Source organism: Capra hircus, chromosome 17 (genome assembly GCF_001704415.2).
Source record: "Capra hircus breed San Clemente chromosome 17, ASM170441v1, whole genome shotgun sequence".
NCBI lineage: Eukaryota > Metazoa > Chordata > Mammalia > Artiodactyla > Bovidae > Capra > Capra hircus.
In genome coordinates this window covers 25,668,463-25,740,551 of record NC_030824.1, presented here as the reverse complement: position 1 = coordinate 25,740,551, position 72,089 = coordinate 25,668,463, and the positions used below count along the sequence as shown (strand labels likewise).

Genomic DNA, 72,089 nt, shown 5'->3' with positions numbered 1-72,089 from the left:
GCACCAGTATCCTGAGAGGGAGGTGTTGCGTACTGCTCTCAGCCTATCAATAACTATTTCATGGCTGGACCAGCCCTTGTGGTTCTTATTATGATTGCAGGATGCCCTTTAGGCCATCAGGAAACTTTGGGGAAAAAAGCTTTATTACTTACAGGATCTGGGCCCACAACGAGGTTACAGGTAGAGAGATCATAGGTCTGGGGTTCTGATTTTATTGGGTCAGGGTGGGGGCTCTTAGGTTTCAAGGTCTCACTCTTTACTGGTAAATTTATTAGCTATACCCAATACAAAATGTTTTTGGTGTTAAAAAGTACAAATTAAAAAAAATATATATAAGAGTGGGAATTTAAAGCTCAAGAAGAGTAAAAACAAGTGACCCCAACAGTCAACTGTCAAAATCAACCAAGATCTTTAAAACAAAGGCATCCCACTGGAGGGAGATGGCATGATTCTTTATGGCTGAGACTGTGTTTATTGGCAATGGCCATCTTTGAAGTGGATGCCTCTTTGAAATGGATACCTCTTTGAAGTGGATGCCTTGGCAATCAAAGCTTAAGACAAGCACTTGCCTTACAAAAAAAGAAGACCTGACTGTCAAGGTTTACCTCACCATAGGACAAGGTGCTGCTGCTGCATACGTGCTCAGTAGTGTCAGTCTCTGGTGAGCCCAAGGACTGTCGCCCACCAGGCTCCTCTGCCCATAGGACTTTTCCAGGTGAGAATGCTGGAGTGGGTTGCCATTTCCTACTCTACAGGACAAGGTGAGTCGGTCCCAAATCACTATCATCATGAATCAGAATCTTGAGAGCTAATTGCCCGCCTAGAGTGTGATGCTGCCCTTGGCTTAGCAAGCTTGACAAAGAATCCAGATGAACCTCCTAGAATTGGTGAGGAAAGGAAACAGATTCGGAAAATGGATGATGTGCTGATGTCAGTTTCTAAAAGATTGTCATGTTTGCGCCCTTTGAAAATGATACATCTGAAGGTTTATTTTGTTAAGAAAGCTAGTCTTTATGTTCTGTACTTTACAAACTTTCTGAAGTGGGAAGGGGGGTTATTTTTTCTTTGACCCACACACCAATTATTCCTCTTGTAGTCAGGGAATTTCTCTGTTTCCCTGTTATCACTAGTGGCACCAGCTCTTGGATTGATCCCAGTCCTGTGTCCTATGGCCGGTGACCCACAGCAAGTTCTTGGGATGATGTTAAGCCTCATGCAAAGGACAGGCAGGATCAGGATGTGGAGGGTAGACCCAGGACCTTGGCCCCCCTCCCCAATTTCCCTGATGTTCACTCTTTCTGCTGTTATTGCCAGCTAAGTACTGTGGACCAGTTCCTCCCTGGGTGCTGGGTGTGAGCAGCACATGGAAGATCAAGCCCTGCAGATGACCCATGGGTCAGAGATTCCGGGAGGTGGAGCAGGGAAGGGCAGAGGGAGGAAGTCTGCACCATGCGGACTCCAGGAGGGAGGTCACTGTGACTTCACCCCAGACGTTATCAGTCGGATTCCCAGGAGACTGGCTGAGTTCTCATCAATGTGACAAATCTCTGCTGTGTCTGTAGCCACAGGCCTCACCCCGGCCTCTCCCTGAGTCTGGGAGAAGCAGCAGCACTGTCCTGTGGGCTGGAGGGGATGGACCTTCCTGAGAGATCTGAGGTCTCAGGGAGCAGGGCATCCTGGATGGTGGGAGGGGAGCGAGTAAGGGTGAGGTGCACCTAGAAACCGGGGAAGGGGAGATGCCCTGCAGTAAGGCTGAAGGATGGCTAGAGGGATGACTCACTGCATGTGGGGTTGGTTAAGTAGTTTGCCTTGTATGAGTGGCTATGGGAGAGAAGTAATAGAGGGAGCAGGCAGGGGGGGAGAAGGTGATACTGGCTGACATGGGAGCCTGAGGGAACACTGGGAAAGGTTGAGCAATGTCAGCTCTCACTCAGGTATAAATTAAAAATCATCTCACGTGAGCTGACTGAAAATGATATGCTTCCTTCCAGATGACAAGCTGGGGGAAGGAGATATGAAGTAATGAAAGGGATGCTCTGACTAAACTTTAATAGCCCACAGGCATGTGTGAAAGGCAAGATTGTAGGGAGTCAGAAAATAAACTTTAATCTAAAAAAAACCAAATAATAAAATGATAGTCTCAGTTCCTGTTATTCCCCTGAAGTCTAGGCTTAAGTATTAGGACTGAGGGGGATCAGAAATATGAGTTGAGGCAGCTAGGTGAGGAAAAATAATTAAGAAATATTTGAGACCAGCATCCTAGTTATGAGAAAACATGTGATAAAGCCTTTAAAACCTAGTGCTTCATTCACAAATGCCCTGAAATACAGTATGACAAATTTCAAAACTATTTCTGCACCCTTTACTGCAAAATCCATCTTGTGAACATGAAGTTAATAACCACAGCATTTATGGAGTACCTCCTAGATGACAGGTCTTGTGCTAAGGGCCTTAGATGAATTATCTCATTCCATCCTCTCCCAGTGAGGTAGCTTCTTCTATCACCCACGGTTTCCAAGGAGGAAACTGATGCCAGGGAAGTTAGAGTTGGCCACACACCCACGGAGGTTTTATGCACAGGATTGTTCTACTCCCAGCTGGTGGGCCCTCAGTGTCCAGAATGAAGTTTGATGTAGAGATGCTGCACAAGACATAGGGGCCATGAAAATAATGACAACATGGAAATCACATCTTACGCAGGGTTTAGGTTTAAATAAAGTTAAAAAAAAGAGACATGAATAGTCCAGCATTGAACAGATCACAGGTTTTTCTTTTTTTTTTTTTTTTTTCTCTGCTGAGTGAAGGGTGAAATACATGCTTCATTTGTAGGGTCATTTTGAGTGGAAAAAAACAAAACAAAACCAGTTTTAAACACTGAATCATCAAGACAGTGAAGATATTCAGCCCTTGGAGATAAGATGAGGGGACAACGGATCCCCATCCTCTGATTCCTGCATTTGGTACATAAGACTTCTGGACAGGAATGACCCAAATGGTGTAGGTCGTTTTCCCTTTCCATCCCCCTTCCTTCTTTTTGTTGTGTGTATCTGCACTTAATATTTGGATGAGTGTGTGCCAAAATCCCACGGTGTGCCCTGTCTTAACTCAGAAATTTCCCTGGTGGATATCCACACAGCTCCCTCCATTTACTACCCATTACCTCTGTACATGATGACCACGTGCTGGGTCAGCTTCTTTTGAGTGCTGAGGCCACCAGAGAAAAAGCACTTAAGGTACATCTTGTGAAGAAACTTTACACAACTCACACACACTCAACCACGAGGCTCAGTTTTAGCCTCAGAATGGCCCCCTTGGAGGAGCCCAGGGTCTGTGTGGAGCATCTGTGGTCAGGATCTGTCCCAGTCATGGTGTCTGGCTGAGTGAAGGGCTGTCTTGCTGAACTGGAAAGACTTTTTCTTTTTTAAAAAATAATCTCGTGTTGAAAGGTGAAGGCAGGTGGGAACTATCTCCGCAACATTTTCAGTGCCACAGGGCCTTGCATATGGAATGACTGGGGTGGTCAGAGGAAGTCTCTCTGAGGAGGCATTTGGGGGAGGTCCAGCTGGAGAGTTGGGAGAAGAATGTTCTAGGAGCCGGAGGGGGGCCTGGTGCGTGGGAGAATGAAAGACGGAGGGGGTGTCTGTGAGTCTTGTTGCAAGGGTCTGGTTGTGGGAGAAGCTGGCTTGGATGTCGTGCAGCCCCTGATTGGGAGACCTTCCTTCTCAAGATATGTTTCCCTCATTGTGAGTCTCACTTCTTAGGGTGGAAACTGGAAGTTGGTTTCCCAGCCTCCCTTGCAGCCGGAAATAGTCACGTGACTCAGGCCCGCCAATCCAAGCCTCCCGTGAGCCTCTGCTCTGGAAGAGAGAAGATGGCCCTGGCAGGGAGGCTAGCCTCTGCAAGATGGGATGGAGCGATGAGGTCCATTTCCTGGGGCCAGCGGCGGTGCTGTCTGGCTGAGTGGTCTCCCCGGAACCTCCATGATGTGGGGTGGGCATTTGTTCCCCGTGAAGCTGCAGCACCTGTGTCTCTGCCCGTGAAGGGCCTGACAGCCTCCTGGTGTCCACTCTGAGACAGTTTCACCAGAGGTGGGTTGGAAATGCACAGGCTCAAGTCACCGCCTCCCCCGCCGCCCAAACCTGCTGAACCAACGTCCTCATTGTAACAAGGCCCCAGGGAATGTATGTGGACATTAATGCTCAGGGATTCTGAAACGCGCTCCATTTCTACTTTACACAGCTCCAGGGGCGCTTGTTTATACAGTTAGCAACCCTGATGATGTAGAAGCAGTGGGAGGATTTAACCAAGGAGTGAAGTGATCCAGTTTACCTTTTAAATATTTGTCCTGCCGGTGGGCTCCAGAGAGGTGGGAGGGGAGACCAGTCCAAAAGGCCACGACTTGTCTAGAGAAAGAAAACATGTCGTTGTCACAAGATAGGCTGACATGCACATGTCCTGGGCAAAGACTGAGGCACACCTGCAAACTTGGACATGGCACACACATCACAGATGCTCACACAGACTCCCATGTGCAAATTCAGAAACATTCTTATTTATACAGAGAACATAGACCCACGAAGACCTAGGTGAGAGTGCTGGCCCAAAAGCTGTTCCTTTCTCGTGTCCCCAGATTCACAGAAAGGAGTCAAGCCTGCCTTTCATCCTCCTCTGGTCTTTCTCAGCTGAAGTTCAACATCCTTAAGCTGTGGGATCCAGTTTAGGAGATTGGGTCCTGTAAGGAGCAGTCCCAGCTCCAGGCGAGATGAGGTGCTGGTGATCCTCCCTCTGGGAGGATCACTCAGCTCAGCTCTCCAAGGCTGCCAATCGGTATGGACCAAATGATAATGGCTTTGTAGCGTTGAACCCAGGCAGCACCTTTGCTCTCCACAGGGTAGAGAGAGTGAGCCATGGGCTGTGACCCTGGATCGGTGACGTGGTGTGTATCATTTGTCCATCAGGAGGGTATTCTGACATAGAGACATTGGGGACATCAGCTTCTGCCCAGGATCAGCTGTGAGTGCTATTTATACCTTGGAAAGTCTATCCCACTAATCAATTACAAGGGGAGAAAATCACATTTGAGTGATAGTCAGATGTTCTATAGTATATTGCACTTCAAATCATAATTCTGTGAAATCTCATTATTTGTGTCTAGACTGGAAGAAATTTAATTTTGATTATTTAACTACATTTCCTATTGCTCTTAAAGGTCCCCTGTCTTAGTTTTGAGAGTATCTTTTTCTTCCCTTGATGTGTCTAGAATTGAGCAGCACTCACAGGGGCTTCTAGAAGTCTCTGGGAGCCTCAGGGTTTGATTCTGGAAGGACATTAAGTCCATTCTGGGCTGTTTGCTTTCACCATTGTTATTGTCAGCATCAGCATCAGCATCAGTTCAGTTCAGTTCAGTTGCTCAGTCGTTTCTGACTCTGTGACCCCATGGACTGCAGCATGCCAGGCTTCCTTGTCCATCACCAACACCCAGAGCTTGCTTAAACTCACATCCATCGAGTTGGTGATGCCATCCAACCATCTCATCCTCTGTCGTCCCCTTCGCTTCCTGCCTTCAGTCTTACCCAGCATCAATGTTGTCTCCAGTGAGTCAGTTCTTCACATCAGGTGGCCAAAGTATTGGAGTTTCAGCTTCAGCATCAGTCCTTCCAATGTATATTCAGGACTGATTTCCATTAGGATTGACCAGTTTGATCTCCTTGCAGTCCAGGGGACTCTCAAGAGTCTTCTCCAAAACCGCAGTTCAAAAGCATCAGTTCTTCAGTGCTCAGCTTTCTTTATGGTCCAACTCTCACATCATACATGACTACTGGAAAAACCGTAGCTTTGACTATGACTAGACCATGATTGTCAGCATCGCCACCCTTAGTTTCATTGCTGTTATTATCAACATCACTGTTGTCATCATCACTGTCATGACCACAATCATCACTGAGTGTGGTGCTCACAAATCCAGGCACTGCTCTAAGTGCTTTCAATTTGTTACTCTTTTTACATCATCACAAGTCTGTAAGATAGTGCTACAAGCCTCATTTTAATGGTGAAGTTGAAGCTCATAGAGGTTAAGAGACTCACCTAATGTTGAACGGGTAGTTAACTGCAGAGTTTGGACTCAACTCAGCCACCTGCCCCATGTTCATGCTCTTAGCCATACTCTATGTGGCACAACATGCCCTCGATCTACGTGGTCAGTTTTTACTCTCCATTGTTGGGATTGTGTCCTCACCTTGGCTGTTCCCAGAATGCCCCTCCCTCCCCCCAAGCCTTTGTCAACACTCTCATCCTCCATGCTTACCTGTGGTCCACCTCCTCATGAAGGCCCTTCTAGCATCTCCTTACCTCAGCTCCGGATGCTCAGAGCACTGCCACTTTCTCTCCTGAGACTGACCACCTGCAGCACCAACCTGAGGGTCACAGTTGGGTAGACAACCCAGCCTACTGCCCTACACATATCCCAGCGTGTCTAGGGACAGTGCATTGTGAGCCCTGACAGTGGGCTTTAAGGCACAGGGTTAGGGAGAAAGAGGAGGTGTTTATCATCTGAAACCCCTGGTCTCTCCACATCCTCACATCACGGCCCACAGAAAGGACGTGGCCGTGCATCATTCTAGTGTGACATGCATCTGCTGTTCCTCCTCTAGCCTTGGGCCCCCACCTCTGGATGTGAGCATGTTATGCGAGCAGTTGAAAGAGATTGAATTTGGGATGAAATGAGATTGAAGCAGACAAGCCTGTCTTCCCCCACAAGGTGACTCTCTGATACCTCTTAGCAAAGGGGAACTCTCTCTCCACGTGACCTCTCTGCTGGAGGCAGTTTTATCTTTTCTTATAGAGAATCTGGCTTCTAAACCTACACAATTTTCCTGCTGTAGCAAGATCAGGACATGGAATTAGAAAAGCCTGTGAAATAATCCAGACTGGGCTTCCCCACTGACAGCTGACAGGAGCAAACCAGGCTCCTGGTGAGCATGTCCCCTTCCTGGGCAACCCGCGAAAGAGTGGCCTCTGTCATTGCCTCTCTGAGACCCCAGCCCCAGGAAAAGGACCCCCTGGTCCTTTTTGCCCTGGCTGGTGTGCAGATGAGAAGACCAGTCAGTGTTAATGAAGCTCACTCAGTGCTGGTCCTGCTTGGGGAGCTCTAATCACAGGACCAGTTCACTCAGTCCTCATGACGTGGGGATAGTTTATCCTCAGTTTGCAGATGAGGGAGCTGAGGCAGAGTGGCCCATTCTCTGGTCCAAGGACACGTCCTACTGAGCACAGGACTAAGGTTGTCAGCATCATTATTGTGATTCTCTCCACAGTCATAAGCACCCTCATCATCAACATCTGCATGTTGTCATCACTGTCCCTCCCTTCTTCCTTTTATCTTAATGAGTCTTTCCTTCTCATGAGATTGATTTCTTTGAGAAAGTGGAGTCATTTTTCCCCCTTGTGGTTTGGCTTAACTTATTTCTCTATAAAACTACTTAAAAATTATGTATATTATTCAGATACTTACAAAATAAATATTCAGATATTATGAAATTTAAACAATTATTTGCAGAATAAGGAGAGAAAAGGGCTAATAATTCAGGTTTGCTAGTAATATTTTGATGATTCTTCTTGTTCCTTTTTATGCAAAGATATGTAAAACTTTTCTTTCACCAAACATAAGATAATACAGTACATGGCATTTCATAGCCATCTGCTTCCACTGGACAATATATTGTAACATTTCATGCCCACTCTCACCCATCTACCTGTGCTTTGTGATACAAAGCCCTCAAAGGTGACACCAGCCAGCCTCTCCCACTGATCCTTGTCACTGCTGTGGGGCAAGCCTCTGTCCCTCCTATCTCCCTCTTCCCCTAGGAATCCCACTTGTTCATGGTCAAAGGTTCCTTACCTGCCTTCTCTGGGAGATCCCTTCATCCCCATGTTCTCTGAGGTCCCCGTCCTCATGTGGTTCATATCTCATTAAGGATTGTGCTCACAATCTTGTCACATTTCCTGAGAAACTACTCACTCCAGACCCTGGGTGGGTATGGGGACACAGAGCCAAGCCCAGTTGACTTTTCTTGCGCACTGACAGGTATTTCCAAAGTACTTGTCTGGTCTCCTTAATCCCATAGCAGTCTCAAAAAGTACGCTCTATTATGGCTCTGATTTAGAGAGAGAGGAAATGAGGCAGAAGTTGCACAAGTGAAAAGCCAGGTTCCATCCCATGCCGTCAGAATCCAGGGCTGATCCTGGAGTCCTCTTGCTAGTCCATGGCCCTTACCTGTGACGAGGTCTTCCTGCATCAGTGGACTCTCCACCTCCTCGGTCCCATGTCCTGAGAAAGGCCAGGCAGAGCCTGAAGTGCTTTGTGCAGCTAGAACTTGTTTGGGAGTAAGCAACAGAAAACCCAACTCTAACCGGTTTTAGATAGGTTGAGGGTTTCAGATTCAAGCTCCTCCACAGTCTAGGGCTAGTCCTGGCTTCTCCAAGGCTGGATTCAGACCCAGTGATACTATCAGGGCCAACTTTCCCTCTCACCCTCTGTCTCATTTCTTTTTCCAGGTCAGCTTCATTTTCAAATTATCCTAGTGGATACAGAATGGCTGCAGCAGCTCCAGACTTCACACTCTGTCAGCTTTAAGTCCAGTGGGAATTCACCTGCCTCTGTCGTGTAATTTACACCAGTGGAATGTGAGAGGGGTGGGGTGTCCCCTCTGATAGAAGCTTTAGAAACTAGTATATCATTCTTTTTCCCCTGCCACAGCGAACAGCAGTGTTCCAGATAGAAGCTGCCCCAGGAGCCTGGGTCCTGCAATAACAATGATGTGGACCAAACCCACAGCTAAGACAAGATGGACATGAAGCATGAGCAAGAATTAGCCTCTGCCTTTGTGAACACTAGGTCTGGGGTTGTTTGTTACTGGTACACATAGAACATCCTGCCCGGTCCTCCAGTCCACAAACATAGTGTTTATCTGTTGAGGTTTTGGATCTGGGCATCTCTGTGTGTTGTTTCCCCCACATGGGGACCCAAGAAGTACCTGGTGACTGATGATTGCCAGTCTCCTGTCCACATCACTCCTGTGTATCTGGTCTCTGGGGTGGTTTTCTTTTCCTATAAACTCTCTCTGGCTGCTTGTCCTCCTGGCTCCAGTCTAAAGCACCCAGTAGGGCTCCAGGTGCTGGTCAGGAGCAGGTGATAAACTCCAGCTCACCCTGCTGAACCGTGGAAATGAGTCTGGTTCCCATCAGTTCTCCTTGTCAGCTTGGGGCATGATGAGATCTCCCCTGTATAAAGTAGCCAGGAGCCTGTCTTCAACTGACACAGGAAGGAAACAAAGTCCCTTCACTAGTTTTCAAAAATTTATTTTCTCTACAACTGTCAAAAAAAAAAATTAGGCACTGTCTGCTAGAATGATCCTTGAAGTCAGAAAGGGCCACCGACTCCAGTTAAGCCTTTGTTCATCTGCAGACTTATTCAGAGCTCCATTGAACTGGAAGCATCATCCCTCACAAACCAGCCTCTCCTCACTCCCCATGATGTGGTCCCTGCAGAGGAAGGACATGTTATCATCAGAACTTCCTACACTCAGCCTGCAGGTGCCTCCTGCTGCAGCCTGGCCCATTCCTGTCTGCCCTCCTCCTCGATGGGATTTTCATTCTGGAAATCAGAAATATATAAAACACAGTAAGTATATCTGTGTTTATGTGTGTGTGTATTTATGTATATATATGTGAATAAAACATTCGGTGAAGTGTGGTTTATAAACGTTTAAGATCAGATGTGCTTAAACACAAACCACAGATGTGCATGGAGTAGGGCAGGTTAAAAGCTGTGAATTTATTGTTCATAGGAACCCTGTGTGGTTCTTTTTAGAAATGAGGCTTCTCTATGTCTGGTACCCAGAGTTGGGGAGATGCTCCAGGCTTGGGCAGCGGGGTGCTTGTTCTAGAATTGGGGGCTGGAGTGAGGGAGGCAGAGCTGGAGAGGTCATATGCAGGTCCATAGGGTACACAGGCTGGGGTACCTGGGTCACTTTCATCAGGTCGCTGCTGCCTGGACTCCAGGGAAGGGCCTGTTTTCTGAGTCCCCAGCAGTTTTGTGAACCCCAAGAACAGAGGATGATTTCTCTTTGTCCTAGCACAGAGCATGTCTCTACTGTGGCACCAAGAACCCCGAACATTGCAATCAGCTCTGGACCCTTAACCCCGAAGGGCAAGGTCGTGCTTATGTCTCCCTGGCTCTGCTCCTGGACCACAGCCTGGCAGACAGCAGCCCCTCTCACCTGTCCTTTGTCCTCACCGTGCTTCTGGTGTGGGCCTGCCCTGCTCCAGGGCCCCCAGGGTTGTGCAGGGGGGGACAGGCTCCCTGAGAGTGGAAACAGGGCCTTGTGGGAAGTGGGAGCCAAGGAGGCTGGTTCCAGCTGAGGGGAGTCTCTGTCTGGGAGGAGGTAGTGTCTCAATTGCCCTGTGGCGTTATTGAAATCAACTACCTATGAATCACGCCTGCCACCTCCACACATGTTGGTGTTGGTAGGTTTGCTGCTACGTCTCCTTTAGGAAGAATGGGATCCTCTGGAGAAGCTCTATGAACAGAATTTTGCAGGTGCGACTCCAGAGAGCAGACTCGAGGCCTCTTTGCTGTGTGTTGGGTGTCTCACAATTTTATACAAACCATTGCATCCCTGTCGGCAAAAGTGGAGGAAAGAATCAGCTAACTGGGATGGGAGAAGCAGCTCGGGTGGAAGGAGGGTGAAGTCAATTGCAAACAAGGTGACACCATGATGACTGTTCCTGCTGAGGCCACCTGACACCTCACAGGTGTGACCCTGAGGCCCAGCTCTGCTCACCTCCTCCATCCCCAGGACGGCCATCTCCCGTGCTCAGGACCCGGCAGTGACAGTGCTCAGCACGGCCCCACGGCCCTCACACCTGGGTGTGTCTACACTGCCTCTAGGTCTCCCCTCCTGTCTGAAGCCCAGGCCCTCTGTGTCCCGTCTTCTCGTGTCCAGGAGGGCGTTCAGTGTCTGTTGCCTGGAATAGGATGGCTGCTCACAGCCACACAGGAGTGCAGCCCCGCGGCCTCACCCAGGCATGGCCTTTGACCAAGCTTCTGCTGAGTTTGCTCCATGCTGTCCTGCCTGCCGGCAGCACGCCCTGCAAGTGTGGAGCTTCCTGGTCAAGGCACCAGTGCCCCCAACCTGGTTTTCAGGGAGAACTAAGTGAAGGAGGAGGCGGGGCTGAGGACCAGGCAGGGCTGGGGAGGAGCTGGGCCTTGATTGTAGTCCTGGAAGCTCTGGGGATGTGGCCCTGGTCACTGCCACAGGAAGGAATCCAGGCAGTCACCCCAGACAGGCCAGGCTCCTGGAGCTGGAGCAGAATCAGGCTGCTGTTTGGAGGCAGCCCAGGGCTGAAGGGAATCTGCTCCCGACCATCGAGAGGGGCCTTGGGGAAGCCTCTGTTCTGTTCAGTTCGGTTGCTCAGTCGTGTCTGACTCTTTGCAACCCCATGGACTGCAGTATGCCAGGGTTCCCTGTCCCATCATCAGCTCATGGAGTTCACTCAAACTCAGGTCCATTGAGTCGGTGATGCCATCCAACATCTCATCCTGTCATCTCCTTCTCCTCCCACCTTCAGTCTTTCCCAGCATCAGGGTCTTTGGAAATGAGTCAGTTCTTCACATCAGGTGGCCAAAGTATTGGAGTTTCAGCTTCAGCATCAGTCCTTCCAATGAATATTCAGGACTGATTTCCTTTAGGATGGACTGGTTTGACCTCCATGCAGTCCAAGGGACTTTCAAGAGTTTTCTCCTACACCACAGTTCAAAAGCATCTTTCTTTGGTGCTCAGCTTTCTTTATAGTCCAATTCTCACATCCATACATGACTACTGGAAAAACCATAGCTTTGACTAGATGGATCTTAATCAGTAAAGTAATGTTTCTGCTTGTTAATATCCTGTCTAGGATGGTCATAACTTTTCTTCCAAGAAGTAAACATCTTTTAATTTCATGGCTGTGGTTGGTCACCATCTGCAGTGATTTTGGAGCCCCCCCCTCCCTCAAATAAAGTCTCTCACTGTTTCTATTATTTCTCCATCTATTTGCCATGAAGTGATGGGACTAGATGCCATGATCTTAGTTTTCTGAATGTTGAGCTTTAAGCCAACTTTTCCACTCTCCTCTTTCATTTTCATCAAGAGGCTCTTTAGTTCTTCACTTTCTGCCATAAGGATGGTGTCATCTGCATATCTGAGGTTATTGATATTTCTCTGGGCAATCTTGATTCCAGCTTGTGCTTCATACAGCCCAGAATTTCTCATGATGTACTCTACATATAAGTTAAATAAGCCAGGTGACAACATACAGCCTTGATGTATTCCTTTCCCGATTTGGAACCAGTCTGTTGTTCCATGTCCAGTTCTAAATGTTGCTTCTTGACCTGCATACAGATTTCTCAGGTGGCAGGTCAGGTGGTCTGGTATTCCCATCTCTTTCAGAATTTTCCACAGTTTCTTGTGATCCACACAGTCAAAGGCTTTGGTGTAGTCAATAAAGCAGAAGTAGATGTTTTTCTGGGATTCTCACTTTTTTGATGATCCAGCGGATGTTGGCAATTTGATCTCTGGTTCCTCTGCCTTTTCTAAATCTAGTTTGAACATCTGGAAGTTCACGGTTCATGTACTGTTGAAACTTGGCTTGGATAATTTTGAGCATTACTTTGCTAGCATGTTAGATGAATGCAATTGTGTGGTCGCTTGAACATTCTTTGGCATTGCCTTTCTCTGGGATTGGAATGAAAACTGACCTTTTCCAGTCCTGTGGCCACTGCTGAGTTTTCCAGATTTGCTGGCATATTGAGTGCAGCACTTTCACAGCATCATCTTTTAGGATTTGAAATAGCTCAACTGGAATTCCATCACTTCCACTGGCTTTGTTCATAGTGATGCTTCCTAAGGTCCACTTGACTTCACATTCCAGGATGTCTGGCTCTAAGTGAGTGATCACAGCATCCTGATTATCTGGGTCCTGAGGATCTTCTTTTTTTTTTATTTTTTATTTTTTGTTTTTTAAATTTTAAAATCTTTAATTCTTACATGCGTTCCCAAACATGAACCCCCCTCCCACCTCCCTCCCCACAACATCTCTCTGGGTCATCCCCATGCACCAGCCCCAAGCATGCTGCACCCTGCATCAGACATAGACTGGCGATTCAATTCTTACATGATAGTATACATGTTAGAATGCCATTCTCCCAAATCATCCCACCCTCTCCCTCTCCCTCTGAGTCCAAAAGTCCATTATACACATCTGTGTCCTTTTTCCTGTCTTGCATACAGGGTCATCATTGCCATCTTCCTAAATTCCATATATATGTGTTAGTATATTGTATTGGTGTTTTTCTTTCTGGCTTACTTCACTCTGTATAATTGGCTCCAGTTTCATCCATCTCATCAGAACTGATTCAAATGAATTCTTTTTAACGGCTGAGTAATACTCCATTGTGTATATGTACCACAGCTTTCTTATCCATTCATCTGCTGATGGACATCTAGGTTGTTTCCATGTCCTGGCTATTATAAACAATGCTGCGATGAACATTGGGGTACACGTGTCTCTTTCAATTCTGGTTTCCTCGGTGTGTATGCCCAGAAGTGGGATTGCTGGGTCATAAGGTAGTTCTATGTGCAATTTTTTAAGGAATCTCCACACTGTTCTCCATAGTGGCTGTACTAGTTTGCATTCCCACCAACAGTGTATCTTCTTTGTATAGTTCTTCTGTGTATTCTTGCCACCTCTTCTTAATATCTTCTGCTTCTGTTAGGTCCATAACATTTCTGTCCTTTATTGGGCCCATCTTTGCATGAAATGTTCCCTTGGTATCTCTAATTTTCTTGAAGAGATCTCTAGTCTTTCCCATTCTGTTGTTTTCCTCTATTTCTTTACATTGAATAATGAGGAAGGCTTTCTAATCTCTCCTTGCTGTTCTTTGGAACTCTGCATTCAAGTGGATATATATTTCCTTTTTTCCTTTGCATTTTGCTTCTCTTCTTTTCTCAGCTATTTGTAAGACCTCATCAGACAACCATTTTGCCTTTTTGCATTTTTTTTTCTTGGGGATGGTTTTGATCCCTGCCTCCTGTACAATGTCATGAACCTCTGTCGATAGTTCTTCAGGCACTCTGTCTATGAGATCTAATCCCATGAATCTATTTGTCACTTCCACTGTATAATCGTAAGGGATTTGATTTAGATCATACCTAAATGATCTACTGGTTTTCCATGCTTTCTTCAATTTAAGTCTGAATTTGGCAATAAGGTGTTCATGATTGGAGCCACAGTCAGCTCCTGGTCTTGTTTTTGCTGCCTGTATAGAGTTTCTCCATCTTTGGCTGCAAAGAATATAATCAATCTGATTTCAGTATTGACCATCTGGTGATGTCCACGTGTACAGTCTTCTCTTGTGTTGTTGGAAGAGGGTGCTTTCTATGACCAGTGAAATCTCTTGGCAAAACTGTGTTAGCCTTTGACCTGCTTCATTCTGTACTTCAAGGCCAAATTTGCCTGTTACTCCAGGAATTTCCTGAATTCCTACTTTTGCATTCCAGTCCCCTATAGTGAAAAAGATGTCCATCTTTTTTGGATGTTAGTTCTAAAATGTCTTGTAGGTCTTCATAGAACTGTTCAACTTCAGCTTCTTCAGTAATTCTGGTTGGGGCATAGACTTGGATTACTGTGATATTGAATGGTTTGCCTTGGAGACAAACAGAGATCATTCTGTCATTTTTGAGACTGCATCCAAGTGCTGCAGTTCGGACTCTTTTGTTGACTATCATGGCTACTACACTCCATTTCTTCTAAAGGATTCTTGCCCAAAGCAGTAAATATAATTGTCATCTGAGTTAAATTCACTCATTCCAGTCCATTTTAGTTTGCTGATTCTTAAAATGTCGATGTTCACTCTTGCCATCTCCTGTTTGACCACTTCTAATTTGTCTTGATTCATGGACCTAACATTCCAGGTTCCTATGCAGTATTGCTCTTTATAGTATCAGACCTTGCTTCCATCACCAGTCACATCCACAACTGGGTGTTGCTTTTGCTTTGGCTCCATCCCTTCATTCTTTCTGGAGTTATTTCTCCACTGATCTCCAGTAGCATATTGGGCAGCTACCAACCTGGGGAGTGTATCTTTCAGTGTCCTGTCTTTTTGCCTTTTCATACTGTTCATGGGGTTCTCAAGGCAAGAATACCAAAGTGGTTTGCCATTCCCTTCTCCAGTGGATCATGTTTTGCCAAAACTCTCCACCATGACCTGTCCGTCTTGGGTGGCCCTACACGGTATGGCTCATGGTTTCATTGAGTTAGACAAGGCTGTGGTCCATGTGATCAGATTGGTTAGCTTTCTGTGATTGTGGTTTTCACTCTGTCTGCCCTCTGCTGGAGAAGGATAAGAGGCATATGGAAACTTTCTGATGGGAAAGACTGACTGTGGGGGAGACTGGGTCTTGTTCTGATGGGTGGGGCCATGCTCAGTAAAGCCCTGTGTCTGGGGCTTATTCTAACCAGAGGCCCAGCCCAGGCCCAGGTCTGCTCCTTCTCTGGCTGATGAGACCTTAGTCCTGTGTCCTCGCTGTCTCCCTATTGCCCCCTTCTCTTCCTTTTCCCCAAGCTTTGTCTCCACACTCTAGAACCAGTCTGAAGTACTTTTGATTACTTATTTATTTTCCCCTCAGATTTCTCCTCCAGGATCCTGGCATCTGGGGCATCTCAACAAGCCCACGTCAAGTCCCTTGTCTGAATTTGTTGGGATGTTGTAAAGTCCATAAAACCTCTAAAGAAATAGCCCAACAAAGAAACCAGGGTTGTAGACTTTGGGCACATTTACATGCTGACATGTTAACAGTTCACCTCCTTGCGCTGCATCAGGAGAGACAGAGGGCCAGGTGCCTGTCTGTGATGCTGGGGTGGCCCGGGATCAGGTGACACCCACAGGTCTCTCCAGGGAGCAAGTGGAATGTCCCCTGTGACCAGAGGAAATGGCAAAGGTGGGGACCTGGCACCAGGTGAGCATCCTGTTCATCTATCTATCACCTGTTGGTTCCTCTCCATTGATGACTGAGGCTTGGATCAATAATCAGTTCCTTTGAGGGCTATAAGATGGTGACTTTCCAGTTCTACCATTCCCTCCACGCTGGATGACTGCCACTCTCCTGTGTGTGGAGCCGTGCGTGGAACCTCGTGGGGAGCCTGTGAAGGACAGGTCACACTGCATGTGCAGGTCAAAGGCAAGTCCTGAGTTTAATCATCAGCTTTCAAACTAATGAGGGATCCTGGTTATGAAACACCAACACAAAAAATGTTTTGAGAACAATTGGAAAAACTAGAAGATAATCTGTAATATTAGACTGGATTAAAAGTTATTAATTTTTTGTGAGTGTGACAATGTTATTTTGTTATGTTCCTCTTTTTTACACAGTGCCCCTTTCTCAATCTGAGCACCAGGGATGCTGAGGTCTTCTTGTCCTACAAGGGATGGGGCTCCTCCCCCAATGAAGCAGCAATCCCCCAAAACAGGTGGGGAGCCAACTCTTCTCTATTGTATCTGTTGAAGATACCAGGCATTTACGGGCTAAACTGCTTTTTATGCACTTAACAGGGAATTTATGACTCACATAAGAAACACATAATTATCACTTATGAAGGTTTTATGACTGTGTTATGGGAAAAAAACTATCTTTGCTCACAAGTTAGTAGGAAAAAATGTCCCCAAACAAGCCTCCTGAACAGCAATGTGGATGTGCCCCTTCCCGCTGGATGGTGGTGCTGTGAGCAGCGTTTACGTTGAGAACACGGGGCACATCAGGAAGACCATCACTGAGGACAGTCTGATGAAGCTGGTATCACCAGGAACCTGTGCGGAGTCATCCCATCCCCGGGGAAGAGATTTCTAATCATCACAAGCAGTCCTGAACTCGGAGATGTGGGCCCCAGCTGGCAGAGTCCGTGCACATTTGGGGGAACTGACAAACAGGATTTAGGCTTATTTTGGTCACTCCAGGAAGGTGGAGACAAGACCGCTTGGATCTGGAATCGCCACGTCTGCCCCCGGGTGGGCAGCGGGGGCTGTGAGTCCAGATGTGGACGCAGCAGGTCTGTGCTGAGTGGAACAAAGGGAGGTCAGGTGCACACCCTGCCGCGTCTGGAGGAGAGTGGGTGGTTTCTCAGGACTGTCCTACCCTGCAACCCCCGAACCACTTTGGCATGGGAAGACCCTTCCCTACTGCCCCTGACACTGGCCCAGCCCCGGGGGGGTGCATTTAGGTCCCTAGTAGAACGACACAGTACAGAGAAGCACCCACATGTGGGACCCGAGAGATGCTGCCCGCTTCCTGCTGGTCCAAGAGGCGGGGATCTGAGCTCTGACCCACAGGCCACATGGGGCTTCACCACCTCCATTCCAGCTCTGGTGTGGGGGCAGTGCAGGGGTGGCCATACCAGCCTATGATGACTGTCTGGCTGTAGCCCCTGTGGCCTTGTGCTCCCAGTGTGATGTCCACAGCGGCAGATAATGGTGACTAGTCTCAGCCCTGGGGTCCATTCAGCTTCCAAGGCCCCGAGCGCAGGGAGACAGGCAGCACCTCAGGATCCAGTCCCGGCGGCCCCTCCTCTGTCCTGCACAGGTCACCTCTTCTCCGTGTCTCACCATCCTCGCATGTAGAGAGCAGTAATGATACCTAGGGGCTCTTTGTGGAGATTAAACGTCTGAATCCGTGGAAGGTTTTAGGAGCCACGTGTGCATAGGCATCACAACTCCATGCTGGACGGAGCGACTTTGCCCAAATATTGGGGATCCTACCATCCAGGCTGAGAAGCTGGGCCCCCATGTCCTCTGCACGACTCAGATTCAACAGGATACGGGAGCTGCAGCTTCCAGCACAAGGCTCCTGTGGTCAGATATCCTGAGACACCCGGGATCAAACCAGGTCAACCACACCCTTTGCTGTCCCTTGTCAGCACCTTTCCCACGAGGAGAAGGGTGTGCCTGTGGCTTCTCAGGGGTGACACTTGAATTTTCAGAGCATCTCTGTGCCTGAAGAGGGGCAACAGGCGTGCACAGCCTGCCCTGATGTCCTCTGTCACCAACTGCCTCCTGCCCAGGTCCTTGTAAACGAAGTTACTTGTCGAATGGACAAAATGGGAAGAGACCCCTTCCTCCAACCAGGGAAGTGTGAGGAGGCAGCCGATTTTGTTCACCTCTGATAACGGACAGAAAATAAGCTAGCTTTAGTTTGTCCAGTGTTTACAGCCCAGCCCCGGCCCCTTGTTAGCAGTGATGCTATGACTTTGGGAACATCTCTGTCCCACTCAGCCCCTCTCTTCAGATCAAGGAGCTGTCAGGGCTGAGCTGGAAATTGCCTCCTTGGAACACCTGGACCCTCGCTTCCCTGCCAAGGAGAAGCTTAGTGACAGCTCCTGAGGCCCATCAAATAAAAATCTCCTGATAAAACAGGATGGATCTCCCTTCCACAGGTTTTTATCCTGAGAGTGGACACTTACCCCAAATCTCCAGTTTTAACACTGGAATTTGTGAGTGACAAGTTGTCCTAGTCCTGCGACCAGAGACTCACATCAAAGTCCCCCAGACACTCAGGGCCCCTGCAGAGATCACTCCGCACGGCAGATGCTGCGCTCTCAACAGACAGCTTCAGAGCCGGGACTTTCTGTGTTCTAAGAACCACCCAGGCTGCCTGAGGCGAACACACCAGGAGGGAAGCCCACGCTCCAGTCTGCCCTCAGAAGCTTCCTGGTTTGACATTTTCATCCCAAGATCTTCACTTTCAGCCAGTGCTCACATTTGACACAGGCTGACATTGTTGGTGCCTGACTTTTCTGAGAATTTTGCGGAATTTTCCACTTTGCCTTTATTTTTTGTCTTTAGCAGGGTCGCTGAGTTGCTGTTAGCATGCAATGAAAGGGGTGTGTTTGTGTGTGGTCAGCCTTGTCCGACTCTTTGTGATCCAGTGGACTGTCGTCTGCCAGACTCCTCTGTCCATGGGATTTTCCAGGCAAGAATACTGGAGTAGGTTGCCATTTCCTCCTCCAGGGGATCTTCAAAACGCAGGGATCGAATCCATGTCGCTTGTGTCCCCTGCATTGGCAGATGGATTCTTTACCACTAATGGTGACTGGGAAGCGGAAGCCCATACGAAAGGCACTTACTGATAATTTTGGGCATGTGTGTATCTGTGTGAAACCCTCACCATGGGCGCAGTAATGGGCATATTCATCACCTCAGTCTCCTTCTCTCTGTCACCCCTGCCTTCTGCCTGGCAGCTATTGACCTACCTGGTATTGACTATAACATATTTCTATTCTTTCGAATTTTATACAAATGGGATCTTGCTACTTGCACTCATTTTGTCTGGCTTCTTTTACTCAGAATAACTGTTTTGAGATTCATGTGGCTGCATATATCTTAGTTTATCCTTTTCATTGCTGAGTAGTTCCCTGTATGCGTGGACAGCAGATTGTTTTCCACTTAACTGTTGACCGACACTTGACTTACATCCAGTTTCCATCATTACAAACACAAGTACTATGAATGTTCTGCATATGTTTTTGCCTAGACACTTGCATTCATGTCTCTTGGGTCAGAATCTAGATGTGGATTAAGTGGGTTATATGTGTGTGTGTGTTAACTTTCCAAGAAACTATTGTATCATTTTCTGAAATTGTTGTGCCATTTCATGCTCTTGCCAGTTGTGTGTAAGTTTTGGTTGATTGACATCCTCAACCATACTCTGTCTGGTCAGTCTTTTAAAGTTTCTTCATTCTAATAAAGTGTGCAGTGGTATTTTAAAAATACCTTTTTGGGGGATATAATTTACACATCATAACATTGACTTGTTTAAGCATACATTGTTTTTTTGCAAAAAACCAATGACTTTTAGTAAATTCAAAGAGTTGCACATCACTATAATAAAATGTTAGAACATTCCCATCACCCCCCAAAAGATCCTATTTTCAGTCACACTCAGTTCTCACTCCAGCCTTTAGCAATCAGGAGTCTACTGTCTGTCTCCTTGGATCTGCCTTCCTGACTTTCCATAGATGGAATGGAAAGTGAGGAGGACTTTCCTATCTGATTTCTTTCACTTACCTTCATGTTTTGGCGATTCACCCAAGTTGTTGCTTGCATCAGTGTTTTGTTCTTTTATTGCCAATTACTATAGTACTATGCCAGTTACTATAGTAAACACATATAACACATTTTGTCTCTTTATTAACCAATCAGTTGCCTTTTCAGTCGTTCTTGGGTTTTGACTATCATGTTATGAAATGAGCATTTGTGTATGAGTCTTTATATAGACATTTGCTTTCATTGTCTTGGGGAGACACCTTGAAGTGGAATTGCTTGGTCATATTCATTCTTTTAAAAAATGTATATTCATTAAAAAAATATACTGACAGACTATGTTGTGGTCCCCTTCATTATAGGGGATTGGAGTGCAAAAGTAGAAAGTCAAGAGCTACCTGGAGTAACAGGCAAATTTGGCCTTGGAGTACAAAATGAAGCAGGTCAAAGGCTAATACAGTTTTGCCAAGAGAATGCACTGGTCATAGCAAACACCCTCTTCCAACAAGACAAGAGAAGACTCTGGTGGACATCACCAGATGGTCAACACCTAAATCAGATTGATTATATACTTTGCAGCCAAAGATGGAGAAGCTCTATACAGTCAGCAAAAGCAAGACTGGGAGCTGACTGTGGCTCAGATCATGAACACCTTATTGCCAAATTCAGACTTAAATTGAAGAAAGTAGGGAAAACAGTAGACTATTCAGGTATGACCTAAATCAAATCCCTTACAATTATACAGTGGAAGTGACAAATAGATTCAAGGGATTATATCTCATAGACAGAGTGCCTGAAGAACTATGGATGGAGGTTTGTGATATTGAACAGGAGGCAGGGATCAAGACCATCCCCAAGAAAAAGAAATGCGAAAAGGCAAAATGGTTGTCTGATGAGGGCTTACAAATAGCTGAGAAAAGGAGAGAAGCAAAAGAAAAAAAGAAAGATATACCCATTTGAATGCAGGGTTCCAAAGAATAGCAAGGAGAGATAAGAATGCCTTCCTCAGTGATCAATGCAAAGAAATAGAGGAAAACAGTAGAATGGGAAAGACTAGAGATCTCTTCAAGAAATTAGAGATATTAAGGGAACATTTCATACAAAGATGGGCACAATAAAGGACAGAAATGGTATGGACCTAACAGAAGCAGAAGATATTAAGAGGTGGCAAGAATACACAGAAGAACTGTGCAAGAATACACAGAAGAACTGTACAAAAAAGATCTTCAGGACCAAGATAACCACAATGGTGTGATCATTCACCTAGAGCCAGACATCCTGGAATGCAAAGTCAAGTGGGACTTAGGAAGCATCACTATGAACAAAGCTAGTGGAGGTGATGGAATTCCAGTTGAGCTATTTCAAATCCTAAAAGATGATGCTGTGAAAGTGCTGCACTCAATATGCCAGCAAATCTGGAAAACTCAGCAGTGGCCACAGGACTGGAAAAGGTCAGTTTTCATTCCAATCCCAAAGAAAGGCAATGCCAAAGAATGTTCAAATGACGACACAATTGCACTCATCTTACATGCTAGCAAAGTAATGCTCAAAATTCTCCAAGCCAGGCTTAACTAGTATGTGAACCATGAACTTCCAGATGTTCCAGCTGGATTTAGAAAAGGCAGAGGAACCAGAGACAAATTGCCAGCATCTGCTGGATCATCGAAAAAGTGAGAATCCCAGAAAAACATCTGCTTTATTGACTACACCAAAGCCTTTGACTGTGTGGATCACAAGAAACTGTGGAAAATTCTTTAAGAGATGGGAATACCACACCACCTGACCTGCCTCTTGAGAAATCTGTATGCAGGTCAAGAAGCAACATTTAGAACTGGACATGGAACAACAGACTGGTTCTAAATCGGGAAAGGAATACATCAAGGCTGCATATTGTCACCCTGCTTATTTAACTTATATGCAGAGTACATCATGAGAAATGCTGGGCTGTATGAAGCACAAGCTGGAATCAAGATTGCCAGGAGAAATACCAATAACCTCAGATAAACAGATGACACCATCCTTATGGCAGAAAATGAAAAAGAACTAAAGAGCCTCTTGATGAAAGTGAAAGAGGAGAGTGAAAATGTTGGCTTAAAACTCAACATTCAGAAAAGTAAGATTGTGGCATCCAGTCCCATCACTTTATGGCAAATAGATGGGGAAACAATGGAAACAGTGAGATACTTCATTTTTGGGGGCTCCAAAATCACTTCAGATGGTGACTGTGGCCATGAAATTAAAAGACACTCCTTGGAAGAAAAGCTATGACCAACCTAGACAGCATATTAAAAAGCAGAGACATTACTGACAAAGGTCTGTCTAGTTAAAGCTGTGGTTTTTCCAGTAGTCATTTGTGGATATGAGAGTTGGACCTTAAAGCTGAGCGCTGAAGAATTGATGCTTTTCAACTGTGGTGTTGGAGAAGACTCTTGAGAGTCCCTTGGACTGAAAGGAGTTCCAACAAGTCCATTCTAAAGGAGATCAGTCCTGGGTGTTCATTGGAAGGACTGATGCTGAAGCTGAAACTCCAATACTTTGGCCACATGATATGAAGAACAGACTGCTTGGAAAAGGCCCTGGTGCTGGGGAAGATTGAAGGCAGGAGGAGAAGGGGACGACAGAGGATGAGCTGGTTGGATGGCATCAGTGAAATGACATGAGTTTGAGCAAGCTCTGGGTGTTGATGATGGACAGGGAAGCCTGGTGTGCTGCAGTCCAGGGGGTCGCAGAGAGTCAGACACGACTGAGTGACTGTACTGAGCGGAACTGATTTGTGGTCTGAATATTTGTGTTCCCCCTCCCCAAATTCATATGGTGAAAGTCTAACCCACAAAGTAAGTACCTTGGAATGGAACCTTTGGTGGCGGTGATTAGTTATTGGGGTGGAGCCCTCATAAATGGCATTATTGTCCTTATAAAAGAGGTCCAAAAATGGTCCCTTTCCTTTCCACCCTCTGAGCACAGTGAGAAGAGGGCCATACACTGGAACCTGGCACCAGACACTGAATCTGCTAGCACCTTGATCATGGACTTCCCAGCCTCCAGAATTGTGAGAAGTCCAGTCTACAGCGTTCTGTTACAGCAGCCCAACTGGACCGACAGCTTATTTTCCAAAGTGGCTATACCACTTCACATTCCTCCTAGCAATGCATGAGGATTAAAGTTATTTCATGTACTGCTCTCCTTCATTTCCTCCAGTTTTATTGAGATATGATTGACATATAACTTTGTACTAATAAGTACTTAAGTGTTAGTAGCTCAGTCATGTCCAACTCTTTGCGACCCTATGGACTATAGCCCACAAGGCTCCTCTGTCCATGGAATTTTCCAGGCAAGAATGCTGGAGTGGGTTGCCATTCTCTTTTCTAGGAGATCTTCCTTACCCAGGGATCAAACCCAAGTCTCTTGCACCTCCTGCATTACAGGCAGATCCTTTACCATCTGAGCCACCAGGGAGTCCCTAGTTTCAGGTATACAACAATGATTTGATACGTGTATGTACTGTGAAATAATCACCACAGTAAGTTTAGTTACCATCTATCATCTCACAAAGTTCAAAATGAGATGTGATGAGAACTTTTACTTTTTAAATTTTATTTATTTATTTGGCTATGCTGAGTCTTTGTAGCTGCGTGGGCTTTTTCCTAGTTGTGACTAGCAGGGGCTACGCTCTAGTTGCTGTATGTGGGCTTCTGATCACAGTGGCTTCTCTTGTTGCAGAGCGCGGGTTCTAGGGTGCTTGAGCTTCAGTAGTTGTGGCACCTGCACTCTAGAGCACAGGCTCAGTAGTTGTGACACATGGGCTTAGTTGTTCTGCAGCCTGTGGGATCCTCCCAGACCAGGGATTGAACCTGTGTCTCCTGCACTGGCCAGCAGATTCTTTACTGCTGAACCACCAGGGAAGGCTGTGATGTGAATTTTATTAATTAGATCTATTCTCTTAAAAAATTTTTAAAGAAAGATCTACTCTCTTAGCAACTTTCAAGTATGTGTTACAGAATTGTTAATTGTTGACGCCATACTGTGATTACATCCTCACCACACACTTTCTGACATTTATTATCGTTTCTATTGTCATTCCAGTGGATGTGAAATTGTATCACACTTGGGAATTCTAATTTTATTTTTCTAATGATTTATGAATTTGAGACTCTCATCCTGAACTTATATGTATGTATGTTAACATATATTATCTGTGGGTATATTTGTCATTATTGTTGTAGTTTCTGTTCAGATACTTTGTTCATATTTTATTGAATTGTTTGCTTTTGATAAATTATTTTGAGAGTTCATTGGACATTTTGGATACAAAGATTTCATTGCTTATATGATTTGGAAATGTTTTCTCTCAGTCTGTAGCTTGTCTTTTTATTCCATTAATGTCATTTTTTTCAGAACAAACATTGACTTTGGTTATTTTATCATTATTTTTTAAAGATCAGGCTTTTGGTTTTATATCCAATAGTGCTTTGCCTAAAGCATGGGCATTAATAATTTTCCCTATGTTTTCTTTTAAGAGTTTTATCATTAAAAAAATGTTTATTTATATGGCTATGCCAGGTCTTAATTGTGGTATATGGGATATAGTCCCTCCACCAGGGATTGAACCCATGCCCCCTGCATTGGGAGCACAGTGACTTAGCCACTGAAGTCCCTCGTTTTCCTTTTTTAACAATTGATCTATGACCAATGCTTGGTCTGTTTTTCTATAAGGTACAAGTCTTCCTTTGATTTTTTTTTTAATGTTTTGCACATGGATGCCAGTCTTTCCATTAGTTGAAAAATTTTATTTACTCCACTGAATTAGTCTTCCAACTTTGAAAAAAAACGAGTTTCCATATAATATGGAATATTTCTGGGTTGTAGATTCTGTTCTTCTTTTTTTGGCTCAGCCCCATAGCACATGGGATCTTAGTTCTCCAACCAGGGATTGAACCCAGGACTGCTGCATTGGTAGTGCAGAATCTTAACTACTGGACCAATGGGGAAATTCCTATATATTCTGTTCTTGATGTAAGTTTCGACATTTTCATCAATACTACACTCTCTTAGTTACCTTAACTTTACATGGATTCTTAAAATTGGGGAGGACATTCCTCCAAATTTTTTTCTATCTCAAAGTTATTCTGGCTGTTCTATCTCATTTGCCTTTTCATATGAATTTAGAATTATCTTGTCACTGTCTACAAACACATCCTGCTAAAATCATTGTTAGTACATTATACATAGAGATTACTTGATCTCAAATACGTGATCACAGTGTGCCTCTTTATTTACTTAGATCTTCTTTGATTTGTTGTGTCAGTGTTTTGTAGTGTTCAGATTACAGATGGTGCTTTTTTTATAACCAATTACAATTGTATTTTGTGGTTCAGATTTGCACTTCTTGTCCATAGCGGTATGATTCATTTTTGTCTGTTGACTTATGTACTAAGACTGTGCAATAAGACCATGCTAGACTCATTTATTAGCTTGCAGAGAGTTTTCCTTTTTCTTTCAGCAGATCTGTCGAGATTTTCTTCAGAGGATCATGTTGTCTACATGCGGAATGGTTTTATTTCTTCTCTTTCCGCATATATAACTTTTAGTATTCTTTCCTGCCCAGTTCCCTCCCTAGGACATTCAGACGATGTTTGATGGGACTGGTCATAGTGGACATCCATGCTGTGCTCCAGTCTTGGGGGGATATTCACTTTCGCTACTAGGCATAACTTGTGTGTGTGTGTGTGTTATGTGTATGTGTGTGTGTGTGTGTGTGAGGCCTCTATCCAGTTAAGGAAGTTCCCTCTAATCCTTGTTTGCTGAGAGTTTTTATCATGTAAATATATTGAATTTTGTCAAATGTTCTTTCTCTATTTTTTTTTTTGATATGATCATGTGTTTTGTTTTTTCAATCTGCTAATACTGGATTGGCCAAAAATTTCCTTTGACTTTTAAGCTAGAATAAAAGACACATTTTTCATCTTCACTAAGGACTTTATTAAACAGAATATTGTTTTGTTCTACCACCTTCAGACATTTTTCAGGCAAATTCATAATTCCATCTTCCCCAAACTCTTAATGTTTTTGAGCAAAGAACTGTTGCAGGTGCCTTTTGCAGTCTTCAAGGAGCTGAAATTTTTTCCATTAAGAGAATTTTGTAAAGACTGGACTACATGGAAATCTGAAAGTGCCATGTCTGGTGAATATAGCAGATGAATCAGAACTTCTCAGTCAAGCTGTAACAGTTTTTGCCTGGTCATCAAAGAAACATGCAGTTTTGAGTTATCCTGATGGAAGATCATGTGTTTTTTTGTGGACTAATTCCACACGCTTTTGTTGAGTGATGCTTTCAGTTTGTTTAATTGGGATCAGTGCTTGTTAGAACAGTTTTGTAGAGTGATTGTCCACAAATTAAAATAAATAAATTTATATTAAAAAAAGAATTACTTGTTTGGCTTTCTGGAAGGAGCTCATAATAGAGGACTTTCCAGTCCCACTATATATACAACATCACCTTCTTCGGATGAAGACTGAGGTTGGTGGTGGTTCATTTTGCTTGCCCCATGATCTCTTCCATTCTGTATTATTGTACAGTACCCACTTTTCATTGCCTGTTACAATTTGTTTTTAAAATGGAATGTTTTCATTACATTTCGGTAAAGAATTGCATGCAGAAGTACAGTTAAGAAGTATGTGCAAGGAAGTACGTCTAGCCAAAGCTATGGTTTTTCCAGTAGTCATGTATGGATGTGAGAGTAGGACCATAAAGAAAGCTGAGCACCAAAGAACTGATGCTTTTGAATGGTGGTATTGGTGAAGACTCTTGAGAGTCCCTTGGACTTCAAGGAGATCAAACCAGTAAGTCCTAAAGGAAATCAGTCTTGAATGTTCCTTGGAAGGACTGATGCTGAAGCTGAAACTCCAATATTTTGGCCACCTGAGGTGAAGAACTGGCTCATTTGAAAAGACCCTGATGCTGGGAAAGATTGAAGGCGGGAGGAGAAGGGGACGACAGAGGATGAGATGGTTGGATGGCATCACCAACTCAATGGACTTGAGTTTGAGCAAGCTCCAGGAGTTGGTGATGGACAGGGAAGCCTGGCATGCTGCAGTCCATGGGGTCACAAAAAGTTAGACGTGACTGAATGACTGAACTGTACGGTCAAGGAGGTTTTCTTGCTTAACTTATGTGAAGCCCAAACATCAAAGTGTTTAACCCAACTGAGCTGTTGCAAATGATTTTCAGTGCTTGATTAGGATATTTTGAGTATGTTGGCTGTCTCCTGCATGGTATAACATTGATTGGTCTTAATTAATGTCTCGATTTGATCGCTATTGACTTCAACTGGCCTACCTGACTGTAGAGCGTTGTCCAGTGAGAAATCTATAACACAAAACTTTTCAAACCACTTTTGACACCCTATATCAGTCACAGCACCTTCTCCATACACGGCAAAAATCTTTTTTGGTGTTTCAGTTGCGTTTTTGCCATTCATGAAATAATTAAGCATAATAGGCTAAAAATGTTTTTTTCCATCCTCAATATTAAAATAGCAACAAAAAATTCACCAATTCTGGTAAGTTTCTTTAAAAAATGATACTGATATGACAGCTGTCAAAATACAATCTAAAAAATTGTTTTGAATGAAGTTAAAGACAGCTAAGCATTCATTTTTTTTTTTTTTAAAAACAGAGCCAACTTTTTGGCCAACACAATGTAACATGTTGTTGGTTGATTTTTGAATATTGAACCAGATGCATATGCCTGGGATAAATGACACTTCTTTGTGTGATATTAAATTTTTATGTTTCTCACAATTAAAATTGAAAAAAAGTGATGATTATCTTTGTTCATAAGAGATATTGCTCCCTAGTTCTTGTCATGTGATTGCATATCTCTGGTATCAGGGTGGAAATGCTGGCCACTAAATCCAGTTACTGAATGTTTTCTTCTGTTTTCTGGAAGGGACTCTGTAGAATTTATTTTTCTTTCTTTAAATGACTGCTATTCTTACTTACCTTGATGTTTACCTGGATATTAATATAGGTTCTTTAGCTTTCATTTGATTAATGTTGTATGGTTTATATCTTTTATCATCATTTTAATTTCTCTTTCCTAGGATGATATAAGTGATGAAAGTGGGTTTCTTATAGAGAGCATGTAGTTTTTGTGTATTTGAATTTTTAAAAATTTTTTTAATTTTTATTTTTACTTTATTTTACTTTACAATACTGTATTGGTTTTGCCATACATTGACATGAATCCACCATGGGTGTACATGCGTTCCCAAACATGAACCTCCCTCCCACCTCCCTCCCCACAACATCCCTCTGGGTCATCCCCGTGCACCAGCTCCAAGCATGCTGTATCCTGCATTGGACATAGACTGGTGATTCGATTCTTACATGATAGTATACAAGTTTCAATGCCATTCTCCCAAATCATCCCACCCTCTCCCTCTGAGTCCAAAAGTCCGCTATACACATCTGTGTCTTTTTTGCTGTCTTGCATATAGGGTCATCATTGCCATCTTTCTAAATTCCATATATATGTGTTAGTATACTGTATTGGTGTTTTTCTTTCTGGCTTACTTCACTCTGTATAATCGGCTCCAGTTTCATCCATCTCATCAGAACTGATTCAAATGTATTCTTTTTAATGGCTGAGTAATACTCCATTGTGTATATGTACCACAGCTTTCTTATCCATTCATCTGCTGATGGACATCTAGATTGTTTCCATGTCCTGGCTATTATAAACAGTGCTATGATGAACATTGGGGTACATGTGTCTCTTTCAATTCTGGTTTCCTCGGTGTGTATGCCCAACAGTGGGATTGCTGGGTCATATGGCAGTTCTATTTGCAATTTTTTAAGGAATCTCCACACTGTTCTCCATAGTGGTTGTACTAGTTTGCATTCCCACCAACAGTGTAGGAGGGTTCCCTTTTCTCCACACCCTCTCCAGCATTTCTTGCTTGCAGATTTTTGGATCACAGACATTCTGACTGGTGTGAAGTGGTACCTCATTGTGGTTTTGATTTGCATTTCTCTAATAATGAGTGATGTTGAGCATCTTTTCATGTGTTTGCTAGCCATCCATATGTCTTCTTTGGAGAAATGTCTATTTAGTTCTTTGGCCCATTTTTTGATTGGGTCATTTATTTTTCTGGAATTGAGTTGCATAAGTTGCTTGTATATTTTTGAGATTAGTTGTTTGTCAGTTGTTTCATTTGCTATTATTTTCTCCCATTCAGAAGGCTGTCTTTTCACCTTGCTTATATTTTCCTTTGTTGTGCAGAAGCTTTTAATTTTAATTAGATCCCATTTGTTTATTTTTGCTTTTATTTCCAGAATTCTGGGAGGTGGATCATAGAGGATCCTGCTGTGATTTATGTCAGAGAGTGTTTTGCCTATGTTCTCCTCTAGGAGTTTTATAGTTTCTGGTCTTACATTTAGATCTTTAATCCATTTTGAGTTTATTTTCGTGTGTGGTGTTAGAAAGTGATCTAGTTTCATTCTTTTACAAGTGGTTGACCAGTTTTCCCAGCACCACTTGTTAAAGAGATTGTCTTTACTCCATTGTATATTCTTGCCTCCTTTGTCAAAGATAAGGTGTCCACATGTGTGTGGATTTATCTCTGGGCTTTCTATTTTGTTCCATTGATCTATATTTCTGTCTTTGTGCCAGTACCATACTGTCTTGATGACTGTGGCTTTGTAGTAGAGCCTGAAGTCAGGCAAGTTGATTCCTCCAGTTCCATTCTTCTTTCTCAAGATTGCTTTGGCTATTCGAGGTTTTTCGTATTTCCATACAAATCTTGAAATTATTTGTTATAGTTCTGTGAAAAATATGGCTGGTAGCTTGATAGGGCTTGCATTGAATTTGTAAATTGCTTTGGGTACAGGCATACCTCAAGAAACAAGAAAAAAGTCAAATAAATAACCTAACTCTACACCTAAAGCAACTAGAAAAGGAAGAATTGGAGAACCCCAGAGTTAGTAGAAGGAAAGAAATCTTAAAAATTAGGGCAGAAATAAATGCAAAAGAAACAAAAGAGACCATAGCAAAAATCAACAAAGCCAAAAGCTGGTTCTTTGAAAGGATAAATAAAATTGACAAACCATTAGCCAGACTCATCAAGAAGCAAAGAGAGAAACATCAAATCAATAAAATTAGAAGTGAAAATGGAGAGATCACAACAGACAACACAGAAATACAAAGGATCATAAGAGACTACTATCAGCAATTATATGCCAATCAAATGGACAACGTGGAAGAAATGGACAAATTCTTAGGAAAGTACAATATTCCAAAACTGAACCAGGAAGAAATAGAAAATCTTAACAGACCCATCACAAGCATGGAAATTGAAACTGTAATCAGAAATCTTCCAGCAAACAAAAGCCCAGGTCCAGACGGCTTCACAGCTGAATTCTACCAAAAATTTCGAGAAGAGCTAACACCTATCCTACTCAAACTCTTCCAGAAAATTGCAGAGGAAGGTAAACTACCAAACTCATTCTATGAGGCCACCATCACCCTAATACCAAAACCTGACAAAGATACTACAAAAAAAGAAAACTACAGGCCAATATCACTGATGAACATAGATGCAAAAATCCTCAACAAAATTCTAGCAATCAGAATCCAACAACACATTAAAAAGATCATACACCATGACCAAGTGGGCTTTATCCCAAGGACATAAGGATTCTTCAATATCCGCAAATCAATCAATGTAATTCACCACATTAACAAATTGAAAAATAAAAGCCATATGATTATCTCAATAGATGCAGAGAAGGCCTTTGACAAAATCCAACATCCATTTATGATAAAAACTCTCCAGAAAGCAGGAATAGAAGGAACATACCTCAACATAATAAAAGCTATATATGACAAACCCACAGCAAACATTATCCTCAATGGTGAAAAATTGAAAGCATTTCCCCTAAAGTCAGGAACAAGACAAGGGTGTCCACTTTCACCGCTACTATTCAACATAGTTCTGGAAGTTTTGGCCACAGCAATCAGAGCAGAAAAAGAAATAAAAGGAATCCAAATTGGAAAAGAAGAAGTAAAACTCTCACTGTTTGCAGATGACATGATCCTCTACATAGAAAACCCTAAAGACTCCACCAGAAAATTACTAGAGCTAACCAATGAATATAGTAAAGTTGCAGGATATAAAATCAACACACAGAAATCCCTTGCATTCCTATACACTAATAATGAGAAAGTAGAAAAAGAAATTAAGGAAACAATTCCATTCACCATTGCAACGAAAAGAATAAAATACTTAGGAGTGTATCTACCTAAAGAAACTAAAGACCTATATATAGAAAACTATAAAACACTGATGAAAGAAATCAAAGAGGACACTAATAGATGGAGAAATATACCATGTTCATGGATCAGAAGAATCAATATAGTAAAAATGTGTATTTGAATTTTTGTAATATTCTGACACTATTTGACTAGTGTGTCTAGACCAGATGTTCTCCAGGTTTTATTCCAGTAAAAGGATAGATAATAAGCAGGGTCTCTGTTGCAGTACTTCCATTCTGCGGTTTCAGCACATAAGCACCAGAGACAATACACAGATAATGGTACTGTCTGTATTCCAAGAAAACTTTATTTACAAAAGCAGGTGGTGAACTGAATTTGGTTCAAAGGCTATAGTTTGCTGAACCCTGTTTTAGTCTATTTACAGTTAACATAGTTATTGATATGTTGAATTATATCCAATCACTTATTGGATTGTTCTGTTTGCTACCTCTGTTCTTAATGCCTCTCCCTTCTTTTCTGCCTTCCTTTTATAACATGTGATTGTTTTTAGTATTCTATTTCAATTTATGTTGATTTTTAGATATATCCCTTGTATTGTGTGTGTGTGTGTGTGTGTGTGTGTGTGTGTGTGTATGTTTGCTCTCAGAGTTAAAATGCAGTTATTTAAATATTTCACAATTGACCTAACAGTGATATTTAATGATTTCATATGGAACACAGGGACAGTAGTGATCTAGGTCCCTGTACCTTCCCACACTGTTACAGGGATCCTGTGCATTACACCTATGTTCATTATAAACTCCATCAGACAGTGATATAGTCAGTGTTTTGCATCCTTGTTGGAGGCAGGACGTGTTGTACTGAGTGATAGGAACTGGGATGAACAGGCCGTTAGTGGGAGGCTCCATGTCCATTTGGGTAGGAAGGACACCAGGTGAGGTTTGCTGTGGCCCCAGGTGTCAGAAACTCCAGGTTCCCCTTGTGCCTTTGTCTGGTGCCTCCTGGACCTGGGCTTCCCTGTGTGCTTCTCTGCAGAGCCACTGGATCCTGCAGCTCTGTCTTCGGTAATCATGGTTATTACAACACTGCCCAGTAGTCATAGGTCTGGGGCAGGAAAGTGGTCTACAATCATATGATGAAATCTCTCTTTTAGTGGCTGAGCCCTGGGCTGTGAACTCCACACGTGCTTCTCCAGAGGGATGCATCTCTCTCCCCCTCTCAATGAGAGGAAGGTTGGAAGTGTTGCAGTGGGGCGATCCCTCCTCCAGGCCGGGACAGTCTTCAGGACTGAGCTCTGGCACAATGCCACCTAGAGAGCAGCTTTTGCTCAAGAGAAGGCTCTGGACCCCTTCACAGGGACTGCTGTCCCCTTCCTCTGCCTTGGCCACAAGGATCTTTCTTGGGTTTTCCCAGGGAGAACCTGGTGGGGTTCCTGGAGGTAAAACCCAGAATGGTGTGGGTGTCCCCTGACACTGCGGCCACCAGAAGCTTCTTGACCCAGGGGAGTCTTCACTCAGGCCCAGTCATACGTCAGTATCATCAAAGTGTGCCTGCCAGCTCACATCCCCACCTGCTCCGGCTCCAGGTGAGCAGACCCTGGTGTGACCCTCTGCATCCTTTGTTTCTCCAGATTTTGAGGTGGTGGTTTGCCTGCATCCTCATTTCTCTATGCCTCCAAGCAAAGTTGATTTTAGTTTGTTTAGCTTTCCCTGACTTTATGGATGGGAGTGAATCTCAAACTCTGTAATGTCAGAGCTGAACCCAGGAGTTTCTTATTTTAAAGAATGAAGAGAGAAAAGCAGCTAGTTCTAGAGAGAGTTAGAGTGAAGTTGCTTGGTTGTGTTCGACTCTTTGTGACCCCATGAACTCTAGCCTGCAAGGCTCCTCTGTCTATGGGATTTTCCAGGCAAGAATACTAGAGTGGGTTGCCATTTCCTTCTCCAGGGGATCTTCCTGACCCAGGTATCGAACCCAGGTCTCCCACACTGCAAGCAGATTCTTTATCATCTGAGCCACCAGGGAGTACCCAGATACCATTTCTGCTGCTTCTCCTTCCCTTGTGAAGTCCTGCATTTCTTCTATTGACAGATGTTTTCACTGCATGCAGGACTTAGCAGCAGCAGCAGGACTCTGGTGGACTCCAGTTCTTCAAGCTCTGGAACCACTGGCTGTTCTGTTATTATCTAATTTTATGTTTTCTGGTGAGAACTGTGAGGACATTTCACACAATGACACACACAGGGGAACAAACAGTGATTGGAAAGTTCTCACATTTATTTCAAAGTTACTTTTGTGTTTGCTTTTCAGCAGTTTGATTCTGATATGTGTAAGCATGACTTTCTCTGAATTTGTCCTGTTTGGGGGGCTCACTTGATGGCTTGAATATGTAACTCTGTGTTTTGGCAAATTGGAACATGTTAGCAATTATTTTCTTCACATTATTCCTTTCTTTCTGGAATTCTGATGACACAAATGTTTGGTTCTTGTTTGTTTCTTTGTATTTTCCCACAGGTCTCTCATCTCTGTTCAGGTTTTTCAGTATTATTCTTCTGGTTTATTAGAATGGATAATTTTATTAATCTGTTATCAAGGCACTGATGTTTTCCTCCATAAACTTGATTCTGCCTCTGAGACCAGATAGTATTTTTGTCTCTTGGTTATTGTATTTTTTAGTTCTAAATTTTCAGTTGCTTCTTTTTTTATCTTCCATTTCTCATTGGAAAAGCTCTTTCTTTCCATTTGTTTAAAAAGTGCTCATATTTCTTCTTGGAGTGGTTATAATAGCTGTTTCAAAAGTTATGATAATTCCAATATCTGTGTCACCTGGAGTTGGCATCTCTTTATTGGAATTCCCTCTTGCAAGGTATTGAGATGGTGCTCGTTCTTGATGGCATTTAAATTCAGATTGTAACCTGAGCTGCTTAAATATTATATTATATGACTCTGAATCTTGTTTAAATTCTGTAGGGAAGGTTTGTTTTAGTGGACAGTTGACTTGGGTAGGTACATGCAGCAAGTCCCTGACTTCGTTGCATGGGCTGTGGTCCAATTCAGTTCCAAAGCCTCTGAAGTGCGATATGCATCTGTCCTTGTCTGGTCTATCCATCAGTCAGCGTGGGACCTGGGCGCTGGTCTACCCTGGGGACAGTGTGCTGGTTAGTGTCAGAGCATATATGCTTGGGTCAGGGGAACCTAGCAGTAGTTCAGAAATGTCCATATAGTTCTCTTTCTTGGTCTCCATTTTCTCTGCTCTCTCCCTGGCATGTTATGACTCTCAGGAGCTTCCCTTTCTCATCCGCCCCTCTGCACAGCTTTCTGGCTAAGAAACCTCATGCTTCAGTTTAACTTGTTCTGTGTGCAAAGTGCAGACCCACTGCTGGAGGTCGTGCTAAGGGAAAACGTGCAACCCAGGGACACTTATTTCATCTCCATGTGTGATATCAAAGTCTCTGGGAATCCTGAGGGACCAGAGAGAGAGCTGCCCAGTGGACTTCAGGATAGTGTCAATGAACACTCTCAGAATAAGATACTTGTGCAGATCTGCGTAATATATGTGTAGTGGTCTCTGCAGTGTATCAAGTGATGGTGTAGGTCATGAAATGTCATTTATAATATGGTCCCATTTTTAGGCATAGATGAGGTTAAATATATTTTGTGCATTATATGTGTGCTTTAATTTAGACAAAGTTCTAAAAAATGGAAAAGATACAGCATTAACGCTAAAGGTGATTCGCCTGATGATAGAATGTGGATGATTGCACTCTCTTTTCTTTGAGGCTCTGGGTTTTCTGATCTCCTCTCCCTGCTATCAACATTCATCACTCACACAGCTAAACAGATGGGAAGCTTTTAAAATTTGGCTTTGTTTTCTGGCATCTTCCTCCCTGGGTGCGTGTCTGGGTGAGAAGGGCCCCTGAATCTTCCCATCTTTGTGAAATGCACGTACATTATCTCTCACTAGCAGAGCAGAGATCACAAAAATCCAATCAAAACAGCAGTTAGATGGGACACAGACATCCAAGCACAAGGAGAATCTCAGGAAGTGTCAAGAGTCTTGTCTGTGCACCAGCTTTAACATCTCAGCGTTTTCATCCATGGACTAAAATGATCTGAGTGAATAATTCCCAGTTAATTTATACTTGCTTTGAGAATATGTGAATTTTCCATTTTAATTAATGATTTCATCTCAGGAGAATTATGTTTTTAAAATGTCTGCCTTTGGCAAATAGTACAACAGCTGGGCTCCCCCATTCACAGTGACTGGTGGAGGAAGAGAGCAGGTTGTTCTTTACGGGGTGTGGGAGGCAGACCTGGGATGGCACCTCGGAGGGGCCTCCATAGGTCTCACAGCCCCTCGTTCACTGTTTCTGTCTTCACCTCCTTTTCTGGACCTTAAGACAAATGGGGTGAACTAACCACACTAGAAAGATGACATGTCATTTATTTGCACATGGATTCCATCTAGTTTTATTAATTTTTTATTCACCTTTTTATTCCCGTTCCTCTCGTGCTGTTACAGAATCATAAAACTGTGTTTGCTTGCGTGCATGCTGAGTTGCTTCAATCGTGTCCAACTCTTTGTGACCCCAGGGACCATAGCCCGCCAGGCTCCTCCGTCCATGGGATTATCCAGGCAAGAATATTGCAGAGGGTCGCCATGCCCTCTCTTCCTGGGGATCTTCCCAGCCCAGGGATTGAATTTGCGTCTCCTGCATCTCCTGCATGGCAGGTGGATTCTTTACCACCGAGCCACCCAGGAAGCCCCCAAACTGTGTTTACTAGTATCTTAAAATTTTTTTAATTGAAATTTTACCTTGTTTGCGTGTTTATTGAGACTCTTTTGTAAGATTTTGTTTTTAAGAAAATCCTTGAACGGTGTTTAATGACTATCTTTTTTTTGAATGTGGTCTTGCAAAATGCCCACTGCTCTTTTGTGGGCTTATATATTGAAATAAACACTGACGGCATTGTGTTATGTATTTCATTCTATTTATGACACTGTAGCATGTTACAGATGATTATGTTTTGAGCAGAGGCTCATGTTGCTAAGTGCACAGTGATTCCATTGGTTTTCTCAGCTGCATTGTGCTCAGGGGTGGGGGTGGGTTCCCACCACGTTTTCCCCCCACATCCCCAGGAAGCCTCCAACTCCCAGCTGCCACACACAAGCTCAGAGAACATCCTCTTATGTTTCCTGCATGGACCCGTGTCAGTATTTCCCCAGGTACATGCTGGAGGACAGAGGACAGTGAGCCCCCGTTACTGCCTGCTCTCCCCACAGACCACAGGGTCGACAATTGGAGTCCCCAGGCTGGGGGAGGACCCTTGGCTGAGAAGTGATACTTCACATTACAGAAGCCTCTTCTATAAAGACATATGCAAGTTAGGGTCCAAAGTGCTTGTTTAGACTTATAGCTGACACTTCAGAGAGATAAGACATACCCAAGTCATTCCAAGTAGAATTGTCACATTTAGCAAATAAAATATGGGATGCCAGTTAATGCTAATTTCAGATAAATAGCAAGTAATTTTACTCTCAGTATGCGCCATGGGGTTTGTTCCTAAACAGGGTGGGGGGTTTATTAGGGGGAGGATGGCACATGGATGGGGCACCCCTGTGATACTCCCTTCAGCCTCTGAATGCAGCCCACCACAGTGGGTGGGGTGGCCACAGTGACAGGAACACCGGAAGAATAAGTACCTTAGATATGCCGTGAAAACCTTCTCCTGCTGCATGTGTCTCCCTGGAAGTTTCTCTGTGAGTGGAGAATGAAGTGTGGCCTACAGTTGGTGTGGCAGAGAAATGATATTTTCAGTGTGGATGGATGGTTCTTGAGTGTGTGTCTGTGCAGATGAGAAGCCAGCAGAGGGGAGGCAGGTGGAGGTGAGGAAGCGCAGGTCTCTGCAGGGCAAGAGGGAAGAGGCGGGAGGGGAGTGTCGGAGGGCTTGGCCCAAGGAGAAGAGCAGGTCTGAGCTGGAGGCAAGTGACAAAGGTGGGTGGAAGCTTCTGGGTGGGTGGACACCTGGAGACTTGGGGAAATGCTTTCTTGGGGAGGGCTCCACCCCCTTCCGCATACCTCACATCTCTTCCATTTGACTGTTCCTGGTTGTATCCTTTTATAATAAACCACTACTCTAGTTCTTTTAAATCAACTCTGTGTGAACCAGCTTATTTGAACTTTATTTCTGCCCTTTCGAGGAGTAAACTGGAATATATTGCAAATGTAGAATTAGCGGCTATGCAGTTACCCAAGTAGCTAGCTTTTGATCAGTATCTCGATTTTATTACTTTGAAAAATGATACGCCTGGATGATGCAATCAAAAATGAGGAAATGTTTCATATTGTGCCATTAACAGTTCAGAAATCACAAATGCGGAAATGAAAACTGTTACGAACCAGAATGTTGACAGCCTCTTCTGCTTTTCTGTTATGCTGGGTACTATTCCTATAATCAGATAATTAGCAGGAATAGCAATGGAAATGGGAGCAGTGAAAACAGATAAGAAGTTTCCGGAACATCTAAGAGACGCCAAAAATGGTTTCACTACAGGTGATGCGCTGGGAGCTGGCAGCTTCAGCTTTCAAAGGCTTCTTCACTCCCATTGACAGAAACATGGATCTGGGAACTCCTCTACATCATACTTGGACGTATCGGTCCTACGATTTCCACATACACAGAGTTAACCTGGAAGAATCTGCAGGAGTGAAAAAGTCCCTGGCTGGTGCTAGCGTGCCCTAGAGACAAAACCAGGAAGTCGTATGATTTAACTCCAGTTGATACATTTTGGCAGAAACGTAAAGGAAGCCCATTCCCAGAGATTTGGGAATCAGTTCAGCAAGAACTAGAATCTTAGAGCAGAGCGTGAGAAGATGAGGTCAAACACCTGAGGAGTGCTATGGGGCCAGAAGAGGAAGATGAAGGGGCCACGAGGATGCTTCCTGACAACACGGCTCAGCTATCCTCAGCTTTTGGTTCTTTGCCAGAAGACCTTGGAGAGGGGAAAAAGACTTACTGATCTCCATAAAATGTTGCCACTGCTGTCTTAGGACATGTAAAGGCAAGAAAACTGGATGTGTGTTTTGAATATAAAGAAAAAATAATGAGCAAAGCTTCTTTGGGTAAATCTCTTCTAGATGTAATATCAGACTCTGATGCAGGCAATCCAGGAGATAAATGAGGCATTTCTTATCTATCATGTAAGTGCACAGTAAACAGTTTCTGAGGCTGATTTGGAGCCACACCCAAAAGCTGGAACTGACGCAGGATGCAACCTTAATTCCTTGCAATACATCAAACAGCGGAAGGCTTTTGCTGGGACGGCTTCAGCTCCTGCCATCTCAGGCATTGCCAAACGAGTCCCCAACACAAGATCGCAGTGTACGATGGCAAGAGTGACAAAGGCGGCTCAGAAACAGCACAACCTACCTGTCTTCAGGGACACGAAGTCAAACGCTGAAACGATGACTGTAGATATTTTGATCCCAGATGCTGCCAGGCAGTGACAGCTCAGTTCCAAGGAACAAAAATCCATTCCAAGAAGCAATTGTTTTTGTGTTGGGAGAAGGCAACTGCATTGAATATCAGAAGCTTCTTGACAACAGAAACGGGAAACGAGGGAAACATGTTTTATAGGCTGCTGCTGACTTTTTCATACTGCACAGTTCATGAAACAGCTGTCACAACTTGGGAAAAAAGGAGAGGCCTGGAGCAGCTCCAGGCCACCACCAGGAGGAGCTCCCCAAACTGCTGCCTGTGCCTCCCCAGACCCAGATCCCATCCCATCAACTGCAGTTTAATTTACAGCTTGAGTTGATGCAATGAGACTCGGTGCACTGCCCTCCTCCGCCCCCCACTTTGTCATGAGGGTCTTTATTTCCTTCCCGGCAAATCATCCTTTGATTCTTGTTCAGCTTTAATGAGTCCTCCTGACAGTGATGGTGACTTGACAGAATTAATTCCTGACTTCTTGTATCCCCAGGACACCTCCAGGCACGTTGGTGCCTTAATTCATCTTTGGTGGCTTAACAAAGGGATCACCCTGCATGGGGGCAGCTCCATGTCACATATCCCACAGCACAGGCCTCATAGGGCCAGGTAGGACCAGAGTTCAGAGCTGCTTTTTAAGGGGCTGTCATCAGGACACGAGGGGTGAGTTCATGTGCCTCACAGGCCTGTGTCAACCTCCAGCCACTGTCAAGTGGAAGCTGCTGTGATCACTGTGGACACAAATGGCCTGTATCACATATCTATTGTTTGGAGTGTCATTTATTCCCTCTGCTTCCTAAAGAAACCCTGATTTTGCTTTGGGAAACCATACCTTCCCCACCTTGAGTTCTTATGCATGCTTGCTAAATTGCTTTAGTCATGTCCGACTCTTTGCGACACCATGGACTGTCGCTCACCAGGCTCCTTGGTCCATGTGCCTGGGATTCTCCAGGCAAGAATACTGAAGTGGATTGCCATGCGCTCATCTAGGGGAACTTCCCAACCCAGGGACTGAACCCACATCTCCTGTAGGCTTTTGCACTGCAGGCAGTTCTTTACTGCTGAGCCACCAGGGAAGCCTTGGGTTCTTATAACACCTTGGGAGTTGGTTTCTCCTCGACCCAAGCATTTTACAGTGAGATCTTCATGTTTCCCTGCAGAAAGAGAGTGATTTGGGGACAAGCATTTCCAAAGTCAGAGCATCACAGGCAATGAGATACAATCCCAGTCACTTTGCTGGGCCATTTGAGGAACAGATGAAAAATGCATACAAATTCCCTCAGTGCAAGTAAACTCTAACCTGAGTGGGAATGGGGACGCCATTGTCCCTCAGGCTGTCTCTGCTCTCAGGCAGAAGCTGAATGGCAGGTGTGCTCCTGAAGCCCCAACTTCCAGCTCAGAGCTGCAGGTCACCTGTCTAATGGGCCCCTTTCTTACCTGGGCCAAGGGCTCTCCACATCTGGTCTTGAGCAATCTCTTTGGCTCAGCAGATGGAAAGGCTTCAGAAAATGTCCTTGGAGAGAGAATGAATGGAAATTGCCATGGAGCTCTGAGTTAAACCCACTCAGATGGAGACTGTTGCATGTTCATAGGACTCCCTGTCCTTCTGGGGAGAGACTAGTGGAAACAGACCGAGTGGACGAAGGTGTTTGTGGCCCCATGAAGTGAGAATGTGTTAATGGCCTCATGCAGGAATAACTCCGCTCCTGTGAGCACTCTGTCCCCACCTGCTCAACTGTGTCTGCTCTTCTCCCATCTCTCTCGCAACTAGATCATGCAGGATGCCAGCTGCAAAGATAGTCCCGGGGCAGGAGCACTGATGCTGCCTGTGGGAATGAGACACTGACCCAATTCCGGCCCCCAGCTCAGTTTTGAGCTCTCGGTGGAGGGTCAGTGGGGACACAGACGTGCTCGCTGGTCACGGTTTCATGGCATTCAAGTTCTCCCCGTTTATCAGTCCCCGCACTTTAACCTGTCTCATGGAACGTTTCATTTGCTCTTCATTCTGTCAAGAATGTCCTTCCTGATACATTAACATGTCTGATTCCTTCCTTATCTCCTTCCATTCTCAGCACACAAATCAGTTCACAGAGACCTCCCCGGACCCCATGGAAGTGATCCTCACATTATCCTCCATCTCATCATTGTTCTTATTCCCGTTGTAGCAGCTGTCACTATCTAAAACCATCTTGGCTTTCTTCTAATTTTATTTGTTTGTTGTCTGTTTCCGAAGAGGTCAAGAACCTTGTCATCCTCCACCTCCATTTATCAGCAGTGTCAGGGACACAGAGGATGACGATGGAACTCCCGAGGGCATGAAGGAACCGATGGATGGATAACCGCTTTCATGAGTCTAATGGAGCAGCTCTGCTGGGTTTTCCTCCTCCAGTCTGAAGTTTCCTCCCTCCTCACAGGACTATGGAGGGGAGGGCAGCTGCTCCCAAGTGAGGAGGCTGAAGAAAGGGTCAGGACGTCACCTGTGCTTTCCCCAACTCGATGCCCCTCCTCCCAGCCCAGCTGTCCCTCTCCCTCCTCGTCTCGCCATCTGTCCTCTGCTTCTCCCATCTCCTCCCAGCTCAGCCACTCCCAGGACTCGGGTGAGCAGCCCCTTGGCCCAGCCTGAAGTGACTGAACCTCCCCCTTTGAACCCACCCTCCAGGTTCAAGATGATGTCAGACCCAGAAGAGCCTCCTCAGCCCCAGGGCAAACCCTACTTCTTGGTAAAGAAAACACAATTGGTTTCATTCCTCCAGGGCTCTAAAGCAAATTTGACATTTGTTACACTGCACATAACCATTTCTCCCAAAGCACGCTCAGCTGGCACAGATTTCTAAGACATCAACTCAAGTGTGTAAAATAACATGATTCTTTTATAACTAAATATAGTTTCTCTCTAGAGCCCTCACTCTGCTTAATGGCAGAAAACAGTAGACTCAGTTCCAGGTGAATGGCATCAATGCGGGATAGCTAGACAGTTGGGGATTTTTCTTCCTCTCCTGGTGGGTGCCTCTAAGCGGGCTCACATGGGTTGGAGGTGGGACTCCAGCATCACCTCCCTTGCTAACACCTGCTGATGGTTCTCATCCCTGTCCGGGGTCTGCTCCTACAATACTGTCTCAGTGTGCCTGGTGTCACAGCCCCTGCCTCAGCACAGCTCTCCTCATGCCCCTGTCCCTTGCTTTGCTGTAGGACTTTATCTTATAAGGGACGTGGGTGCACCATGTTTTCCTCCACATACAGGGATGTGAGGACCCAAAGGGTTTCTCGTGGGTCCCCTTTGCCCTGAGGCCCCATCAGCCACCTCCTCTCTCTGTGCCCTCACTCTGGCTGTGGGGAGTCCTGTGCAGTTACTGCTTCCAGTATCCCAGGCAGGAAGCAAATCCCATTCTCCTCTGTGTCCAGAGTGATTTATCTGGGGTGCCTGACACTCTCCATTTTAGAGCTGACATTGTGGAGGTTGGGTGCAAGGCTCCTTCTCGTGTCTCTCATCTTTTTTCTGGATTATTCTCTTCCCCAACCCAGAGTAATCTTGACCTATCTGGGCTGAGAAGCAACTGTCTCTGAAGGTATTCTCCCAAGGTTCTCTGTGTTACAGCAGGATGATGTACTTGAGACAAATCTCTTATATACAGTAATATTACTCCTTAGTTCTCTGTTTCTCCTACAGGACTTCCCCTGGAGCAAAAGCCTCCAGCACAATGACCAGGTGTGGGAGCATGGTGGTAAAAGAGAGGCCCATGGCAAAAATATCCTGCCACTGGGATATCAGTGACCTTCCCATTGTGGAATTACCAGCCCTGAAAACTGCTCTGGGGTGACCCAGCACCTGAACCAGGGCTGATTCCCCCCAACCCCCACCCCAGCCCCAAGCCCCAGCTCAGAAGGTACCTTGATGTGGAATAGATGCTGCTTAGGGAGCATCCAGACAGTGTCATGAGTCTGGTCATGGGGTCCCCAGGCCTCCTTGGAAGGGGTGGGAGCAGCAGGAGGCCCCAGGCTCCTGGGAGCACGTGGAAGGGGCAGAGACTGACCTTGGAGAAGCCCTGGGGAAAGAGGAGGAAACACAGAGACCTGCAAGGACCAAAGTCTGAGGGACTCATGGGAGTGTTGACCTCCCTGTGACATCATTACTTTGTCATCATTTTGTGATGACATTGTGCTCCTCTTCCAGAATGTCACAGCATCTTGTGACCCCACACCAGTCAGCATCTCAGATAGTGATTTGAACTGATCAGGCAGAAAGCAAGTATAGGTATAGGGTCCTGGGATGAGCACTGAATGGGTGGGAGGATGAAAGGTCAGGGCTGGAACAATGACCTGATGGGGCCAGATGCAGACCCGGCCACCTTTGCTGCCACTGCCCAGCCCCTGGCATACTCTGGATGCAGGGGCATGGGAAGGGGCTTGAGTGTTCTGATTCAGCTCATAATTATATGTCTGGAAATTTGCCAAACATATGAATGTATTCCAAAGGTCTTGAATACAAACAAGAAAAAAAGTTGCCCACATCACCTTTGCAGAACTTAGAATACCAGGGAAGAAGGGGAAGGGGATCCTCGATGGGCTGAACTGACATCTCCACCAAAGACACAAAGGGGCGACTCAAAAAGAAATGAGCTTCAGTTATGCAAAAGTGAAAGTGTTAGTCACTCAGTCCTGTCTGACTCTTTTGTGACCCCCATGGACTGTAGCCTTCCAGGCTCCTTTGTCCATGGGATTCTCCAGGCAAGAATACTGGAGTGGATTGCCATGCCCTCCTCCAGAGGATCTTTCCGACCCAGGAACTGAACCCGGGTCTTCTGCATTGATGCCAGATTCTTTACTGTCTGAGCCACCAGGGAATTCCTTATGGAAAGGCAGCCCTAAATGGTATTTTCTAGCACACCTAAGATCATAGACTGAGATCCATACTTAATGTACTTTATATTCCAAGCCAACAAACTGGAAAATTCTTAAAGAGATGGGAATACCAGACCACTTGACCTGCCTCCTGAGAAATCTGTATGCAGGTCAGGAAGCAACAGTAGGAACTGGACATGGAAAAACAGACTGGTTCCAAATCGGGAAAGGAGTACCTCAAGGCTGTATACTGTCACCATGCTTATTTAACTTATGCAGAGTACATCAGGAGAAACACTGGGCTGGATGAAGCACAAGCTGGGATCAAGATTGCCAGGAGAAATATCAATAACCTCAGATAATGCAGATGACACCACGCTTATGGCAGAAAGTGAAGAACTAAAGAGCCTCTTGATGAAAGTGAAAAAGGAGAGTGAAAAAGCTGGCTTAAAATTCAACGTTCAGAAAAGCAAGATCATGGCATCTGGTCCCATCACTTCATGGCAAATATATGGGGAAACAATAGAAACAGTGAGAGACTTTATTTTGGGGGGCTCCAAAATCACTGCAGATGGTGACTGCAGCCATAAAATTAAAAGACACGTGATCCTTGGAAGAAAAGCTATGACTAACCTAGCCAGCATATGAAAAAGTAGAGACGTTACTTTGCCAACAAAAGTCTGTCTCATCAAAGCTATGGTTTTTCCAGTAGTCATGTATGGATGTGAGAGTCGGACTATCAAGAAAGCTGTGTGCCAAAGAATTGATGCTTTTGAACTGTGGTGTAGGAGAAGACTCTTGAGAGTCCCTTGGACTGCAAGGAGATCCAACCAGTCCATCCTAAAAGAAATCAGTCCTGAATATTCATTGGAAAGACTGATGCTGAAGCTGAAACTGCAATACTTTGGCCACCTGATGCAAAGAACTGACTCATTGGAAAAGACCCTGATGCTGGGGAAGATTGAAGGCAGGAGGAGAAGGGGAAGACAGAGAATGAGATGGTTGGATGGCATCACCAACATGATGGACATGAGTTTGAGTAGGCTCCAGGAGTTGGGGGTGGACAGGGAAGCCTGGCGTGCTGTAGTCTGTGGGGCTGCAAAAAGTCAGACACGACTGAGCGACTGAGCTGAACTGAACTGATTCCAAACCAGCCATTGTGACAGAGTGAGTCTAGCCCAGAATCCCAGCTCCCTGGACAAGTACCCCCTCATGACCTTCTGGACACAGAGCCCATATGGAAGCTCCAGGAACATAACTTCTCTTCAGTGAATCTAGAGCAACTGCTGTTTCCAGCTGCTGAAAGACTACAGGGTCACTACCCAGGGGAGGACCATTAACTTGAGTGAGAGGGAGAACCCCAGAGAAGTTTTCCCAAGTCCCTGTGGAGGCTGAGGGCAGGTTTGTTGGGACAGTGAGGATACATCCTCCCCTACTTAGCAGATCCTGCTCGGGCCCCTGCCCCTTACTCTGGAGGAAATGCCTGTAGACCTTATGAACACTACAATGGCATCATATGTGGGTTAAGACTCATCCCCTTAGCCCCTCTGACTGCAACTGGCACAATTTCCCATCAGTCTGACTGGGCTTCTAGTCCATTCTTGGTGTCTATCTAGGGCTTCCCTAGCGGCTTAGCTGGTAAAGGATCGGCCTGCAATGTGGGAGACCTGGGTTGGGAAGATCCCCTGGAGAAGGGAACAGCTACCTACTCCGGTATTCTAGCCTGGAGATTTCCATGGACCCTAGTCCATGGGGTCACAAAGAGTCAGACACGACTGGGCAACTTTCACTTCACTTCATCTTGGGTTCTCTTGAACTCCTTGGCTGGGAGCCTGGGGTTGAGGGGCCTCTTCCTTTGCTCCTCTTAAGGAGGGGCAGCACAGTGGGGTTTGGGGGAGAGAAGAGAAAAATGGCAAAAAGGAGAAAGAAGCTGCCTGAGTCACTTCCAGGGCCCCAGTTGGGTGCTAAACATTGTCCTAGCCCCCATTCCTCACCCTGGGCAGTGGGAGGTGGTGGGTATGAGCTAGGGAGGGCCCTGTGGCCAGGCTCCCCACTCCCTGCGTAAGGGCTGTGGGGCCATCATAGTCTCTCAGCTACTCAGATGGACACTTAGATGTACACATACACAGGTGTACAGATGTACACATGCTGTACAAGGGGTGGGTGGACTGGGGCGGGCAGTGATCAAGAGAAACCCTCTGGAAATATCATCGGGGAACTGAGGGTTGAGGGCCTATTTTACGAAAGAAACACACCACAGCAGAGGTCAGATACCAGCTCCCTCTGCATTTACATGGGACAGTGACAGGATTTCCCTGTGCAGAAAGTCAGGGGACTCTGGAGCCAGACCACTCGGGCTCACGCCCTGCCCCCTTACCGGCCCTGTGCTTTACTGGGGGTCTTTGTGCCCCAGTTTCCACATCTATAGGAGGGGGATGGAAGCATCACCTACCCCACAGAACCGCTGGGAGGATCAATGAGGTCATTCACAGGACATTTAATTACCACTAGGGGGCGACAGACTGTGTTCCGTAAATGTCCACCATTATTATCTGATGCTTTTACTTCATAAGGAAAGAAGAAAGTAACGATGGAAAACAAGGGGCTCAGAGGAGTCTGTGTGCCTCAGCATGTGAGCAGGTGCACGAATAAGAGTGGCTTAAACAAAACGGGGAATTTCTATTATCTACAAGCTGTGGCCTGTTACGTGGAACGCTGTGCACTGACCCCACCATCTAAGGCTCCAGCTCCACGTCGTTGCTCCACCAGTCCTGGTAGATCCTTGTCCTCCTCAAGATCCAAGATGGCAACACACGCGTCCACTTCCATCTCGGGAAAAAGAGGATGGTGGGAGGTGGGGGATTAGGGATGGTGGTGGTGGGGGTTAGGAGGTCAGCAAACAGGTTAGAGACAACCCGGAAGTAGTACCTGTCATTTCCTCTTTAATTTCATTTGCTGCAACTTGGTCACGCGACCATACCTTGCTGCAAGGGAGGCTGGGAACTATAGTCTATCCTGGAAGAACTGGCATCTAGCTGAACCTTGAGGGCGCTACCGTTCCTGCACAAAGCACGTGAATGAACTTTGGGGCCAGTCACTGTCACAGAGGTCGGCCCAGAGGATGTTTCCAAGCCTTGAGAGCGCTTTCCTTTTATAACTAAATAATTCGAGGTAAATGAGAGTAAATTTGAGAGAGTCGGTTCAGGTGGGTACAGTGATCCCCAACAAGATTAGGAAGCACACTCAGATGATTTCAAACAAGCAAAATTACAGGTCCATGAGATCCATAAATAATTGGATGATACAGATTTAAAATTTCAAAACAAAAAGGCAACAGCCAGTTCCATAGAGAAGGGAGATGCAAACTGCTTTTTATTTAATAAAACATTTATGCCATGGCAGCCAGGAGAGTCCACAAGGAATGCTTGATGATATTTTAAGTAGTTTTTGTGCTGCTCCACTTTCTTTAACAGTCATTACTTTTATTATTTGTCACAATGACAAGCCATTTAATGCATTTCATAAAATCCATGTGTCAACTGTCTTTCCTGTCAATGCCAATCTAAAGACATTGTTTCCTGGAAAAGTCCTTCACTTCCATGATCTCTGACACCACCTGGTGAAGCTTCTTGTGGGGAAGACAGGATTCTGTGTCCAAATGCTTACAGAGTTCTAATCACTCATCAAGACATGAGACCCCTCGTCTCAACATGCACCAGACCCAGGCTCCATGCAGGGAAGCACCATTAGAAAGGAGTATTGGGATGCAGAACTAGTCAACTCCGGTCTTGCAGAGACATTTAAAAATGAACATTCCCCATATTTGTACACTCACAAGTCAATGCTCACTACTGCAGAAGGTCAAACCTCTTTTTGTGGGTGATTTTAGGGGACAATAGCCTCTAACTTGCCTTTCATTTCTAGTAACAGTTGTCCACCTGAGTGTCAGATAAACGTGTCTCGACAATACAGTCCAGGAATGCAATAATGTATTTTCAGTACTCAGCCATCCACCTCATCTTTCTGAAAGAGCATTGACATTTATGCTGCAGACACCTGAATCTGTCTTTGAGAGACAGCTCCTGAAAGGGCTCCAGGAAGACTGATACATAGACACCTGTGCCTAAATCTGGGATGATGATCTAGAAATTAAAAACACAAGGATACTTTTTTAAAATTGGAGTATAGTTGCTTTACATTGTTATGTCAGTTTCTGCTGTACAGTAAGTGAATCAGCCACATGTATACACATGTCTCCTCTTTGGATTTCTTTCCCATTTAGGTCACCACAGAGCACTGTGTAGAGTTCCCTGTGCTACACAGTTCAGTTCAGTTCAGTTCATTTCAGTTGGTCAGTTGTATCCGACTCTTTGTGACCCCATGAATCACAGCATGCCAGGCCTCCCTGTCCATCACCAACTCCTGGAGTTCACTCAGACTCATGTCCATCAAGTCAGTGATGCCATCCAGCCATCTCATCCTCGGTCATCCCCGTCTCCTCCTGCCCCCAATCCCTCCCAGCGTCAGAGTCTTTTCTAATGAGTCAGCTCTTCGCATGAGGTGGCCAAAGTACTGGAGTTTTAGCTTCAGCATCATTCCCTCCAAGGAAATCCCAGGGCTGATCTCCTTCAGAATGGACTGGCTGGATCTCCTTGCAGTCCAAGGGACTCTCGAGTCTTCTCCAGCACCACAGTTCAAAAGCATCAATTCTTCAGTGCTCAGCTTTCTTCAAAGTCCAACTCTCACATCCATACATGAGCACTGCTACACAGTATGTTTGCATTAGTTATCTATTCTATACAGAATTGTGTATATACATCAACCTCCCAATTCATCCAATGCCCAACTTCCCCTTTGGTATCCATACATCTGTTCTCTTTGTTTGTGTTTCTTCTGCCTTGCAAGTAAGATCATCTTTACCATTTTCTAGATTCCACATGTATGCATTAATAGACAATATTTGTTTCTCTCTTTCTGACTTCACTCTGTATGACAGTCTCTAGGTCCATCTCCATCTCTGCAAATGACACAATTTTGTACCTTTTTGTAGCTAATATTCCATTGTATATATGAACCACATCTTTATCCAGTCCTCCGTTAATGGATAGTTAGGTGCTTCCATATCCTGGCTATTGTAAACAGTGTTACAAACACCTCAATGCATGTGTCTTTTCCAATTACTGTTTCTTTTTGTGGGTGTATGTATTTATCCAGGAATGGAATTTCTGGGTCTATTTTTAGTTTTTTGAGAAACCTACAAACCTGGTGGCGCAGCAGTAAAGAATCTGTCTACAGTGCAGGGGACTGTGTGCAATACAGGAGACATGAGTTTGATCCCTGGTTCTGGAAGATCATCTGAAGAAAGAAATGGCAACCCACTCCAGTATTCTTGCTTGGGATGTTCCATGGTCAGAGGAGCCTGGTAGGTACAGTTCATGAGGTCACAAAAGTCAGACACAACTTAACAACTAAATCACAGTGGCTGCACCAATTTATATTCCCACCAACAGTGTACAAGGGTTCTTTTCTTCACATCCTTGCCAATATTTGTGTTCTTTTTGATGATAGCACTCTGACTGGTGTGAAGTGATATCTCTTTGTGGTTTTGACTTGCATTTCTCGATGATTAGTGATGTTGAGCATCTTCTCATGTGCCTGTTGACCATCTGCATTTCCTCTTTGCTAAAATGTTTATTCATGTGTTCTGCTGATTTTTAAATTGAGTTTTCTTCAGTGTTGAGTTGTATGAGTTGTTTATATATGCTGAATATTAATTCCTCATCAATCTTATCACTTGCAAATATTTTCTCCCATTGAATAGATTACCTTTTTGTTTTGTATATAGTTTCCTTTGCTGCGCAAAAGCTTCTAAGTTTAATTAGGTCCCACTTGCTTATTTTTGCTTTTATTTCCTTTACTTTAAAAGATGGATCAAAAGTACTGTGATTTATGTCAAAGAGTCTTCTATCTATGTTGTTTTCCAGTAGGAGTTTTAGAGTATTGGTTTTACATTTAGGACTTTTACCCATTTTGAGTTTATTTTTGTGTATGGTGTTATAGGATGTTCTAATTTCATTCTTTTACATGTAGCTGTCGTCTGGTTTTCCCAGCACCACTTATTAAAGAGACTGTCTTCTTTCCATTGTATTTTCTTGCTCTTTTGTCATAGATTAATTGACCATAAGTGTATGACTTTATTTCTGGGCTTTCTATCCTATTGTCTGGTTTTATACCAGTACTGTGGTACATTACTTTGTTGATTACTGTAGCTTTGTAATATAGTCTAAAGTCAAGGAGCATGATTCTTTCAGCTCTGTTTTTTATTAAGATTGTTTTGGCCATTCTGGAGTCTTTTTTGTTTCCATATGAAATTTTAAATTATTTATTCCATTTTAATGAAAAATACCATTTGCATTTTGATAGGAATGACACTGAATCTATAGACTGCCTTGGTTAAGTACCTTCTTTTTCCTCTATGTTTATACGTATTTATTCTGTTCCTTCACACTTCAGGGGCTAGCAAGAGTGGGAAGTCTACCCCTGGGATCATCTGAATGACAAGTGAGAAAGCAATGTTTCTGGAAGCCAGGGACAGCTGTTGCCTGGAGAAAGCATCTATGTAGGGTCTGTGGCCTTAGAGAAATACAGCCTCTGCCAGAGCCACAGGCAAGCAGGACAGAAGCAGAATACCCCTGCTTTTCTCTTCTGCCACCCTCCAATCTCCTGCCAATGAACCCAACCTGAAGGTGAAGAAGTGCTTTGAAGCAGAGTTGGGACCAGTTTTTCTAGATAGATCAGGTCAGGAAAGAGTGAAGGGTGGAATTCTTAAGACACAGAGAATACCTAGCTCAGAACCCTTCCTCATTGTCCTTGATCAACAGATGCCCTCTTGACCTCTGGCATGTGGAATTGTGTTTCGGTTGCCTGAAACCAAGAGATCTGACAATTTGGTTTATTTCCATGACTGTCTCCCTATTGAGAAGACAATCTCAATCTCCTTATTGAGCTGTAATTTCTGAAGGGCCATACCTAGCCCAGGGCCTGGTATATAGTAAGTGCTCAGCAACATTTATTGAATGGCTGGTTGGACAATAAAATTTGGATGAACAATCAAATCTAAGGCAGTGGCTATGACATCCTTATAGATGCTGCAGGATGGCTGAGAATACTTTACCTGGTTGCATCACCAGTCCTTAGGTGAAAAGAGCATCTTTTACCTCTGTTGTTTTGTTATAATAGAGTGAGGGAAGAGGCTGGGGAAGCTGTCACAGAGCTGCTTTTATAGAGGCTCCTGCTCAACAGTGTACTGGGCTTTTGGCATCATTCAATCAATATTTTGAAAGATGAAAGGGACATGAGTGACTGCTTCTATTCTAATAAGAAGTCATGTTCTATCTCCTACAGAATTATCACTCCAGCTATGACCTCAGAAGGGCAGTGGGTCACCCATATGGCTCCCAGTTTTCCTTGGGAACATCATGACGCAGTGGCTTCTCATTTCATGGTCCCTCCAAGACAAGCACTTGTTCCTCTCTGCAACATTTCAGTTTACTCCAGTGACGTGCACTTGTGGAGCATCACTGTAGACAGAGCTCTTTCAGAATTGTTTCACACTTCCAGCTCCATGTCCCTTTTCATCAGTTTAACCAGTGCTGATTCCCCTACCTCAAGTATCTGCTTCTGTGAGACCTCAGAGGCATCTTGAGAGGCCAATTAAAATCAGGGAAGATATGGGATGTTGCATGTGTACTGATGTGGATGATGAATGGGTTCCAGGCACAGAGGGGGAAAAGCCCTTCAGACCAGATCAAGATCTTTGGTGTCCACTCCAACCAGACTGTGTTTGCATTTCAGAGGCATTTGGAGTAGGTGTTCCAGAACTGTTGGTCTGCTTTTCAAGTGCAGATGACAGTTCACGCTCTAGCTCTTCTTCCTTGGGACACATTAGGTCAAGTTTGTAGACATCAACCAAGCTGTGTGAACAGGCATTAACCAGATTTCATCCTCTGTTACTAACCAGGCTGGGTGCCTGATTACAAAGCAGGATAAGACTCCAGACTCTAGCCCAGCTGCTCACAAGAAGATATTCAGGTGAGTTCCCAGACATTGGGTAAGCTTCATCTTCAAGTATTTGCCAGATTGGGTCAAGGATATCTAGTCTGATTGAGTTTCTAAGCATTATCCAACCTCAGCCTGCCAACATTTCTTGGGATTATTTCCCAATAACTAACTGGGGTACCAATTCAGACATCCAGCTAATTCATTCCCTTATCATTAACCCGGCTAGATCTCTAGGTGTGAGCCAATCTCAGGCCCTGGACATCAGCCACCTACTTGGATGGAATACAAACCTCCCCCTTGAAAATGGGCTGGCTGCTCCTAATGCTGCTGGGTTTCATGCTTGTGCTGCTGGAGCAGCACTGCCGGGGAGGTGGAAATGGAGAGACCAATCCATGCAGCTTCAGGGCAAAACTTGGGAGAAACACCAAGAGCCCATGAATAGGTGGCCCTGATGCTCAGGAGAGTTTACAACTTTGTCGCCAAGGGAGTATTGATCATTCTCAAGTTGAATCTCAGCTCATCAAGGTGTCTGGAGATCCCAGCCTAATCCTCCCAGGCAATTTCCGTAACAGTGATTGTGTTTGCTGGGGAAGACTCTGTAAGCTTAGATAGCCTGTGACCCAGTCTCACCCACCCCTGTGCAGGGTTAGTAATAACCTCTAACTCATGCTCTGCTGCAGGAAGGATGCTTCTGCAGAGAAACATGATTGAACCCCAGCAGATTTCAGTAGGAACACTCCTGGCACATCCTGCTTTTGTGCATTAAGTGAGATAGTTTGCACTCATCACAGAACCCAAAGCTGAGCTCAGCTCAGGACTGATTCCAAGAGCTGCCAAGGGCTAAGCATCTCCTCATAAAGACACGGGGTCAACCTGGCAATAGCTCTAAAGCCACAAGTCCTGGGACCAAATCTCCCATCTTGCTTTCCTCTGGACTGTCAGCTGGCCTAGTCAGGGGGTTACTGGGAAAACATGGATTCATAGAGGTTTTGCCTGGATGATTTCAGAAGGTATCATTCCAGGTTTCTTCATATGCAAGAGACAGAAAACTCAATTCAAGCCACATTAAAGAAGATAGGAGATTTATGACTTACCTAACTCAATAGCATGAACAGAATCAGGAAAACTTAGGTCCAGGGCCTCAAATGATAAATGAAGATCTAGTTTTCTCACTTGATTGGTGGCTTTATTTCTTCTGTCTTAGTTTTTATAATGGCAGGTCCTCCCTGAGGGTACCTCTGTATTAGTTTATTTAAGGACAGTCCCTTTATTAGTTTATGTAATGACAGCCCTGCATTAGTTTATATAATGGCAGTCTCTGTATCTGTTTATGCAACAGTTCTTCCTATGCCAGTTTATGTAACACCAATTCCTCTATTAGTTTTTATAATGGCAACCACCACCCCCCTGCCACTAGTTCATGCAATGACAGCCCTATATTACTTTATATAATGGGCCTCTCTCAGCAGGTTGCTACATCTCCAGCTCACATCCCTCCAGGCTGAGATCCTGCAGGAAAGGGCCTTATTCTGATTGGACCCATATGAGTCACATGCACACTCTGAACCATTTAGGTGAGCCCCCAGGGGCTCAGGGCTCAAACTGGTCAGGTTAGGCAATGTGGACAGTTAACAGAGCAGGGTAGGAGCCTGGCCTCCACAGTGCAGGAGCTGAACACAAGCTCTTCTCATGTCCTCTCTTGTCTGCTTGAGCTCCTGGTAAATTGGGAGATCACAAGGAACTTGAGGCCTCATCCTTATATCCTTACAAGGAAACAGTGCAGCTTCTTGCTCTCCAGGCTTTCTGGACCCTGTGTGGGCAACAGACTCCAGGACAGAACCACTGGAACATGAGGACCCCACCCAGGGAGAAGCATGGACCAAAGGGAATGGATGGGAATCAGAGCTCCGCCCCAGTGCAGAGTGAGGGGTCTTGGGCAGCTGTGGTCCCTGGGTCCTGAGAATTCCCTTGGAGGAGACGTGAATTCGATCAGAAGCTTACATTTTGGACATTGTGTGAGTGATACACAGCTGATTCTTTGTTGACTGTGCAGGTTGGTGTTGTTCAGTGGCTTGCACTGATTTGGCTCATTCATCCCACCTCTCACCATTCTTATAGCACAAATGGCCTTGTGAAGGGTCAGGGTATTACCAAGTCCACTGGATCTGGCCAGAGTCATATCCTGTAAGGGAGTAAGTGTCAGACACCAGGTCACAGAAGAGTGTCTCAAAGGGTCTGAGCAGGAGGTCCCATGGAGCTTACATTTCACAGTGAAAACTCTTACCTAGTGAAATTGGGTCTGTTATCAGCACAAGGATCTTAAAATGTCTCTGATTGTGGGTGGTATGGCCAGGTTCCAAGTGTGGGCCCCTCTATTCCCAGTTGTTCTTTGATGGAAATGCAGCACCTGCTGGATTGAAGGACAAGATGCCTCCTTATGGGCTGCAGATGAAGACCACCCCCCGGAAGGAGAACATGGGATGTGTGGATGCAGGAGATTAGAGGACATGTGAGGATTCAGGATACGATGTGGGACGTGATGACCTGACTGATGGCATGGGACATGGTGATCCGGGAAAGGACTCGACATGTACGGATCCATGACAACATGTGACCTGCGGATTCAGGATATGACGGCAGATGTGGGATCCTGAAAGTGACGTGTGACTTGCAGATCTGACAGGTGGTGTTGGACATGATGTGATACATATGTATCCAGGAAGTAATGAGATCTGCAGGTTCAGGATATGACGCCTGGGGTGTGAATCCTGGAGATGATGCATGCTGTTGGTCAGACATGTGTCCAGGAAGTGACATGGGGCAGGTAGATCCGAGCAACAAGGCATGGTGGGTAGAGCGCAAGCTGCACTGGCAGAGCCCACAGTACCCAGTGAACGTCCTGATCTCATGGCCAACCCCCTGACCCCTGTCTGGAGTAAGATGGGGTAAGTGCAAGGGCTTCAGGAACAATGGAAAGTTATCTGACTCACAGAAGGCAAGGACTGGCGCTGTGGAAGGAAGCTTGGAGAACTGCCTTCTCTGCAGCCAGCTGACTGTAAATGTGGCTCAGAAGAGGGGCCACTGTGGAAGATATTGGCTTTTTAGGTGTTTGAGACCTGAAGAGGGTTAATTACAAGTCACACAGAGAGAGAGATGGAGGCAGGGAGGGAGGAATGGAAGATATATTATACACAAAAGGAAGATGAAGAGCACACAGTGAAGTAATGTTGCTGTGAATCAGAGGAAAATCATGCAGTTGTCTCTTGGTTCAAAAAATTGGAGGATAGACACAGCCCCTATGAATCAGGAGCTTACAGCAGGAGCACAGACTCAAGGATGAAATAAGAAGACAACAAAGGATGATTGAAAATGAGTTGGTGGTGCTCAAGAAAGAAGAGGAAGAGAAAAAAAAATGAAAGCACCACAAGAGGTGAAGTCATAACTACAGGAAAAGGATAAAGGATACTAAAAAACAGAGCAGCAGCAGGAAGAGATCTTCAAAAGACAGGCTGAATAAAAATAAAGACAACAAAGAGAATATCTTTGAGATTTCTCTGGTGGCCCAGTGTTTAAGAGTCTGCCTTGCAATGCAGGGGGGACAAAGGTTCAGTCCCTGGTGGGGGAACTAAGATCCCACATGCCTTGGAGCAGCTAAGCTTGAGAGCTGCAACTACTGAGCCAGTGCTTTCCAGAGCCTGCATGCCACAACTGGAGAGTATGTGTTCCATAATGAAAGATCCCACATGCTGCAACTAAGGTCTGACACAGCCAAATAAATAAATAGAAAATCATTGATATAGAAGCAAAAGGAAATACAGTGTGTGTGTAGTCTCTGTCTCCAAAGAAGAGAAAAAAGAATGGAGAACCATCTGGGATATAATTTAAGAGACCTTTCCTGAAACCAAGGAAAGTTTGAGCCCACAGACTGAAAGGGTGTAGTATATTCCAGATAAAATCAGTATGGATTTATTGACTCTGGAATATGTCCTAATTTTAGGAGACCTCAAAGAGGAAGAAACACTCCTCTATGTTTCAGGCAATAATAGTAACAGCAACAAATATCAAGTCACTTTCAGGGGATAATTCAGACTTGCTCAGACTTTTCCAAACAAAATGAAGCATTGAAAATGCAACCATTATGTCTGGAGGGAAATGAGTACAGGAGAAAGAGAGAGAGAGAGAGAGAGAGAGAGAGAGAGAGAGAGAGAGAGAGAGAGAGAGAGAGAGAGGGAGAGAGAGAGAGAGAAGTGTAGAATTAATTCAAAGGAGGGCAGAGCTCAGATCATGTTGCAATTTTAAGTTGCAATAAGAAATTTAGATTTTAATTTGAATGCAGTGAGAAGGATCTTGGAGATGCTGCTGCAGTGGTCTAGGTGAGAGATGGTAGTGATGGGAAATAGGGTGATAGCTAGGGAGTTGGGGAGAAATGGATGGATTGAGGACAGAGTTTGGAAGTAGAGTCAACAGAATTTGGTGACACATTGTATATGGGTAGCAATAGAGAGAGCAGGGAGGCAGGAGGCATGAGAGTGAGCAGGGCTTTGGGCTGAACAACAGGGTTGTGGTGTGCCATTTCACTGAGATGGAGAGACTGAAGGAGGAACAGTTTTGAGGATAGAGTCTGGTTTTGGACATGTTCAATTTGAGATGTCAGGAATGATATCAAAATAATTAAGAACTGATATTCTCATAGGAACCTGATAATAAGAAGGGGTACATTTCCAATCAGAAAAGATATCTTTCAGTGCACACAATGGGGGTGTTCCAGGACTGGAGTTTCCTACTTGAAATCATGGTGCTATGTTGAAGCGGCACTATATTATATGAGTGGGAAACTCAGGAAAGAGATCATGACTGAAGTAAGAGAAATGTAAGGGTCATTTGTGTATAGATGATCCCTGCCCAAAGCTGGACATTTCTAAGGATGTGGAAAGGAAAATTAAAGGATCCTAGGACCATGCTCTTGGGGGCACCTTAACACTGAGAAACCAAGAGAGGAATAGGAGTGAATGAAGACTGAGGCTGAGGCTTGAAAAGAAAAGTAATTGTGAGTTATCCTGGAAGCCAGGCAAGTCAAATGTTCAGGAAGGAGAGTGGTCAGCTGAGTTGGACTCTGTCAAGAGCTGTAGGATGAAGACAGAAGGAAACCATTGATTTGGCCACATGGAGATCTCTTGTAACTTTGACAGGAATAATTTTAGTAGTGGAGTGGGATTTCAGCACTTGGTTGAAGAAGGTGAAAGGAAATCAGGAAGCAAGGAAGCAGAGGCAGTCCCTATAGACAATTTGATGAAGAAGAGATAAGAAGAATTGTGGCAGTTGGAGGGAGATGAACAACCAGAGTTATTGTTTTTTAAGCTGGCTGATATTGAGGTATATTTGGATCCTGGAAGTGTATGTCTCATGTAGGAGAAGCTGGTGGTGCAACTGATAGAGGAGAGAGTTGCCAGAGGAGGGCTTTTGAGGAGGCAGGAGCGGGTGAGATCCAGGGCATAAGTGAGGCACCGGTGAGGAGTGACACGCCACACCTGAGGTGTCACCTTCCCCATGGAAAGGGGATGTTGCACCAAGAGAGATGGCAGAGGCTGTGACTACAAACAGCGGTGAGTTGAAGATTTGATGGTGGGCAGGTGAAGAAACTGTGGTTTTCCCTGTGAACTGTGAGGCCGGGTCATGGGCTGAGAATGGAACAAGAGAAGGCATGTGGGAGGCCTGAAGGGAGAACAGAGAGTGGGGAAGCATTGTTTTTGAAACAGGAAATGGAATTTACTGGAAGCACTGCGGTTCCCAATTTCAGGGAAGTGAGATCTGAAGACTTGAGTTTCCAGGGTGAGAGGTCAGCACGGTGTGCAGTTTCACAGGCACTCTCAGCTCCAGGGCAGGTGCAGGTAACCAGAGTTGGGCTTAAGTTGATTTGTTTTCACTCAGTGAGAACAATGGAAAGAGGGGAGCAAAGGAACTGATGGTGTTTGATGAGCACTGAATCTAGGACGAGCTGGGAGAGAAGGGGTATAAGGGAGAAAGGGGCTGTGAGAACCTGGTGTTTTCACAGGGACACTGGCAAGGCAGTTCTGGACTGAGAGCTCCATCGTGGGAAGTGAACGCTCAGAAAGCAGAATAATTGCAAACAAGATGTCGGAGGTGGAGTGATTATTCAAGATGCAAGATCACGGGAGGTAGGAGGAGGGTAAAGGTTATTGGAGGGGGTGATGTTAAGGAATGGAGACCAAGGAATGGAAAGAACAATTCATGTTTGGCTTGTAATATGTTCAAAAACAGGCAAAAGCCATGTGCCGTGTTCCATCAAAATAGTGAGTATTGGGGAAGGAGGGAAGGGCAAAGTTAAGAATATAAAAAAACAAAAAAAAAAAGAAGGAAATCAAGACAAAATTATACAAATTGCAGTGCATTATTACAGATACTCTCCCCTCCCAGCACCCAATTTCTGTATTCAACATCTTTCTACACACCCCTGCACAGATACATAACTGGGGGATCTCTTGTTTTTTTTTCTTAATATTTATTTTTCATTTTTTATAATTAAGTCTTTAGTCATATTTTAGTTAATAGTATGAATGGGGGCTTCTTTGGTGGCCCAGACAGTAAAGAATCTTGTCTTCAATCCAGGAGATGGGGGATGTTACATTTAAAATTGAATAATTTTAACCATCAAATATGCAGAGGTCTCTAATTGTTCTATTTATAGGATTATTTAGTTCAGTTCAGTTGCTCAATTGTGTCCAACTCTTTGTGATCCCATGGACTGCAGCACATCAGGCTTCCTTGCCCATCACCAACTCCCAGAGCTTCCAGAGAAGCTCATGTCCATCAAGTCAGTGGTGCCATCCTCTGTCACCCTCTTCTCCTGTCTTCTTCAATCTCTCCCAGCATCAGAGTTTTTGCCAATGAATCAGTTCTTCACATCAGGTGGCCAAAGTATTGGAGCTTCAGCTTCAACATCAGTCCTTCCAATGAATATTCAGGGCTGATTTCCTTTAGGATTGACTAGTTTGATCTTGCAGTCCAAGGGACTCTCAAGAGTCTTCTCCAGCACCACAGCTCAAAAGCAACAATTCTTTGGCACTCAGCTCTCTTTATAGTCCAACTCTCACATCCATACATGACTACTGGAAAAACCATAACTTTGACTATATGGACCTTTATTGGAAAAATAATGTCTCTGGTTTTTTAATATGCTGTCTAGGTTGGTCATAGCTTTTCTTCCAGTGAACAAGCGTCTTTTAATTTCATGGCTGCAGTCCGCATCTGCAGTGATTTTGGAGCCAGAGAAAAAGTCTGTCACTATTTCCATTGCTTCTCCATCTATTTGCCATGAAATGATGGGACTGGATGCCATGATCTTAGCTTTTTGAATGTTGAGTTTTAAGCTAGTTTTTTCACTCTCCTCTTTCGCTTTCATCAAGAGCTCTTGAGTTTTTCTTCGCTTTCTGCCGTAAGGGTGGTGTCATCTGCTTATCCGAGGTTATTGATATTTCTCCTGGCAATCTTGATTCCAGCTTGTGCTTCATCCAGTCCAGCATTTTGCATGATGTACTCTGCAAAGAAATTAAGTAAGCAAGGTGACACTATACAGCCTTGATGCACTCCTTTTGGGCTTCCCTGGTAGTTCCCCTGCTAAAGAATCCACCTGCAATGTAGGAGACCCTGGTTCGATTCCTGGGTCAGAAAGATCCCCTGGAGAAGGGATAGGCTATCCACTCCAGTTTTCTTGGGCTTCCCTGGTGGCTCAGCTGGTAAAGAATCTGCCTGCAATGAGGGAGACCTGGGTTCAATCTCTTGGTTGGGAAGACTCCCTGTAGAAGGGAAAAGTTACCCACTCCAGTATTCTGGCCTGGAGAATTCCATGGACTGTGTAGTTGCAAAGAGTCAGACACACCTTTCACTTTCCCAATTTGGAACCAGTCCATTGTTCCAGGTCCTGTTCTAACTATTGCTTCTTGACCTGCATACAGATTTCTCAGGAGGCAGGTAAGGTGGGCTTGTATTCTCATCTCTTTAAGAATGTTCCACAGTTTGTTGTGATCCACACAGTCAAAGGCTTTGGTGTAGTCAGTGAAGCAGAATTAGATGTTTTTCTGGAATTCCCTTGCTTTTTCTATGATCCAGTGGACATTGGCAATTTGCTCTCTAGTTCCTCTGCCTTTTCTAAATCTAACTTGATCATCTGGAATTTCTCGGTTCACATACTGTTGAAGCCTGGCTTGGAGAATTTTGAGCATTACTTTGCTAACCTGTGAAATGAGTGCAATTGTGTGGTAATTTGAACATTCTTTGGCAATGTCTTTCTTTGGTATTGGAATGAAAACTGACCTTTTCCAGTCCTGTGGTCACTGCTGAGTTTTCCAAATTTGCTGGCGTATTGAGTGCAGCACTTTCACAGCATCATCTTTCAGGATTTGAAAGAGCTCAACTGGAATTCCATCACCGCCACTAGCTTTGTTCATAGTGATACTTCCTAAGGTCCACTTGACTTCACATTCCAGGATATCTGGCTCTAGGTGAGTGATCAAACCATCATGGTTATCTGGGTTATCAAGATCTTTTTTGTATAGTTTCTTTTGTGTATTCTTGCCACCTCTTTTTAATATCTTCTGCTTCTGTTGGGTCCATACAATTTCTGTCCCTTACTGTGCTCATTGTTGCATGAAATGTTCCCTTAGTATCTCTAATTTTCTTAAGTGGCAAACCACTTCAGTGTTCTTGCCTTGAGGACCCCATGAACAGTATGGGGTTATTAGAGAATTTGTTTAATAAATCAATTTATAACCCTGCCAGGTGGCTCATCCAATCATGGGATAAATGTTGAAGGTCATTCTCTTTTCACCCTTACTTGTGTGTCTGTCATTGAACCTAAAATTTCATCTAGAGATAAAGTCAGTGATGTAAGCTACAGATCGTTTGTGAAAGGGAGCAGGCCCAAGGGTCCACTCTGGTTCCCATAAGTCAGGGAAATGCCCCTCCCTTTCTTCTCCCCCGAGATGCCCCAGAGGACTCCTGATCTCTTCCCTCTTTGTCTGCACTCAGGAGGACCACAGGAGCCTGGTTCCTCTTCCTTGGAGCCTGGAAGTGAGGCTGGAGCCCTGGGCTTGCTCCTTGCCCACTCCAGCAGGCACCAATCCCTGCTGGCCACTACGATGATGTGCATAAAGCACTGTCTGCTCCTGGCCTCCTCGGTGGCTAGAGGTGACCTCAGAGCCAGCCTAGACAAACATTCACAATAGTGGTCTAGAGCGCCCTGCTCTAGAATCCAGTTTCCTAGCGTTACCGAGTCAAAGCTCACACTGCTCGCCACATGGCAGGCCAAAAAATCTGAGACAAGGTGTTGAGGCAAGGAATATGACTTTATTTGGAAAGCAGGCAGACCAGGAAGATGACAAACTAGTACCTCAAAATAATTATTTAACGGGGTCTGGGTGCCAGTTTCTTTTATAGAACATGGTGCTGGGTTGTGGGGGGCAGGGAGTGGCTGGAAAGTTGAAGAAGTAAAATAAAAATGCCATTAATCTTCAACTGTCTCCTGGAATGGCCAGCCTCAGGGAGGGGATGTGTTAATTTCTTCTTTCCTGTAGCCATCCACAGATGGACAGGGTCCTGAACAAAGACATTTTGGTTTAACATTCAAGCAGAGGTGCAGGGTTTCCTGAGGCAGGCCATTACGTGTAGACAGTATCCTTTTACCGAACAAAAGCAACAGGAAGCAAAGATTAAATTAAAAAAAGTAGAGCCACTGTGGAGTCAAAATTGGCTCTTCCTTGTAACACAAGAGCCCTGGAGTCACCACTTCCAGTGAGAAGTGGAGGCTTTCTATGCTCACAACACAAGGATTTGAAATGTACAACCCCACTCAGTGGTGCAGAATGTGATTGTCTCCCTTTCTCTGTAACTGAATTGCATTAGTCTCTAAAAGCTCCATTTCCCCCTTTAATTTGATCATCATGATTTTTACCTTTATCGGGTTTCTCCAAAGTAACCCAGTCCCTCGGGTTTAAAACAATCATTTTGGTGTAAATGACCAATCAGGATTAAGGTTTACCTTCAAACTCCAGATCTGGCTGTTCTGTCTCAGTGCCCTGCTTTTCTTGGTATAAAAGTGGTGTTACAGGAAAGCTGACCTGAATTGTCCAAGGAGACACATGTGCTGACAAAGCAAGAGGTTTTATTGGGAAAGGGCACCCAGGTGGAGAGCAGTAGGGTAAGGGAACTCAGGAGAACCGCTCTGCCATGTGGCTCGTGGTGTCGGGTTTTATGGTGATGGGATTAGTTTCCGGGTGGTCTTTGGCCAATCATTCTAATTCAGAGTCTTTCCTGGTGGCGCACGCATCGCTCAGCCAAGAGGGATGCCTGCGAGAGGGATTCTGGGAAGTGGACGGACACGCGGTGTCTCCTTTCGACCTTTCCCGAACTATTCCCGTTGGTGGTGGCTTATTAGTTCCTTACTCCTTATCAGGATCTCCTGTCATAAAACAACTCATGCAAATGGTTACTATGGTGCCTGGCCACGGTGGGCAGTTTCAATCAGTGTGCTTCCCCTAACAGTGGGGGCGGGAGTTGGGGAGACTGGGCTGTGTGTGGGGGTGGGAAATTTCTCTCTGTGGCCACCCAATAAAGCACAGGACCTTCATTTAAATTTGAATTCTAGATAGACAACAGTTTTCAAATTATAAATACATCCTAAAAATTCTTATACTAGACAATACATATATTATTTGCCTATACTGCAGAATTATCTGCATAATCTTTATTTGCTAAATCTGGCAATCCTAACTCTCCCTCATGGTGTTCCTCCCAAACCTTTTGGCCATGTCTAGCCACCTTGAATCTAGAAATTAAAGCCGGGTGACCCCTCACCACCCTGTCTGCACAGTGAGCCCTCCTACCTGCTAGGAGGAAGATCACAGGGGCAGGAGGAGCACCAAGGACAGCTGACGCTGGTTGATGTGTCAGGATGAAGGAGGAAAGAGACAGAGCAGACTCCATCTTGAAAGCAGGACTCCGTCTTGGGCTGGACTATGCCCAGTATCTATGGAAATGACATACCAACTGGAAAACCAGACCCCCCGGATGCAAGAGCCCCAGAGCTCGTACCTAGACTCTCCCTCGCCTAAAAGAATACCCTAATTATCTGTGTAACCAAACAGAATCATAAATTCTACTGTGCTTATTGGGGTATGACCACAGGCCTATTGATAATTGTCCACTGTTAACTACCTAAGCTTAAGGCATAAGCAAATAGGCATAGGCATAATCAAAGGATTATCTTTGATTGTATCTTTCTTTTTCTTTGTTCAGACTAGTTTCATGGAATTTGGGGAGGTGGGTTTGGGCACGTACACTTAGGGTATATAAGGTTTTCATGAAGAATCTAAGCTACTCCATTTTTTTAACAGAAAAACTCCATTTTGCAAGGTTCTGGGAAAAGAGCCTTTGGAAATCCCCTGACCTCACCCCACCACCCACGAGCCAATCGGACCCCAGACCAGAATCTCCTGACTTAACGCTCAGGAACTTGTGGTCTACCTAGGTAATAGGGACCAATCAAAAACCAACACACAACCCTTCAAAAGAAAGTGACCAATCAGATGTCCGCCTACCTAGAAATTCTTTTTTTCATGAACACTCCCTATATAAGCAATGTAACCCCAAACCCGGGGCTCCTCCCTATAGCCACTGCGTCTGTAACAGTGGGATCCCCAGCTCGAGCTTGGTAATAAAAACTCTCTTGCTTTTGCATCGGATATTGGCTCCCTGGTGGTCATTGGGAGATTTCGCGACTTGGGCATAACATTCACAAAAATGGATCAGGGTCCTTGGCTAAGAGGAGACTCTGCCTTGGGTCCACCAGTGTAGTAAACTTCATTCTGCTATCTGCATTGTCCTTCTGGGTGAGTTTGTTTCCTGGTATGTGTGGCTACAACAAGGACATGGATCCCCTGCTCAGGGTTCTGTCGAACACTCTTTGATGGCAATCTTTGTGGCTGTGTCCACCTCCTCTGGGAACCATGTCCATCCTGGGCTCACTGAGTGACTGGCTCATCTCTGCACGTTTGGGTGGTGGGCATGGAGGTTGGTGAGCCTCTCCCTAGAGCAGCACAGCACCGTGGCCTGGTGTGGGCAGGTGGCTTTGAGAGAGGTGGTGGGTGGTGAACACCCCATGCCTAAGACACCACAGCTCTTCTGGAAGACCATACTGCCTACTGCCCTGCAGGTTTCTGAGGAGCACGGCAGGGGAGGAGTTCCAAGCCCGGGTGGCTAGTGGGAGAGGGGAACGAGGGGCAAAATCAAGGGGTCCGGGGGAGTTGAGATGAATCCTCACAAGAGGGTAGTGTGAAGTGTCACTGCTGGGGCAGTGCAGGTCAGGAACCACCGCTGTCCACCCCCACCATGCTTGTTGGCTACAGTTTGTCATTTAAGCTCAGGGGCAAGTTCTGAGCTTTTTTTTTTTTTTTTTTTTTAAGATACAGTGACTTTATTTCCATCCTCTTACAGTCTCCATCTGGTAAGTATCCTCATCTCTATAAACACAAAAATATTTCAAGAAAGCATGTTATAAGATAGTATATATAAGCAAAAGTTTCATAGAATTTTATTGACCTTAGTTTATGTCCTCTGAAATCCAAAATTTTAAACCAAACTTTAAAGTTTGAGAAATATCCATTAGCTTTATTTAGCATATGTTACACCTTAACAGTTAAAATAACTCACTTTATTTAAATATTTCATCCACAACACTGTACAATTTCTAAAAATATTATGAAAGTATTTTGCAGTTGTGTCTTTTTTTTTTAGTTTCTTTTTAATGTGGACCATCTTTAAAGTGTTTATTGAATTTGTTTCAATATTGCTTCTGTTTTATGCTTTGGTCTTTTTGGCCTTGAGGCAAGTAAGATCTTAGTTCCCTGACCAGGGAACTTCCCGCCTGTTGAACTGGAAGGCAAAATCTTAACCACTGGATCACCAAGAAAGTCCCTGTAGTTGTGTCTTTATTGTAGAGATCCAATTTATTTAAGAAAATACTTGTCTGCAGTCCTGTCTGGAAACATCAGGAGCTGTCTGATGTGAAGAAAATTTAGAGACAGAGATTACCATATGGAGTCATTATCAGCTGCAGTGACTTGGACAAACAGAATCTAGTATCGCAGTCCTCCCGGCCCCAAGGTGGACAGTCTTGGAGTTGCTCCTCATTCTGGGGCAACCTCGCTTGGCAGGCTCCTGGGGAAGGCTGACCTCCAGGAGAAGTCAGGAGGAGAGCCAGCTTACTGGCTATGACTAGTCAGCTGCTAGCAGTGCTAGAAGCCAGACCTGGCCAATTTTGCGTGTCCATCATCAAGGTCTTTTTCTTTAAAAAAATATTTATTTATTTTTAGCTGTGTTGGGTCTTAGCTGTGGCATGCAGGATCTTTGTTTCAGTATGTGGGATCTTTCATTTAGGCTCACCTGGGCTCCATAGCTGTTGCATGGGGCTTAAGTTGCTCCCCTGCATGTGGGATCTTAGTTCCCCAACCAGGGATCGAATCTGAGTCCTCTGCTTTGGAAAGTGGATTCTTAATCACTGGATCACGGGGGAAGCTCCTGTCATCAAAATCTTGTCCTTGATGCCCCTTCACCATCTCCGACATAGATTTCAGCAGCTGACTTTGAAACTCCAAAGCTGAGGGCTATTCACTGGGGACCCAGCTGAGTGAGGTGATCAGGTCTGAAGGAATCACCAGGTCTCATGGCTCCTTCATTTGTTTCATATGTTGACTGAGTGTCTGGTGTGGGCTAATCCAGTGCCAGGGACCACCATAGTATTTGCACAACAGCATTCTAGCAACATTGTTCACCACAGCCTAAAGAGGAGAGCAATCTATGTCCATTGATGGATGAATGGATACACAATTCATCCATGGCAGAATATTATTCAGCCTTAAAAAGGAAGAGAATTCTTTCAGATGCTATAGTATAAATGAAGTTTGAGGGCATTATGCTCAGTGAAGTAAGCCAGTTGCTTGCTGTACGGTTCTGCTTATGTGGAGGTCCCTTGAGTGGTCAAGTCTGCAGAGACAGAAAGTAGGGTGGTGGATGCCGGGGACTGGGGGAGGGAGAATAGGGAGTCAGTGTTTAATGGGGACAGAATTGCAGCTTTGAAAGATGAAAAAGTTCTGGATGGGGTAGTGATGTTCACACACAATGCAAATGTTCTTAATGCTACTGAACTGTACAATCAAGAACAGTTGAGATGGTAAATGTTATGTATATTCTACCACAATTAAACAAAAGAAAACAAAAACTGGCATGATCATTATGTTTGTGGTAATATCACCTTGTCTCCCCTACGCAGGTGTGCCTGTGCATTCATGCTCTGTTGCTCAGCTGCTCAGCTGTGTCCAACTCTTTGTGACCCCACAGACTGTAGCCTGTCAGGTTCCTCTGTCCATGGGATTTTCCAGGCAAGAATACTGGAGTGGGTTGCTATTTCCTACTCCAGCAGGTGTGCACAGAGCTTTGCATTTTATTTCCCCTATAATTTTGTCTATTTTCAAGCATTCAGCGATGAGTCATTGTATAAAGAAATAAATTGTTGGTAATATTTTGTGAGGTCATTTGGGAACCTCCTCTGTGTCTTGGTTTAAAAGTTTTGTGCTTAAGAGTTTGTGAAAGTCATATGGGTCAGCTTGGGCAACAGCTGAAGGCTCTCTTCCTGAATATAGCAGCTGGAAGAAAAAAGAAAAATCAGTGAGAAGATTCTGTGGTCGCCTCAAGTGCCACAGTTTCCAGCATTCCCTGAATACTGGCGTCTTTGGCCAGTGGGGATGAGAGAAGGCAGAGTGGGAGGGGTTGAAGTTCCAGACCCCACTCCCTAGAACCCAGATTTCCCTGTCCCAGCCCTCATTCTCAGCAAAAGGCTAATACTCTGCCACAAATGCACCCTCCATCCTTTAAAGCAAAATCAAGCTGTGATGTTGCTTCTGTTCCTTATTGATGTGGCAAGAGATATGTTCATTTCACATCAGAAAGGGACATTTGTTAAGGGACACCAAGGTGTACAATCCTTCCCCAACCCATGACCCATACAGCCTTCTGTGAGGCAATTTGAAAATGCACAACTGGTCATACACCTTACACACACATGCACACACGCAGTACATGCTCACTTAATTTTCTCCAGTAAAATTAGCATTCGAACTGTGACAATTTAGAGACGGGAGGGGGCCACTCTTTACACTTATGCCAAGTCCACAGATGCCCACCAGGACTGTCTTGGGCACACCTGGGATCCTTCCACCAAGAGGATTCATCGTGGTCTGGTTTCTTCCTTTTTCTCAGAAGATCTTGTCACCTCTGTCCTCTTCATCTGCATCCCAGCCACACCGGTCTTCTCTCACCTCAGGACCTTTACACATCCTCTTCTGTGATCTGAGATACCCTGTCTGTCCTGGCTCATTTCTGCAGATCTTTTGGATCTCAGCTTGCATTGTTGCTGCCCCTCCATCTCCCACATTTTATACTATCTTGAGGGACTTGCATTATTTTCTTCCTAGCGCATATCAGAGTTGGTAATTACATATTTGTTTCTGTGATTATTCGTTAAGTATAGGCCTTCTCCTCCAGACTGTAGGCTCCATGCAGACAAGACACAAGTGGTCATTTTTACCTTAGTGGTCTGGCATGTGCTGCCACTGGATATTTGCTGAATGTGTGAATGACTCTGTCTCAACACCTTTATTTTATAGGTGGAGAAGGGAAGGCCCAGAGAGAAGGGGATTAAGTCCCTCCAGTCTGATCAGCATCATATCCTGAGGTCCAGAAGTCTTTCTCCTCTGACCCACAGCCCCCCATCACGGTTAGGTTCTCCCTGCCTAAGCGTGGACCCCTTACAGACTGAGTGAGAATCTATACGCCTTCCCTGGAGAGCACTAAACCTGCCGGCTGTTGCCTTGCAGAGAGCAGAGTGGCAGCCCCCCTGCATAGCCCTCTGCCTTCTACCCAGGTTTTGTGTAGGGGGTTAAGAAACATGTCCCCTTTTTTCCAGGATGTGCCAGGAGATGGTAGACCCTCACTGAGGCCCCATCTCTGGTGACAGGATTTTTGCTCATTTCCAGCCCGGAGTACAGGAGTGATGATGACAAGGCATATTTTGGTTTCTCTGAGAACGGACTTTAATGGCATCGCCAAGCCCTGATTCAGCGCCTTCAATCCCTGTGAAAGAACCTAACCTCCAGGACATCCCATCAAACAAGCTCAGAATAGCAAGAGGGGTTAATGAGCCCATGAATTAGAATTTATCTTGGTGAAATGAAAGGCAAAATGATGGCAGAGTTGAAAAAGGCCATTAGAGGGAACATGAAGAGAAGAAAATAACATCAGCTCCGCCTCCCCGGCTAAATTCCCTGGAGCATCCCTGATACACTGCCCTCAGGATGTCCGAATGGGGCCCAGCAGGCGCCTCGCCGATTTCTCAGTGGGCGGCAGCAACAATGACTCATTTTGGGAGAGAAGTGATTTCTCTCTCCATCCACCACACTGAATTTGTCAGTTTAAAAAAGTGAACATTTCTTCTTGCTATTTGCTAGTTTTTAGCTGATTCTTCTCTCTCTCTCTTTTTTAGGTAGCTGTACGAGCTCGCCCATTTTGGTAACAAGTGATAGAATTCTAACTCAAACTTCCTTAAGTGAAACATAAAACCTATAAATATGAGATGAATTTCTCGTGGACTGCAGGAATGTCTGGGTTTCCTGTCTTCTCGCTCATCTCTGCTTCCCTCCTCTGATCATTGATTTTCCTGTGGGTGGCAGGAGCCAGGGTAAGATGTTTCATTTCAGCCTTGCCCAAGACGGCAAAGCCCGCCCACTGCCGCCTGCTGCCGCCGCCTGCAGAAGTGTTGGCTGACTCAGGCCTCCAAGGAGACTGAGATGATTTCATGCTGGCAAAGCTGCCTCTGTTTACAAATCCTTCACAGTCTCCCAGTGACCTGGCAGGGGAACAAAACTTCTATGGTGCTGTGGAGTCCTGCATGGATAGGACTCTGTGTTGATCCCACAAGCTTGATCCCATCTTCAACCCCTGGGCCCTCACCTTGGCTCGCTGTAACCATCTTAAAACCCCTTGATTTGCAAGTTCGTGTGCTGGGACAGGTCAGAGCACTCTAGTTATTGGGAATGGGGTGTTAAAGTGAGTTTTGAAAACCTGATGACCTCGGAGAGGGCTTTCACTTGTACGGTATGTGCATGTGTGCTAAGTCACTTAGGTTGTGTCTGACTCTTTGCGATCCCATGGGCCTGCCAGGCTCCATGGTCCATGGGATTCTCCAGGAAGAATACTAGAGTGGGTAGCCATTCCTCCTCCAAGGGTTCTTCCTGTTCCAGGGATTGAACCCAGCTCTCCTGCAGCTCCTGCCTTGCAGGTGAATTCTTTCCCTTTGAGCCACCAGGGAAGCCACATTCCCCCAACTTGTACAGTATTTGTTTATAAATACTAGACAACAGTTCTGATCATCCGTCTCCCATCATAGCCCAGAGACTCCTACTTGCGCCATGGTCCAGACTCAGTGATTATGGAGTGGCTGAAACCGTTCCCTCCATGGGCTCCATAACGCCTCATCCACTTAGGGCAACTCCGACACTGTGTCCTATGGCCTGTGGGGCCCTACATGGCCTGGCCCCTCCTTGCCTTATTTATTCAGTGCCCATTTCCCCCTGTTAATTCTGCTTCAGCCTCTCTGACCTTCCTGTTGTTCTTTGAACACTCTGGGCTCACTCCTACCTTAGGGCCTTTGCACTTGCTGTTCCACCTGTATGAAAACTATGCCCACATGCTTTGTCCTTTTGGTCTTACGTCTAGCATCACCTCCTCAAGAGGCCTTCCCTAATGCAGTCTTCTCACACCAACTCTCTCTCACGTCACCCTCTTTAATTTTCTTCATTGTACTTGTCACTGTCTGAAATTATTTGCCTGTCTGTTTGGAATGTAATTTCTGAGCCCACTGATTACGGAACTTGCTCTGAATCCCAGCATCATAGCTTCCTGTGTGAACTTGGGAGAGTGGATTGGCCTCTCTGTACCTCGGTCTTTCATTTACCAATTAGGGTTAATGAGAGCACCTACCACAGTTGTTACGAAGTCAAGTAACACAGGCAAAATTTTTATAATAGTGTCCGGTTCATAATAAGTCCTAATCCTATGAGTGAAGGCTTGAGTGCTAGGTAAGCCTTTACTCACACGATTGCTCCATCTGCTGCCCCCCTGCTGCTGCTCCCGTTACCATTGTCAGCATCCCCATCTTCGTCATCTTCAGCACCATCACACCCATCACCATCATCACTATCGTCATCCCCTTCATCACCATCACCACCATCATCACCAACATAGTTATTCCATCACAAGAATATAAACTCAGTTGAATAGAAGCTGAATTGTTTGTTCATTCTTCACAGGGTCTAGAACAGTGCTTGACATGCAGTAGGCATGTAAGAATTTATTGAATGAATGTGGAGTTATTAAATGAACACATGTGCAAGTACTCCTGTTGACATGGAATTCTTCTGCAAAGCTGACATTACGTGGAATAGACTGCTGATTGCTGGAGTGTGGGAGAACAGGGTCAAAAATAAAAACCACCCTCCCACTCACTCTGGATGCTCTTCTAGCCTTGCCTGACTCCCAGCACCTCTGAATCACAGGGGCTCCATGCTGCCTCATTGATTAAATGTCCAGGCCCATTCAGTGATGGATTTTGCATCAATTCCATCCCGCCCTTGGGAGCAGACCTGGGCAGGAAAGCTCTCTTAAATAAAGACATTTAATGATAGGTTTGTGACCCTGTGTGAAGGGAGGCAGGGTAGGGAACTCCCTTTTCATTAGCTGAGGCCAGAAGAAGCCAGGTGGGAGGAGGAAAGCGGGCTGGAGCCTACACTGTTCTCTGAATCAGAGGAGCTTAGCTCACAAAGCTGCCTGCGAGTCATCTGGGCAGAGGGTATTAGAGTGACTTGTAGTGAGGTGTCCTGAGGCTGCTACAAAGAAGATGGGAAACTTCTACTTGACTTTGCAGCCTGTCTGCCTGAAGGCTGCAAGGGAGAAAGGGATGGAGCGGCTTTGGGGCAGCCATCCGAGAGTGCCTGGCAAAGGGAGGGAATTCAGATGCTTGTTCATAAGATTCAGCTCAATGGGTTGCAATAAGAATTCAGGTTCTATAACACTAGTTGTATTCTACTAATCCAGAAAAAAGAAAATAAGAGAAATAAGTTTCATTCATGTGTGCTATCAAATTGCATCGTTACAAAATGCTCTTTTTTCCTCCTAGATACTTAAATTGCTAATACTCTTGCACAATTTATAGACCAACACCTGAGGTGGTTTCCCCCTCATTCTTCTCTTCTGTGTATTACAGAAATCTAAAGCCCTCTCCAAGACTCCATATATCCCCTTGGGAAATGGTCTCCTTTGACACCAAGCTGCCTCCACAGCACATAATTCCTCATCCCATATGACCCGTGTCTATTCTGTTAATAAATGCCTAGAGCTGGGACCCAGCCTTCATCCTTATTTTCCATGAAAGAAAGATAGGAAGGAAGGGAGTGAGGAAGGAAAGAGGGGTTTGCACAGATCACTCAGCATGTTCCAACGACTGCAGGACCCCTGGCCCAGCCTTTCCTCCTTCTGGATGCTCCTTCCATCTCCTGGCTGGGTCCTCCCATCTCCTGGCTGATGATCAATTTGCAAAGTTATCAGAAAAGACTCCACTTAAAGTTTAATGAATTAACCTGTAGGATATTTTCTTCTTTCTGGTCCATACCCCTTTCTCCATTACGTCAACACTGGTTTTACAGCTTTTTAGGGAAAAGTTGATGCTGTGGAATGATTGAGTCACAAATCGTGTTTTGACTTTGGTAGACTCACAGCATAGACTTGGAGGGCTATTGGGTTCATTTTTGTCATCTCCAAATAAGACAACAGTGGCCAGTCTAGACAGTGGTAAGATGAGGTTTGGACAGGAAGCAGGAGAAGAGGGCCTGGAACTGACCCTGTGTTGGTTGAATGAGGTGGGAAGATCTGAGACTACAAGGGGACTTTGCTTTCTTTCCAGGTGGAGCTTTGGAGGCGGGAAGTCTCCTGGGCTCTCTGCCTGCAGAGGGGGGCTATGTCAATGACGATAGCTGCACGGGATCCCCCACATTCCCAGAGTGTCAGAGAAAATTACTTCTGTGGCACCAAGGGTGTCTTGGCTGGGGGAGGACGATAGAGACTGACATGGGCACCACAGTCAAGATGGTGAGTCTGAAGCAGTTACCACATGGACCA

General features: G+C 44.9%; 1 pseudogene; it reads left to right on the top strand.

The window, feature by feature from the left end:
• On the top strand, nucleotides 37,769-70,192 carry LOC102174146 (annotated as a pseudogene).